Source organism: Zea mays, chromosome 10, assembly GCF_902167145.1.
Source record: "Zea mays cultivar B73 chromosome 10, Zm-B73-REFERENCE-NAM-5.0, whole genome shotgun sequence".
NCBI classification, from domain to species: Eukaryota; Viridiplantae; Streptophyta; class Magnoliopsida; order Poales; family Poaceae; genus Zea; species Zea mays.
The window spans coordinates 148,312,086-148,381,868 of record NC_050105.1 but is presented as its reverse complement, the minus strand read 5'-3'; the positions used below and the strand labels follow the sequence as shown (position 1 = coordinate 148,381,868).

At 48.0% G+C, this 69,783-nt stretch overlaps 4 protein-coding genes and 1 long non-coding RNA gene across 14 annotated transcripts; 2 read left to right on the top strand and 3 right to left on the bottom strand.

The window, feature by feature from the left end:
* The first annotated feature begins 23,130 nt into the window (after positions 1-23,130).
* Positions 23,131-30,364, top strand: LOC100275558 (uncharacterized). The gene is made up of 11 exons (NM_001374074.1): positions 23,131-23,527; positions 24,421-24,520; positions 24,988-25,348; positions 25,448-25,585; positions 26,473-26,677; positions 26,833-26,909; positions 27,365-27,446; positions 27,589-27,625; positions 28,427-28,518; positions 29,615-29,690; positions 29,782-30,364. Exons 1-11 carry the CDS (start codon positions 23,227-23,229, stop codon positions 30,050-30,052), a joined length of 1,740 nt encoding a protein of 579 aa, NP_001361003.1. The 5' UTR covers positions 23,131-23,226; the 3' UTR covers positions 30,053-30,364.
* Positions 30,365-30,701: 337 nt separating this feature from the next.
* Positions 30,702-32,443, bottom strand: LOC103642141 (ethylene-responsive transcription factor ERF003). The gene is made up of 2 exons (XM_008665447.3): positions 31,637-32,443; positions 30,702-31,412 (listed from the first exon to the last, which is right to left on the bottom strand). Exons 1-2 carry the CDS (start codon positions 31,714-31,716, stop codon positions 30,974-30,976), a joined length of 519 nt encoding a protein of 172 aa, XP_008663669.1. The 5' UTR covers positions 31,717-32,443; the 3' UTR covers positions 30,702-30,973.
* A 3,073-nt stretch (positions 32,444-35,516) lies between these two features.
* Positions 35,517-39,582, bottom strand: LOC103642139 (uncharacterized). Its single transcript, XM_020546135.3, has 5 exons — positions 39,479-39,582; positions 38,987-39,394; positions 36,496-38,787; positions 36,339-36,410; positions 35,517-36,241 (listed from the first exon to the last, which is right to left on the bottom strand). The coding sequence occupies exons 3-5, from the start codon at positions 38,761-38,763 to the stop codon at positions 36,152-36,154; spliced, it is 2,430 nt and encodes an 809-aa protein (XP_020401724.1). The 5' UTR covers positions 38,764-38,787; positions 38,987-39,394; positions 39,479-39,582; the 3' UTR covers positions 35,517-36,151.
* A 680-nt stretch (positions 39,583-40,262) lies between these two features.
* Positions 40,263-53,330, bottom strand: LOC103642138 (uncharacterized). 10 transcript variants are annotated; one of them, XM_035963573.1, is made up of 12 exons: positions 52,569-53,330; positions 51,403-51,579; positions 48,953-51,300; positions 46,470-46,593; positions 46,137-46,283; positions 42,174-42,316; positions 42,005-42,088; positions 41,772-41,923; positions 41,150-41,246; positions 40,887-41,036; positions 40,716-40,793; positions 40,263-40,624 (listed from the first exon to the last, which is right to left on the bottom strand). In XM_035963573.1, exons 2-3 carry the CDS (start codon positions 51,478-51,480, stop codon positions 49,333-49,335), a joined length of 2,046 nt encoding a protein of 681 aa, XP_035819466.1. In that variant the 5' UTR covers positions 51,481-51,579; positions 52,569-53,330; the 3' UTR covers positions 40,263-40,624; positions 40,716-40,793; positions 40,887-41,036; positions 41,150-41,246; positions 41,772-41,923; positions 42,005-42,088; positions 42,174-42,316; positions 46,137-46,283; positions 46,470-46,593; positions 48,953-49,332. The 10 variants fall into 10 exon arrangements, with proteins under 10 accessions (XP_035819466.1, XP_020401727.1, XP_020401728.1 ...); XM_020546138.2 differs by having other exon boundaries at positions 46,470-46,600; positions 52,594-52,996; XM_020546139.2 differs by lacking the exon at positions 46,470-46,593 and having other exon boundaries at positions 42,174-42,292; positions 42,574-46,283; positions 52,594-52,996.
* LOC103642140 (uncharacterized) lies at positions 53,057-55,443 on the top strand. Its single transcript, XR_560675.2, has 2 exons — positions 53,057-53,335; positions 54,916-55,443. It is a non-coding gene; the product is annotated as an uncharacterized lncRNA (long non-coding RNA).
* Positions 55,444-69,783: the final 14,340 nt, after the last annotated feature.

Sequence of the window (69,783 nt, the reverse complement as noted above, 5' to 3'; positions counted from 1 at the left end):
TGGAGCGATGGCGAAGGATGAGTAGTGGAGTGGAAGCCTTGTCTTCGCCGAAGACTCCAATTCCCTTTCAATATACCTATGACTTGGTTTGAAATAGACTTGAAAACACATTAGTCATAGCATATGAAAGAGATATGATCAAAGGTATATAAATGAGCTACATGTGCAATCTAGCAAAAGAAATTGCGCGAATCAAGAATATTGAGCTCATGCCTAAGTTTGGTAAAAGTTTGTTCATCAAGAGGCTTGGTAAAGATATCGACTAATTGATCTTTAGTGTTAATATAAGAAATCTCGATATCTCCCTTTTGTTGGTGATCCCTAAGAAAATGATACCGAATGGCTATGTGCTTAGTGCGGCTATGCTCGACGGGATTGTCGGCCATTTTGATTGCACTCTCATTATCACATAGCAAAGGGACTTTGGTTAATTTGTAACCATAGTCCCGCAGGGTTTGCCTCATCCAAAGCAATTGCGCGCAACAATGACCTGCGGCAATGTACTCGGCTTCGGCGGTGGAAAGAGCAACCGAATTTTGCTTCTTTGAAGCCCAAGACACCAAGGATCTTCCCAAGAACTGGCAAGTCCCCGATGTGCTCTTCCTATTAATCTTACACCCCGCCCAATCAGCATCGGAATAACCAATTAAATCAAAAGTGGATCCCCGAGGGTACCAAAGCCCAAACTTAGGAGTATAAGCCAAATATCTCAAGATTCGTTTTACGGCCGTAAGGTGGGATTCCTTAGGGTCGGATTGGAATCTTGCACACATGCATACGGAAAGCATAATGTCCAGTCGAGATGCACATAAATAAAGCAATGAACCAATCATCGACCGGTATACCTTTTGATCCACGGACTTACCTCCCGTGTCGAGGTCGAGATGCCCATTGGTTCCCATGGGTGTCTTGATGGGCTTGGCATCCTTCATCCCAAACTTGCTTAGAATATCTTGAGTATACTTCGTTTGGCTAAGGAAGGTGCCCTCTTGGAGTTGCTTCACTTGAAATCCTAAGAAATACTTCAACTCCCCCATCATAGACATCTCAAATTTCTTTGTCATGATCCTACTAAATTCTTCACATGTAGATTCGTTAGTAGACCCAAATATAATATCATCAACATAAATTTGGCATACGAACAAATCATTTTCAAGAGTTTTAGTAAAGAGAGTAGGATCGGCCTTGCCGACTTTGAAGCCATTTGCAATAAGGAAATCTCTAAGGCATTCATACCATGCTCTTGGGGCTTGCTTGAGCCCATAAAGCGCCTTAGAGAGCCTATAAACATGGTTAGGGTACTCATTGTCTTCAAAGCCGGGAGGTTGCTCAACATAGACCTCTTCCTTGATTGGTCCGTTGAGGAAGGCACTTTTCACGTCCATTTGATAAAGCTTAAAGCCATGGTAAGTAGCATAGGCCAATAATATGCGAATTGACTCAAGCCTAGCTACGGGTGCATAGGTTTCACCGAAATCCAAACCTTCGACTTGGGAGTATCCCTTGGCCACAAGTCGTGCTTTGTTCCTTGTAACCACACCATGCTCATCTTGCTTGTTGCGGAAGACCCATTTGGTTCCTACAACATTTTGGTTAGGACGTGGAACCAAATGCCATACCTCATTCCTCGTGAAGTTGTTGAGCTCCTCTTGCATCGCCATCACCCAATCCGAATCTTGAAGTGCTTCCTCTACCCTGTGTGGCTCAATAGAGGAAACAAAAGAGTAATGTTCACAAAAATGTGCAACACGAGATCGAGTGGTTACCCCCTTATGAATGTCGCCGAGGATGGTGTCGACGGGGTGATCTCGTTGGATTGCTTGGTGGACTCTTGGGTGTGGCGGCCTTGGTTCTTCCTCATCCTCCTTTTCTTGATCATTTGCATCTCCCCATTGATCATTGCCATCATCTTGAGGTGGCTCATCTTCTTGATCTTCTTGTTCAACATCTTGAGTCTCATCCTCAACTTGTGCCGGTGGAGATGCTTGCGTGGAGGAGGATGGTTGATCTTGTACATTCGGAGGCTCTTCGGATTCCTTAGGACACACATCCCCAATGGACATGTTCCTTAACGCGATGCATGGAGCCTGTTCTTCACCTATCTCATCAGGATCAACTTGCTCTACTTGAGAGCCGTTAGTTTCATCAAACACAACGTCACAAGAAACTTCAACTAGTCCTGAGGACTTGTTAAAGACTCTATATGCCCTTGTGTTTGAATCATATCCTAGTAAAAAGCCTTCTACAGTCTTAGGAGCAAATTTAGATTTTCTACCTCTTTTAACAAGAATAAAACATTTGCTACCAAAGACTCTAAAATAAGAAATATTGGGCTTTTTACCGGTTAGGAGTTCATATGATGTCTTCTTGAGGATTCGGTGAAGATATAACCGGTTGATGGCGTAGCAAGCGGTGTTGACCGCCTCGGCCCAAAACCGATCCGAAGTCTTGTACTCATCAAGCATGGTCCTTGCCATGTCCAATAGAGTTCGATTCTTCCTCTCCACTACACCATTTTGTTGAGGGGTGTAGGGAGAAGAGAACTCATGCTTGATGCCCTCTTTCTCAAGAAAGCCTTCAATTTGAGAGTTCTTGAACTCCGTCCCGTTGTCGCTTCTTATTTTCTTGATCCTTAAGCCGAATTCATTTTGAGCCCTTCTTAAGAATCCCTTTAAGGTCTCTTGGGTTTGAGATTTTTCCTGTAAAAAGAATACCCAAGTGAAGCGAGAATAATCATCCACAATAACTAGACAGTACTTACTCCCGCCGATGCTTATGTAAGCAATCGGGCCGAATAGATCCATGTGTAGGAGCTCCAGTGGCTTGTCGGTCGTCATGATGTTCTTGTGTGGATGATGGGTACCAACTTGCTTCCCGGCTTGGCATGCGCTACAAATCCTGTCTTTCTCAAAATGAACATTTGTTAATCCTAAAATGTGTTCTCCCTTTAGAAGCTTATGAAGATTCTTCATTCCAACATGGGCTAGTCGGCGGTGCCAGAGCCAACCCATGTTAGTCTTAGCAATTAAGCAAGTGTCGAGTTCAGCTCTATCAAAATCTACTAAGTATAGCTGACCCTCTAACACTCCCTTAAATGCTATTGAATCATCACTTCTTCTAAAGACAGTGACACCTACATCAGTGAATAGACAGTTGTAGCCCATTTGACATAATTGTGAAACAGAAAGCAAATTGTAATCTAATGAATTAACAAGAAAAACATTGGAAATAGTATGGTCAGGTGATATAGCAATTTTACCCAATCCTTTGACCAAACCTTGATTTCCATCCCCGAATGTGATAGCTCGTTGGGGATCTTGGTTTTTCTCATATGAGGAGAACATCCTTTTCTCCCCGGTCATGTGGTTTGTGCACCCGCTGTCGAGTATCCAACTTGAGCCCCCGGATGCATAAACCTACAAAACAAATTTAGTTCTTGACTTTAGGTACCCAAACTGTTTTGGGTCCTTTGGCATTAGAAACAAGAACTTTGGGTACCCAAACACAAGTCTTTGTCCCCTTGTGTTTGCCCCCAACAAACTTGGCAACGACCTTGCCGGATTTGTTAGTCAAAATATAGGATGCATCAAAAGTTTTAAATGAAATAGCATGATCATTTGATGCATTAGGAGTTTTCTTCTTAGGCAACTTAGCACGGGTTGGTTGCCTAGAGCTAGATGTCTCACCCTTATACATAAAAGCATGATTAGGGCCAGAGTGAGACTTCCTAGAGTGAATTCTCCTAATTTTGCTCTCGGGATAACCGGCAGGGTACAAAATGTAACCCTCGTTATCCTGAGGCATGGGAGCCTTGCCCTTAACAAAGTTAGACAAATTTTTAGGAGGAGCATTAAGTTTGACATTGTCTCCCCTTTGGAAGCCAATGCCATCCTTGATGCCCGGGCGTCTCCCATTATAGAGCATACTTCTAGCAAATTTAAACTTTTCATTTTCCAAGTTATGCTCGGCAATTTTAGCATCTAGTTTTGCTATATGATCATTTTGTTGTTTAATTAAAGCCATATGATCATGAATAGCATTAATATCAATATTTCTACATCTATTACAAGTAGTGACATGCTCAATGGTAGATGTAGATGGTTTGCAAGAATTAAGTTCAACAATCTTAGCACGAAGTATATCATTTTTATCTCTAAGATCGGCAATTGTAACTTTGCAAACATCAAATTCTTTAGCCTTAGCAATCAAATTTTCATTCTCTAATCTAAGGCTAGCAAGAGAAATGTTTAATTCTTCAATCTTAGTAAGCAAATCATCATTATTGTCTCTAGGATTGGGAATTGAAACATTACAAACATGAGAATCAACCTTAGCATTTAAACTAGCATTTTCATTTCTAAGGTTGTCAATCATCTCACGGCAAGTGCTTAGCTCACTAGACAATTTTTCACATTTTTCAACTTGTAGAGCGTAAGCATTTTTAACCTTAACATGTTTCTTGTTTTCTTTAATTAGATAATCCTCTTGGGAGTCCAAAAGGTCATCCTTTTCATGAATAGCACTAATTAATTCATTTAATTTTTCTTTTTGCTCCATGTTAAGATTGGCAAAGAGAACACGCAAATTATCCTCCTCATCACTATTATTATCATCACTAGAAGACTCATATTTAGTGGAGGAGTTAGATTTAACCTTCTTCTGTTTGCCGTCCTTTGCCATGAGGCACTTGTGGCCGACGTTGGGGAAGAGAAGTCCCTTGGTGACGGCGATGTTGGCGACGTCCTCGTCGTCGGAGGAGTCGCTTGAGCTTTCGTCGGAATCCCACTCCCGACAAACATGGGCATCGCCGCCTTTCTTCTTGTAGTACTTCTTTTTCTCCTTTCTTCTCCCCTTCTTGTCGTCACCTCGGTCACTGTCACTAGATATAGGACATTTAGCAATAAAATGACCGGGCTTACCACACTTGTAGCAAACCTTCTTGGAGCGGGACTTGTAATCCTTCCCCCTCCTTTGCTTGAGGATTTGGCGGAAGCTCTTGATGACGAGCGCCATTTCCTCATTGTCGAGCTTGGAGGCGTCTATTGGTTGTCGACTTGGTGTAGACTCCTCCTTCTTCTCCTCCGTTGCCTTGAATGCAACAGGTTGAGCTTCGGATGTGGTGGCATCATCAAGCTCGTTGATCTTCCTCGAGCCTTCGATCATGCACTCAAAACTCACAAAATTCCCGATAACTTCCTCGGGGGTCATTTTAGTATATCTAGGATTACCACGGATCAATTGAACTTGAGTAGGGTTAAGGAAAATAAGAGATCTTAGAATAACCTTAACCATCTCGTGGTCATCCCACTTTATGCTCCCGAGGTTGCGCACTTGATTCACTAAGGTTTTGAGCCGGTTGTACATGTGTTGTGGCTCCTCCCCTTTGCGAAGCCGGAACCGACCGAGCTCCCCCTCGATTGTTTCCCGCTTGGTGATCTTGGTGAGCTCGTCTCCCTCGTGCGCGGTTTTGAGCACATCCCAAATCTCCTTGGCGCTCTTCAACCCTTGTACTTTGTTATACTCCTCTCTACTTAGAGAGGCGAGGAGTATTGTTGTTGCTTGAGAGTTGAAGTGCTCGATTTGGGCCACCTCATCCTCATCATAGTTCTCATCCCCTACCGACGGTACCTGTGCACCAAACTCAACAATATCCCATATACCTTTGTGGAGCGAGGTTAGATGAAATCGCATTAAATCGCTCCACCTAGTGTAATCTTCACCATCAAAAGTTGGTGGTTTGCCTAATGGGACGGAAAGTAAAGGTGTATGTTTGGAAATGCGAGGGTAGCGTAGGGGGATCTTACTATACTTCTTGCGCTCTTGGCGCTTGGAAGTGACGGAGGGCGCATCGGAGTCGGAGGTCGATGTTGATGAAGTGTCGGTCTCGTAGTAGACCACTTTCCTCATCCTCTTGTGCTTGTCGCCTTTCCGATGCGGCTTGTGAGAAGAAGATTTTTCCTTCTTCTCTTTGTGGTGAGAAGAGGAAGACTTTTTCTCCTTTCGTTTGGAGGAGTCCTTCTTCTTCTCCTTCCTCTTGGTGCGGGACTCTTCTGATGAAGTGCTCCTGTGGCTTGTAGTGGGCTTTTCGCCGGTCTCCATCTCCTTCTTGGCGTGATCTCCCGACATCACTTCGAGCGGTTAGGCTCTAATGAAGCACCGGGCTCTGATACCAATTGATAGTCGCCTAGAGGGGGGGTGAATAGGGCGAAACTAAAATTTACAAATATAAACACAACTACAAGCCGGGTTAGCGTTAGAAATATAATCGAGTCCGAGAGAGGGCGTGAAAACAAATCGCAAGCAAATAATGAAGTGAGACACGAGGATTTGTTTTACCGAGGTTCGGTTCTCTCAAACCTACTCCCCGTTGAGGAGGCCACAATGGCCGGGTCTTTTTCAACCCTTTCCCTCTCTCAAACGGTCCCTCCGACCGAGTGAGCTTTCTCTTCTCAAATCAACCAGGAGCAAAACCTCCCCGCAAGGACCACCACACAATTGGTGTCTCTTGCCTTGGTTACAAGTGAGTATTGAACACAAGAAAGAATGAAAGAGAGAAAGCAATCCAAGCGCAAGAGCTCAAATGAACACGGCAAATCACTCTCACTAGTCACTAGGGCTTTGTGTTGAATTGGAGAGGATTTGATCACTTTGGGTGTGTCTAGAATTGAATGCCTAGCTCTTGTAAGTGGTTGAGAAGTGGAAAACTTGGATGCCATGAATGGTGGGGTGGTTGGGGTATTTATAGCCCCAACCACCAAAAGTGGCCGTTGGGAGGCTGTCTGCTCGATGGCGCACCGGACAGTCCGGTGCACACCGGACAGTCCGGTGCCCCCTGCCACGTCATCATTGTCGTTGGATTCTGACCGTTGGAACTTCTGACTTGTGGGCCCTCCAGGGTGTCCGGTGCACACCGGACATCTACTGTTCCTTGTCCGGTGTGCCAGTATGGGCACGCCTGCCATCTGCGCGCGCTGCGCGCGCATTTATTGCACCGCAGAGAGCCGTTGGCGCGGAGGTAGCCGTTGCTCCGGAGTCGCACCGGACAGTCCGGTGCACACCGGACAGTCCGGTGAATTATAGTGGACTAGCCGTTGGAGTTTCCCGAAGCTGGCGAGTTCCTGAGGCCGACCTCCCTTGGCGCACCGGACACTGTCCGGTGTACACCGGACAGTCCGGTGAATTATAGCCGAGTCGCCTCTGGGAATTCCCGAAGGTGGCGAGTTTGAGTCTGAGTCCCCCTGGTGCACCGGACAGTCCGGTGGCACACCGGACAGTCCGGTGCGCCAGACCAGGGGTGCCTTCGGTTGCCCCTTTGCTCCTTTGTTGAATCCAAAACTTGGTCTTTTTATTGGCTGAGTGTGAACCTTTTACACCTGTATAATCTATACACTTGGGCAAACTAGTTAGTCCAATAATTTGTGTTGGTCAATTCAACCACCAAAATTAATTAGGGACTAGGTGTAAGCCTAATTCCCTTTCAGGTTGCTGTGTCAAGTGCAGCTAGCTCGGCTTCCATGGTTGACCTCGTCAAAATGGTCTGCTTGCATGACCTCCATGATACCGCACCTCCACCAATAGTAAAGACATAACCACTGGTGGCATAAAGCTCGTCTGCATCAGATATCCAGTTCGAATCACTATATCCTTCAAGTACTGCATGCTGACCAGAATAGTGAATTCCATAACTCATTGTACCTTGCAGGTAGCGCATAACCCGCTCAAGTGCATGCCAATGATCAGTCCTGGGGTTTGACATGAACCTGCTCAATTTGCTCACAGCAAACGAGATATCGGGCCTTGTTGCACCAGCAAGATACATGAGTGAACCGACAATCTGAGAGTATCTCAATTGGTCTAAATCAATTCTCTTGTTCTTTCGCAGTGTCACACTGGGATCATAAGGTGTTGGAGAAGGTTTGCACTCAGAGAAGCCAAATCGCTTCAAAACCTTTTCAACATAGTGAGATTGCGAGAGAGTAATCCCACCATCTGCCTTAATCAGCTTCTCCCAGATCTTTCATATCAAAACTCTTTGATAGAAAAGACTTGACTTCATTGATCACATCAATGTTTGTGCCAAATATCAATATATCATCAACATATAAGCACAATATAACTCCTTCGCCCCCACCACAGCGATAATATACACACCTGTCTGCCTCATTAATGGCAAAGCCTGCAGACGTTAGAGTCGTGTCAAACTTCTCATGCCACTGCTTTGGTGCTTGCTTCAGACCATACAGAGATTTCAATAACTTGCACACCTTGCTTTCTTGACCCTTTACTACAAATCCATCAGGTTGTTCCATATAGATTTCCTCGTCCAGCTCTCCATTAAGAAAAGCTGTCTTTACATCCATCTGATGAACAAGGAGACCATACGAGGCAGCCAAAGAAAGTAGTACTCGAATAGTGGTCATTCTAGCAACAGGTGAGTAAGTATCAAAAAAGTCTTCTCCTTCTTTCTGAGTATAGCCTTTAGCCACAAGCCTAGCCTTGTACTTTTCAATTGTACCATCAGGCTTGAGCTTCTTTTTAAACACCCACTTACAACCCACAGGTTTGCATCCATAGGGTCGATCAGTGACTTCCCACGTACCATTTGAAAGAATAGAGTCCATCTCATTATGAACTGCTTCTTTCCAATCATCTGCATCTGGAGATGCAAATGCTTCTGCAATGGTAGTAGGAGTATCGTCCACAAGGTACACAATGAAATCATCACCAAAGGATTTTTCAACCCTTTGTCTCTTGCTCCTTTTAGGAGCATCATTGTCATCCTCCTCTAGGACAATTTCATGTGGTTGTTCAAAACTCTCAATAGGTGTATTATGTTCAGGAATTATCTCAGAAGAGTATCTAGAATTGCTATGAATGTCTTTCATTGGAAATATATGCTCAAAGAAAGAAGCATCACGTGATTCCATAATAGTATCAACATACACATCAGGAACTTCAGATTTAACTACTAAAAATCTATAAGCTATGCTACACGAAGCATATCCAAGAAAGACACAATCCACTGTCCTTGGACCAAGCTTGCGCTTTTTATTAATTGGTACATTGACTTTCGCCATGCACCCTGAGAGCACCTAGAGGGGGGGGGTGAATAGGTGATCCTGTAAAAGTTCAAAAGTTAAGCCACAAAAACTTGTTATGGGTTAGCACAAGTATGGCCAAGTGGCTAGAGAGAACTCAAAACACGATAACCACAAGAAAGCAATCACAGAGTTGACACAGTGGTTATCCCGTGGTTCGGCCAAGTACAAAACTTGCCTACTCCACGTTGTGGCGTCCCAACGGACGAGAGTTGCACTCAACTCCTCTCAAGTGATCCAATGATCAACTTGAATACCACGGTGTTTTTCTTTCCTTTGATCTTTTCCCGTTTGCGAGGAATCTCCACAACTTGGAGTCTCTCACCCTTACAATTGAGTTCACAAAGAAATACGGAGTAAGGTGGGAATGAGCAACGCACACAAGACTCGAAAATCAGAGCAACAACGCGCACACAAGTCGCAACAAGAGCTCGCAACGCAACACAAAGAGTTCACAACTCCACAAGAGCTCTATATGCTATCACAATGAAACGAATGCGTGAGATTGATGTCTTGGTGCTTAGAAGAGTTGTAGGAATGCTTGGTGTGCTCCTCCATGCGCCAAGGGGTCCCTTTTATAGCCCCAAGGCAGCTAGGAGCCGTTGAGAACACATCTGGAAGGCTATCCTTGCCTTCTGTCGTCGGGCGCACCGGACAGTCCGGTGCACACCGGACACTGTCCGGTGCCCGATTTGTTTCCTTAAACAGCGCATCCGACCGTTGCTGTCAGAGTCAGATCTGCGCACAGTTGGCGCACCGGACATGTCCGGTGCACACCGGACAGTCCGGTGCTTCCTTCCGACCGTTGGCTCGGCCACGTGTCGCGCGGCGATCGCGCGGCCGTTGGCTCACCGGACAGTCCGGTGCACACCGGACAGTCCGGTGAATTTTAGCCGAAGTCGCCGGAGAAAAACCCGAGAGCGGCCTCTTCGTCCGAGGCAGCCTGGTGCACCGGACACTGTCCGGTGCACCACCGGACACTGTCCGGTGCACCACCGGACAGTCCGGTGCCCCAGACCGAAACAGCCCCTTGGCTGTACACAGCCAAGTCTTCTCTTCTCTTCTTCTATCTGTTTCTAACACTTAGACAAATATATTAGTACACAAAACTAATGTACTAAGGCTTAGAAACATACCTTTACTTGTGATTTGCACTTTGTCCATCCATGGGCATATTTTCACATTTTGGCACCTGTGTTTGCACTTAATCACCAAAATACTTAGAAATGGCCCAAGGGCACATTTCCCTTTCAATCTCCCCCTTTTTGGTGATTTATGCCAACACAACATAAAGCAACTAGAACAAGTGCAAAATCACTTCAAATAAAAACTCAGATTGGTTTTGATTCAATTTTGGCATATATGGATCATCCTTTGCCACCACTTGGTTTGTTTTTGCAAATCAAATTCAAATCTCTATCTCTAAGTCAAACACACATGTTGAAGTATAAAGAGAGTCATTCCAAAAGAGATTGATCAAAGATTTCAAAAACTCCCCCTATTTCCCATAATCAATACTTCTCCCCACAAGAAGTCAACTTTTGACAAAAGAGACAATAAGAGACAATAAAAGCTTTTGACAAAGCAAAAACTCTATTCTACTATTTTCAAAATCTCTCAAGTGGTAGCTGATCCATTTATCACTTTGGCCTTTATTTTCTCCCCCTTTGGCATCAAGCACCAAAACGGGATTAATCTTGGCCTTTTAACCCCATTGCCTCACCAAAGTCTTCAATTAAGAGCAAATGGCAATAAGATTTCATGAGATGAACTTGGAATTAGTTACCCTCTCATCGGAGTGCAGTGGAAGTCTTTCATGGTCCAAGTCCACCTTTTCCCTTTCAATCCTCCTTCGAGACTAAATTATCAAACTCAAGCACATGGTTAGTCTCAAAGGGTCAAGTTGTAACACATCTCCCCCTAAACATGTGCATCACTTTGCAACGGACTTGTGAGGTCCAGGGAGTGTTTGTACAACTTGAGCACCATAATAAGCAACAAAATGCAAAAAGGAACATGATCAAAAGCATGAGTACATGTATGCTACAATTCAATCCAGGTTCCGCGAATCTATGACATTTAGCTCACTACGCAACCTGCAAAAGGTCTTCTCATCTAGAGGCTTAGTGAAGATATCGGCTAGCTGGTTCTCGGTGTTAACATGAAACACTTCGATATCTCCCTTTTGCTGGTGGTCTCTCAAAAAGTGATGCCGGATGTCTATGTGCTTTGTGCGGCTGTGCTCAACAGGATTCTCCGCCATGCGGATAGCACTCTCATTGTCACATAGGAGTGGGACTTTGCTCAGATTGTAGCCAAAGTCCCGGAGGGTTTGCCTCATCCAAAGTAGTTGCGCGCAACACTGTCCTGCGGCAACATACTCGGCCTCAGCGGTGGATAGGGCAACGGATGTTTGTTTCTTAGAGTTCCATGACACCAGGGACCTTCCTAAGAATTGGCACGTCCCCGATGTACTCTTCCTATCGACCTTACATCCAGCATAGTCGGAGTCTGAGTATCCAACTAAGTCAAAGGTAGACCCCTTTGGATACCAGAGCCCGAAGCAAGGCGTAGCAACCAAATATCTAAGAATTCGCTTCACCGCCACTAAGTGACACTCCTTAGGATCGGATTGAAATCTAGCACACATGCATACGCTAAGCATAATATCCGGTCTACTAGCACATAAATAAAGCAAAGAACCTATCATTGACCGGTATGCTTTTTGATCAACGGACTTACCTCCTTTGTTGAGGTCGGTGTGTCCGTCGGTTCCCATCGGCGTCTTTGCGGGCTTGGCGTCCTTCATCCCAAACCGCTTTAGCAGATCTTGCGTGTACTTCGTTTGGGAGATGAAGGTGCCGTCCTTGAGTTGCTTCACTTGGAACCCAAGGAAGTAGTTCAACTCGCCCATCATCGACATCTCGAATTTCTGCGTCATCACCCTGCTAAACTCTTCACAAGACTTTTGGTTAGTAGAACCAAATATTATGTCATCGACATAAATTTGGCATACAAACAAATCACCATCACATGTCTTTGTAAAAAGAGTTGGATCGGCCTTTCCAACCTTGAAAGCATTAGCAAGTAAAAAGTCTCTAAGGCATTCATACCATGCTCTTGGGGCTTGCTTAAGTCCATAGAGCGCCTTAGAGAGCTTACACACATGGTCGGGGTACCGTTCATCCTCGAAGCCAGGGGGTTGCTCCACGTACACCTCCTCCTTGATTGGCCCGTTGAGGAAAGCGCTCTTCACATCCATTTGGTACAACCTGAAAGAATGGTGAGCGGCATATGCTAGCAAGATTCGAATTGACTCTAGCCTAGCCACAGGAGCAAAAGTCTCCTCGAAATCCAAACCTGCGACTTGGGCATAACCTTTTGCCACAAGTCGAGCCTTGTTCCTCGTCACCACCCCGTGCTCGTCCTGTTTGTTGCGGAACACCCACTTGGTTCCCACAACATTTTGCTTCGGACGAGGCACCAGTGTCCAAACTTCATTGCGCTTGAAGTTGTTTAGCTCCTCTTGCATGGCCAACACCCAGTCCGGATCTAGCAAGGCCTCTTCTACCCTGAAAGGCTCAATAGAAGAGACAAAAGAGTAATGTTCACAAAAATTAACTAATCGAGATCGAGTAGTTACTCCCTTGCTAATGTCACCCAGAATTTGATCGACGGGATGATCCCTTTGAATCATCGCTCGAACTTGGGTTGGAGGTGCCGTTTGCACTTCTTCCTCCATCACATGATTATCTTGTGCTCCCCCTTGATCACACGCCTCCTTTTGATGAACCTGTTCATCGTCTTGAGTCGGGGGATGCACCATAATTGAGGAAGAGGGTTGATCTTGCTCATCTTGTTCCTGTGGCCGCACTTCTCCAATCGCCATGGTTCGTATAGCGGCTGTCGGAACATCTTCTTCATCTACATCATCACAATCAACAACTTGCTCTCTTGGAGAGCCATTAGTCTCATCAAATACAACGTCGCTAGAGACTTCAACCAAACCCGATGATTTGTTGAAGACTCTATACGCCTTTGTATTTGAGTCATAACCTAATAAAAACCCTTCTACAGCTTTGGGAGCAAACTTAGAATTTCTACCCTTCTTCACTAGAATGTAGCATTTACTCCCAAATACACGAAAGTACGATACATTGGGTTTGTTACCGGTTAGTAGCTCATACGACGTCTTCTTGAGGAGGCGATGAAGGTAGACCCTGTTGATGGCGTGGCAGGCAGTGTTCACGGCTTCCGTCCAAAAGCACTCGGGGGTCTTGAACTCTCCTAGCATCGTTCTCGCCATGTCGATGAGCGTCCTGTTCTTCCTCTCTACCACACCATTTTGCTGTGGTGTGTAGGGAGCGGAGAACTCGTGCTTGATCCCTTCTTCTTCAAGGAACTCCTCCACTTGAAGGTTCTTGAACTCGGACCCGTTGTCGCTCCTTATCTTCTTCACCTTGAGCTCAAACTCATTTTGAGCTCTCCTGAGGAAGCGTTTGAGAGTCCCTTGGGTTTCGGACTTTTCCTGCAAAAAGAACACCCAAGTGAAGCGGGAAAAGTCATCAACAATAACTAAACCATACTTACTTCCTCCTATGCTCAGATAGGCGACGGGTCCGAAGAGGTCCATATGCAGCAGCTCCAGGGGTCTTGAAGTGGTCATCACGTTCTTGCTGTGATGTGCTCCTCCCACTTGTTTACCTGCTTGACAAGCTGCACAAGGTCTATCTTTTTCGAAATGCACGTTAGTCAACCCTATCACGTGTTCTCCCTTTAGAAGCTTGTGAAGGTTCTTCATCCCCACATGTGCTAAGCGGCGATGCCACAGCCAGCCCATGCTAGTCTTAGCTATTAAGCATGCATCTAGACCGGCCTCTTCTTTTGCAAAATCAACTAAATAGAGTTTGCCGTCTAACACACCCTTAAAAGCTAGTGAACCATCACTTCTTCTAAAGACAGACACATCTACATTTGTAAATAGACAGTTATACCCCATATGACATAATTGACTAACAGATAGCAAATTATATCCAAGACTCTCTACTAAAAATACATTAGATATGGAGTGCTCATTAGAAATTGCAATTTTACCTAAACCTTTTACCTTGCCTTGATTCCCATCACCGAATACAATTGAATCTTGGGAATCTTTATTCTTGACGTAGGAGGTGAACATCTTCTTCTCCCCCGTCATATGGTTTGTGCATCCGCTGTCGATAATCCAGCTTGAACCCCCGGATGCATAAACCTGCAAGGCAAATTTAGGCTTGGGACTTAGGTACCCAACTCTTGTTGGGTCCTACAAGGTTAGTCACAATTTCCTTAGGGACCCAAATGCAAGTTTTATCACCTTTGCATTTTGCCCCTAACTTCCTAGCAATTACTTTTCTATCCTTTCTACAAATTGCAAATGAAGCATTCAAAGCACAATAAATTGTAGAAGGTTCATTCGCTATTTTCCTAGGAGCATGAATAACATTCCTTCTAGGCACATGATGAATAGCATTTCTTTTAGGAACAACATTTCTCCTAGTAACATTTCTATCATACACATAAGAGGAACTAGGAGTAAACATGGCATGAGAATTATAAACATATGAATCAAAAGCATCATAACTTCTATTTCTAGTTTGTCTTTTATCATGATACAAAAAGGCATGGTTCCTTTTAGCACTAGTAGCCATAGGGGCCTTCCCTTTCTCCTTGGCGGGAATGGGAGCCTTATGGCTTGTTAAGTTCTTGGCTTCCCTCTTGAAGCCAAGTCCATCCTTAATTGAGGGGTGTCTACCAACCGTGTAGGCATCCCTAGCAAATTTTAGTTTTTCAAAATCACTTTTGCTAGTCTTAAGTTGAGCATTAAGACTAGCCAGTTCATCATTAAGCTTGGAAATTGAAACTAGGTGTTCACTACAAGCATCAATGTCAAAATCTTTACACCTAGTGCAAATTGTAATATTTTCAACACAAGAGTTGGATTTATGTGCTTCTACTAGTTTAGCATTTAAGTCATCATTAATGCTCTTTAATTTAGAAATTGAATCATGGCATGTTGACACTTCACAAGCAAGCATTTCATTTCTCTTAATTTCTAATGCAAGGGATTTTTGAGCCTCTACAAACTTATCATGTTCTTCATACAACAAATCCTCTTGCTTTTCTAAAAGTATATTCTTTTCATTCAAGGCATCAATTAATTCATTAATTTTGTCTATCTTAGATCTATCTAAGCCCTTGAACAAACATGAATAATCTACTTCATCCTCATCACTAGATTCGTCCTCACTTGAAGAAGCATAGGTAGAGTTGCGAGTACATACCTTCTTCTCCCTTGCCATAAGGCATGTGTGGCGCTCGTTGGGGAAGAGGGTTGATTTGTTGAAGGCGGTGGCGGCGAGTCCTTCATTGTCGGAGTCGGAAGAGGAGCAATCCGAGTCCCACTCCTTGCCTAGATGCGCCTCGCCCTTTGCCTTCTTGTAGTGCTTCTTCTTCTCCCTTTTGTTCCCCTTTTCCTGGTCACTTTCATTATCAGGACAGTTAGCAATAAAATGACCAAGCTTACTGCATTTGAAGCATGATCGCTTCCCCTTGGTCTTAGTCTTGCTCGGCTGTCCATTGCGACCCTTTAGCACCGTCTTGAAGCGCTTAATGATGAGAGCCATTTCTTCATCATTAAGCTCGGCCGCCTCAATTTGCGCCACCTTGCTTGGTAGTGCCTCCTTGCTCCTCGATGCCTTGAGAGCAATGGGTTGAGGCTCGTGGATTGGACCGTTCAACGCGTCATCGACGTACCTTGCCTCCTTGATCATCATCCGCCCGCTTACAAATTTTCCAAGAATTTCTTCGGGCGACATTTTGGTGTACCTGGGATTCTCACGAATATTATTCACCAAATGAGGATCAAGAACAGTAAAGGACCTTAGCATTAGGCGGACGACGTCGTGGTCCGTCCATCGCGTGCTTCCATAGCTCCTTATCTTGTTGACAAGGGTCTTGAGCCGGTTGTATGTTTGAGTTGGCTCCTCGCCCCTTATCATCGCGAACCGTCCAAGCTCGCCCTCCACCAACTCCATTTTGGTGAGCAAGGTAGCGTCATTTCCCTCATGAGAGATCTTGAGGGTATCCCAGATTTGCTTGGCGTTATCCAAGCCACTCACTTTATTATATTCATCCCTGCACAATGAGGCTAGAAGAACAGTAGTAGCTTGTGCATTCTTATGGATTTGCTCATTAATGAATATAGGACTATCCGAACTATTAAAGTGCATTCCACTATCTACAATCTCCCATATGCTAGGATGGAGAGAGAATAGGTGACTACGCATTTTGTGGCTCCAAAATCCGTAGTCCTCCCCATCAAAGTGTGGGGGCTTGCCGAGTGGAATGGAAAGCAAATGTGAATTTGAACTCTGCGGAATACGAGAGTAGTCAAAAGAAAAGTTAGAATTAACCGGTTTCCTTTGCTCGTAGTCGATGTGGTCGTTGTCCTTTTGGGAAGATGTAGACTCATCACTGTCGTCGTAGTAGACGATCTCCTTGATGCACCTCGTCTTCTTCTTCTTCCCTTCCTTTCGTCTATGACCCGAGCCGGAGTCGGTAGGCTTGTCATCTTTGGGCTCATTGACGAAGGACTCCTTCTCCTTATCGTTGATCACGATTCCCTTCCCCTTAGGATCCATCTCTTCAGGCGGTTAGTCCCTTTCTTGAAGAGAACGGCTCTGATACCAATTGAGAGCACCTAGAGGGGGGGTGAATAGGTGATCCTGTAAAAGTTCAAAAGTTAAGCCACAAAAACTTGTTATGGGTTAGCACAAGTATGGCCAAGTGGCTAGAGAGAACTCAAAACACGATAACCACAAGAAAGCAATCACAGAGTTGACACGGTGGTTATCCCGTGGTTCGGCCAAGTACAAAACTTGCCTACTCCACGTTGTGGCGTCCCAACGGACGAGAGTTGCACTCAACTCCTCTCAAGTGATCCAATGATCAACTTGAATACCACGGTGTTTTTCTTTCCTTTGATCTTTTCCCGTTTGCGAGGAATCTCCACAACTTGGAGTCTCTCGCCCTTACAATTGAGTTCACAAAGAAATACGGAGTAAGGTGGGAATGAGCAACGCACACAAGACTCGAAAATCAGAGCAACAACACGCACACAAGTCGCAACAAGAGCTCGCAACGCAACACAAAGAGTTCACAACTCCACAAGAGCTCTATATGCTATCACAATGAAACGAATGCGTGAGATTGATGTCTTGGTGCTTAGAAGAGTTGTAGGAATGCTTGGTGTGCTCCTCCATGCGCCAAGGGGTCCCTTTTATAGCCCCAAGGCAGCTAGGAGCCGTTGAGAACACATCTGGAAGGCTATCCTTGCCTTCTGTCGTCGGGCGCACCGGACAGTCCGGTGCACACCGGACACTGTCCGGTGCCCGATTTGTTTCCTTAAACAGCGCATCCGACCGTTGCTGTCAGAGTCAGATCTGCGCACAGTTGGCGCACCGGACATGTCCGGTGCACACCGGACAGTCCGGTGCTTCCTTCCGACCGTTGGCTCGGCCACGTGTCGCGCGGCGATCGCGCGGCCGTTGGCTCACCGGACAGTCCGGTGCACACCGGACAGTCCGGTGAATTTTAGCCGAAGTCGCCGGAGAAAAACCCGAGAGCGGCCTCTTCGTCCGAGGCAGCCTGGTGCACCGGACACTGTCCGGTGCACCACCGGACAGTCCGGTGCCCCAGACCGAAACAGCCCCTTGGCTGTACACAGCCAAGTCTTCTCTTCTCTTCTTCTATCTGTTTCTAACACTTAGACAAATATATTAGTACACAAAACTAATGTACTAAGGCTTAGAAACATACCTTTACTTGTGATTTGCACTTTGTCCATCCATGGGCATATTTTCACATTTTGGCACCTGTGTTTGCACTTAATCACCAAAATACTTAGAAATGGCCCAAGGGCACATTTCCCTTTCACACCCCCAAGTGCGCAAGTATGAAAGTGATGGTTTTCTCCCAACCCACTTCTCATAAGGGGTTTTCTCTTCTTTGCCCATAGGAATTCTATTCAGAACATGACATGAAGTCAGGACTGCCTCCCCCCACCATGCCTTAGATAAACCACAAGTGTCTAACATGGCATTCACCAGGTCAGTCAACGTACGGTTTTTCCTTTCAGCAATCCCGTTTGACTCGGGTGAATAGGGAGGAGTCCTCTCATGAATAATGCCATGTTCTGCACAGAAATCATCAAAGACTTTGGGAAAGAACTCGCCACCACGATCTGATCTAAGACGTTTGATCTTTCTCTCTAGTTGGTTTTCAACCTCAGCCTTATAGATTTTAAAGTAGTCTAAAGCCTCATCTTTAGTTTTTAGCAAGTATACATAGCAAAATCTAGACGCATCATCAATCAATGTCATGAAGTATCTCTTACCACCTTTTGTCAACACACCATTCATCTCACAAAGATCAGAATTTATGAGTTCTAGTGGTGCCGGGTGTCTCTCCTCAGCAGCCTTATGAGGCTTTCGAGGTTGCTTCGACTGCACACAACTATGGCACTTAGAACCTTTGACTATGGTGATATTCGGAATTAAACTCATGGTTGCAAGCCGAGACATAGAGCCAAAATTAATATAACACAAACGAGAATGCCAAATACTCGCAAGATCATCAACATTAGCACAAATATGGTTCACAGACTTATTATTGAAATCTAACAAAGAAAAGCGGAACAAGCCTCCGCAATCATAGCCTTTACCAATAAATTGTCCAGACTTGGACACAACTAATTTATTGGACTCCAAAACTACCTTGAACCCATCTCTACATAGAAGGGTTCCGCTAACGAGATTCTTGTGTATAGAAGGGACATGATGCACGTTCTTCAGCTGCACGATCTTTCCCGAAGTAAACTTCAGATCCACCGTGCCAGTGCCATGAACAGAAGCATGTAACCCATTCCCCATTAGCACGGAAGAATCCCGGGCGCCCTGATAAGAAGAGAACAGGTTAATGTCAGAACACACATGAACATTAGCACCAGTATCAAGCCACCAGCTAGGTGATTGAAATACTGAGAAGATGAAAGGTAAATTACCATACCCTTTGTCTTCCTCATTGCTAGCGACCACTGTGTTGACATTGCCCTTTTTGCCACGGCGATCCGCTCGATCGGGACAATCCTTGGCAAAATGACCCGCCTCGCCACATGCGAAACATGTCAATTCAGCCTTGTTCTTCTTCTTCTTGAAGTTGGTAGTTTTGTTGGGCTTGTTAGATTTTGGCTTTCCTTTCCCCTTGTTGTGGTTCCTTTGAACCATGTTGGCGCTGGAGTTGCCCTCGCCGCCTTTAGATCCCGTGTCCTTAGCCCGAGCTTTCTCCTCAACATCCAGAGACGCTATCAGATTTTCAACTGATATCTCCTGTCTCTTATGTTTCAGAGCTGTGGCGAAGTTCCTCCATGTAGAAGGCAACTTTGCAATAATGCACCCAGCCACAAATCGGTCAGGAAGGACTATCTTAAGGTGGTCGAGCTCCTTGGCTATACAATGTATTTCATGAGCTTGCTCTACAATAGAGCGATTATCAACCATCTTATAATCATTGAAAGCTCTCCATGATATATAGGTCACTGCCAGCATCTGATGCACCATACTTAGTAGTAAGTGCATCCCACAACTCTTTCCCGTCTGTGTATTGCATATTCGCATCAACCAGACGGTCAACAAGGGCGCTAAGAACGGCTCCCGTGAACATAGTATTGGCATGGTCGTATTCTTTCTCCTGTTCAGGAGTCAGTGGACCCTCAGGTCTGCCTTTACTAACATGGAAGACATTCATAGCAGTAAGCCAGAGCGTGGCCTTGACTTGCCATCTCTTAAAGTGCATACCATTAAACTTTTCTGGCTTCAGCGCGTCGGCAAAAACAGCCATAGAAAAACTAGGAAATTGTCTACAATAAGGTTTTTGGATTGTTGAATAATTAGACAAATTCCAAATTAAATTCCGAATATAAATCATGACCAAATCAGAAGAACTGAAATAAAAGCCAAATCAGATGATGCGTACTGATTAGACTTACTGATAGTTGGCGCGCGCCAGAATCAGCTGGGTCGACGATGTCGAAGTAGCGAATCAACAGGGTCGACGAGGTCAGAAGATCACGAGCAGTCGCGTGAAGACGCTTCCCAAAAACCTTATTCGCCCTCTCCCGGTGCAGGATCTAGAAGACGAAGGGTTCCGGAGACCTGCTCTCCTGATCGCAGATGCACCTCTGCGGTCGGGACGAAGGGAACTAAAAGGCGGCTCAGCTATGAAGAGAGGCGAAAGCGAACTGGGATCTGGGATGATTTGGAGGCTGGCTGCCGGGCTCCTTTTATAGGGCCGAGTCCGCGACCCCCGTGCTTATCCGCCCACGAAAATCTCGCAATCAGTTGAGATTTTATAGCGATCGGTTAGGATAAGCGTAACAGCCAAGAAACCAAAAAATCAAACGGCAAAAGGTAGCCGCGCCCCCGCAAGGCGAGGGGCCTTCGCCCCGGCCCGGCCAGGCGAGCGAGCGCGCGCGCGTGTGGCTCTCCACACTCTCTCCTCTCATCCATGACTTGGTGAGTGAGTGTGGCTTCCATATTTAAGCTAGCTCTACTCTACTAGAGCTAGCAATATGGTGCTAATGGTTCCACCTATCCTCTAGCCATCCTCTTGTATGGGCTTTTGAGATTTTCTGGGATTTATTTGAATTTCTTAATTAGGCCAAGCCCATAAATCCTAACAAACTGTACTTCGTCTGAAGGTGTTGGCGCTTGGACCGGAAGCCGTAGGCCACAGAAGAGTTCTTCTTGCCGAAAGCTCCCTGGAGTAGACGCAGAGGTGATCATCAGCCTCCACACCTTGGGAACACAGCGCGCAAAGATCATCCGCCATTTACGTCAATATAGGCAGATTATATAATTGAAACATATTATAATCCTAAACAAAACGCTCAAATAGATTATATAATTTGAACAGAATATAATCATAAACAAATTTGCTATATCTTCAGCGACCCCATTTACGTGAATGTATGATGCTCATTGAGGATGTGATAGGTATGGTGCCATTTTCTGAAGAATGCTACCAATCTGGCTTCAATCATAAGAAAATGTTCTGGGTCCTTTTTATTTCTCATGCCAGTTAGTTAGCTCTGTAGGTATATATTCTGATTCCAAACATGGCGAGAGAAGCAGGCGTAGCAAATTTTGAAACTCAGGAGTGTCAATCTTGACTTTGTTTATCACGAGATAATTTCAGGGGCGGTAAACTGGCCCGATTTTTTTAACTCAGCATTTTTTTCTAAAAAACACGTTTGGTCTATCCATAGATAACTTAATATCGTTTTTAAACATATTGCTGGATGTTATGGCCATGGTACCGAGTTAACACATCTCGATGTCGTAACCTATAGCGCTGAGATCCTGATTGTGCTGTCGTTCATGTGTGCTTTCATGTGTGCTGCTGGCGGCTGGCGTGGCTACCTTGACGTCAGAGATCACGACGCCAGGGTGTCAGCCTGTCCTCGTGAACAGTGGCAGATTTACGACCGGGGCTGTAGCCCTTATCGCCTGGCCCAAAACGTCTATAGTATATAGAGTTTTAGTACATAAAAGCTAACTAAAATAAATCACACTGTACAATCCAGCATCTACGTACGATTCTATGGTCACCCTTTTGTCACAGCACGCCGCACGCACATGGATGACTATGCCAGCCTATGTCCGTGGGACCCAGGGCCTCAAGCTAGTTTGCCAGGAACATGTAGCTAGCATTAGCCAAGGATCGAATCCACCATGCACGCGGCAAACCAACAGCAAGTAGACGATCAGTGGCTGGCCTCACGTTTTCATCCCTATCGAGGGCAACCGTTTGTATCAGCGTCGTGGAGGTGTACGTCCCCGAGGCCTCCCCGGAGAAGGTTACCTTCAAGACCGGCACCGGCCTCTCCGACATCTTCATGGTTGATTTGATGACAAGAGGATCCGGGAGGATTAGAGGGGATTGAGGAGGAAATAAACTAATTTCCCACTCAATCCCTTCCGATCCTTCCGGGATCCCGGGTCACCAAATCAGCTCTCAATGCCTCTTCCTTCGCGCTGGGGGAGTAATTGGCAATCACGGAAATGGGGGGCTTGGAAAAAATGTTGAGTGCATAATCTTTGTTTCCATTCTATCTATGTGCGCATGAGCGCATGTACCTCGGAGTATTTCGTACTACTCATACTCATTCATGGGCCAAGCCCCATTGCAAACATTTATGCGCAAACTTCTTGTTACATTCACGGGACTGGGCCGAGTGCCACGAACCCACAACACTTATGGTCACGACGCCGATAGATAAAGTCTAAACAGAGTAATAATTCACCGTAGATGTAAAATGTGACATTTTGAGGGAAAAAAAAGCGAGTAAAAAAGTCGGCACCAGCAGCAGTGAATGCGCGGTGTACGGCGACACATTTTCCCAGCCGCCACTCTTCCCACGAGAAAAAGACATTCATTCATTCACCCACCTCACGTGAGACGCAATTCAGCAACAAGCCCTATGCCTATGCATGCGGGCCACAAGCTTATCCACACTACAAACCCCGAACCCACTTGTCATCGAACGAGCGGCTCCTATCCGGACACCGGAACTGGAGGTTACCAGAAAAATGTCCACATACTCTGTTGTCGCACCACACAGGAACAGACATCTGGGCCCTAGATAAAACATAAAACAGAGTGGGTCCCATTCCTCATTCTAACAGTTTGTGTCGACTGTCGACTGATATTGGTGGTTGAAAGAGCGGTTCACAGGCAAGCGGCAAGCCCGTCGTCCGCAGGGTTTGTCCGTTTTTACTTCCACGTCACCCGAACAAGGCAACGGTCTGACCTAACCGCCCTCTGTCGGTGGGCTCCAGAAATGCAAGTAAAGGCATCGGTCCCACTTGTCACCGGAAGTATCACCGGCACGCTCCCGCTAAAACCCAGTGGCCGTAGCAGTTCTTGGCGCCCCTCCCAAAATCGCCTCACGCTTCCGTTTCGAATCCTTCGTCGCCTCACGCTCACGCTCACGCTGCTTGCTCCTCCTCCCCCCCATCCCTCCGCCCCTCCCATGGCGTCCCTCTTCGGGGCTCGCCGCCGGCGATCGCCGGAGTACGACGGCGAGGACGATAGATCCGGCGGAGGGAGGGCCAAGCGCCGGCGCCTGTCGCCGGAGGAGGCGGCGGCGTCGCCGGCGGAGCCGGGCGCGGCGACGGGGACTAGCCACGGCTGGCTCTCCGGCTTCGTCTCCGGAGCGAAGAGGGCCATTTCTTCCGTTTTGCTGTCCTCTTCGCCCGAGGAGACCGGCTCGGGGGAGGACGGGGAGGTGGAGGAGGAGGACGACGACGTATACGAAGAGGGCATCGACTTGAGTAATTTCTCGTTTCTTTCTCTCGTCCGCGCTCTCGCCCTCTCGCTCCGTCGTTCTGTTCAGTGAGCCACTTGGCTCTCTGACTGTGCTTTTGTAGTTTCGAGTACTCTGCACGAGTTGCTGCTCTGCCTTCGGCTTCACGGGCTAGGGTTTCGTCTTGACCTGCTCAAATTAGGACAGGAGATTTCGAATCTTAGCTAATTCGGTGTCACAGTTGGCTACATGGTGGGTTTGGACGTATGAATTGCACATTGAATTTTACTTAAGTAAGTAGAATTTCCGCAGATGCCACTGGGGGCAAGCGTGGACGTGGATTGATATGAAATGCCGAGCTACTATATTTTTTTTTAGTCCAAACCATATGGTACATAACTATGTATGACATCGGCCAATATGTGTCAGCAATCAGAATTGAAGTCATAAATTCAATGACCTGGCACCATGCTAATTACACCTTGAATTTCAGGATAAGTGGAGTGGGGTCTTACTTTTTTTAAAAAAATATATATATATTTCTTTTTTCTAGAGAGAACATAATTTGGGAGCTTCAAGTACTTGGATGGAAATTGTGTGATTTTTTCTAAAGATTCTTCAGTATAGAATTTCCGTGGCTCCTGTATTTTTTTTCCAGTGAAGTGGTTAGAGGATCTCAGTCATCTAAGTAATGTTGGACAATCTTTTCAGCCAATAAGCAAAAGGGAGTATTAATGATCTTAGTAATGTCGGACTTTCTTTTAGGCTTGGTACCATCATAATTATTAATTATGACACCTTATTACAGACTCATTTATTTAATAATAGACCTTGCTCAGTTGCTCTCTGTATCATCGCCTTCCATGTACTGCTGACTGTTAATTGTGTCCTCACATCGCTATATATGCTGTTCACACTCAGATGAAAATGAAGATATTCATGATATTCACGGGGAAATAGTTCCTTATAGCGAGTCAAAACTTGCTATTGAGCAAATGGTTATGAAGGAAACATTCTCAAGGTACCGCATTGCTATTGTCATTTTATATGTGGGCTAACATGTATAATGTCATTTTTTCTGGACAACCTACCACAATTAAGTGTGGCACTAAAATAATTCATTCTATTGATATTTCTTCAAATCTGTTGATGGTGCATCCTTAGACTCATTAAGGTCAAGTTCTTGTAACCCTTGTTGTGTATACTGTGCAATGGATTGCAATGGACAAACTTCAAAAGTCATACTCATCCTACAGCTGATAATGTAGATGCTACCCATAAATACCTCAAGGTTAAAAAAAACTTGCACTGTAAATCATTACACATGTTATGCTACCTTACCCTTATCTAATGTAACTGCTCTAGATGCTATTTGTTGACAGTGTTCTGGTTTTTATGCTTGGTAGATCCATCAGTATTTCAAACCTGATTTATTAGTGATATCTTTAGCACTACCCCTTGGAACAATTAGTGTTTTTCTTTTTGCAGGGATGAATGTGATAGGATGGTAGAGCTAATAAAATCAAGAGTTAGAGATTCTACTCCTGAAACCCATGAGTATGGAAAGCAAGAAGAAATCCCAAGTAGGAATGCAGGCATTGCACATGACTTCACAGGAACATGCCGCTCCTTGAGCCGTGATAGGAATTTCACTGAATCGGTCCCATTCTCTAGTATGAGAATGAGACCTGGTCATTCTTCTCCAGGCTTTCCACTCCAAGCATCACCTCAGCTATGCACTGCAGCAGTTAGGGAAGCAAAAAAATGGTTGGAAGAGAAAAGGCAGGGACTGGGCGTAAAACCTGAAGACAATGGATCATGCACATTAAATACAGATATATTTAGTTCTGTGAGTATAAATATTGCTTTTTGGTGATTGCTGAACTCACTGCTGGTTATGGTTGGATAAATTGTTTCTTACCCTTTTATGTATTGCCATCTAATGCAGCGTGATGACTCTGACAAGGGTTCTCCAGTTGATTTGGCGAAATCATACATGCGGTCATTACCTCCTTGGCAATCCCCATTCTTAGGCCATCAAAAGTTTGACACATCACCCTCCAAATACTCTATCTCGTCAACAAAGGTAATAAAAGAAATTTATGCTGGGTCAAGGTCACTGATTGGAATTTGGCACTGTTTTAAAGGCATCGCCACGCCTAGGCGTCCAGGCGGCAGTCCAACGCCTTGTCTCGCCATACCGCTTTAAAACCATGGAATTTGGCATCGCGTACTTTTGTACACCCTAGGCTTGTTGGCAATATTTTGATCATCTGTGAAATGTGAGATTCTTAGTTTTACAAAATGTTACTCTCTTATAAGGGCAGTTCCAGTGTAAAATTGATTTGAGAATGTAAAGTTCGATCCATGGCAGTTTGTTGACCTGTGTGGACATCATTTTGATGGCCCCGTACATGAAATATAAAACAATTTTGCTCTGCCCACCTCTCTCTCATAGCACTCTTGCAATTAGCTCCTGGGTTATTTTACCCTCTTGGTTCGTCTCATGTTTGGGTGTTGATTTTAGCTAACACATAGCAGTAAAATGCTACAATGTGTAAACTGCTGTTTTCACAGCTCACAGATAGGTTTTTGCTCAAACTAGAGCTGTTCTAAGACTGATGAACTTCACAACTTTATATGACCTGATGAATTGTTATATTGATCTGTATTCAGAGGTCCTGAATGAGATGTGATTGAGCTGCTACTGTTCACTTTCAATTGCCTTAAATGTATACCATGAAATTACTACGTTGTATGTGAACTGTATAAATTCACAACATTTCTAAGAGTCGGAAAACCGGCTGAAGTTTGTAAAAACAAAATTCATGTTACCATGGCAGGAAAACGGTGTGTTACTCGATTTAGGCTTTCCTTTTCTTAATCACTATCATGCTTGACACGTGTCTGGTTAAATGATGCCTCACTTATGCTTGCATATTCACTTCTAACCAAGTATTTTACCTTGTAAAGGTAACTACAAAGGAGGACTACCTTTCCAGCTTTTGGACAAAATTGGAGGAATCACGAATAGCTCGCATTGGATCATCTGGAGATTCTGCTGTTGCTTCTAAATTATGGAATTATGGTTCCAATTCCAGATTATTTGAGAATGACACTTCCATATTCTCATTGGGCACCGATGAGAAAGTTGGAGATCCTACCAAAACTCATAATGGTGAATTTTGTTTGCACTTATGAACACTTTTTAGACTCTAAATTCACTCAGGGCGCATACTTTGATATTTATTATTTTCTACTGATGCTTCATTTTATTTTATTTAGCTGCACTCTTTTACTGTGAAAAACTAATCTGTTGCATATTGGCTACAGGCTCTGAGAAAGTTGCAGCAACAGAACCACTCGGTAGATGCTCCTTACTTATTACACCAACTGAAGATAGAACTGATGTGAGTTGTTCAAGATTTTTGTTGTATGTTTGTTGCATTACTTGTATATTTGACTGAGTTTGATATGGCTCAGTACTTTGTGGTCAATAACAACACTATTTATATAGCAAGTGGCTTATACATTTATTGATAGAGCACATTATGCCTTAATCTTCCAAAAAAGAATAAATTCGTGCCAATGTGCATACCAACCTTTTTAATACATTGTGCACTAAATTGTTGCCCCTAGCTGATCCTATTAACACAATACATCATCACTTATGTTTCCTCTGCCTGTATTTTACTTCTCTCAGTTTGTAGCATAAAATCTACTTGTCTCTGTTTGTTGGCAATGAGGACGTGAATGCAGAAAAAATCATTATTCAATGATGTGTGATGTGTCCTAAAAAACTTTTTCTGTAGCTTGTTTCACAAATATTATTTTTTATTTATCAGCACATTTTTGTTATCCTAAGGGTATTACTGAGCCTGTGGACCTTGCAAAGAATAATGAGAATGCACCCCAAGAATACCAAGCTGCATCTGAAATTATCCCTGGTAAAATCTCCTTACCCAGTTGCCCTTGACTCATCTCACCCTGGTTATCTCATGATATTCTACCCAGTTTTTAACCCTGGATATTGATTATAGAATTTGTGAATATCATGTTCTAAAATATTCTATTGTGATATATGTGCAGATAAAGTTGCAGAGGGTAATGATGTGTCTTCCACAGGGTCAGTTTTTGCATAAGAAAATTCTTGCTGTTTAATTCAGTTTTTGCTGCAATTACACCATCAGTACAAGCTTATTTGTGGTTAGTGGTTAATTAAATTTCACCAGCACAATCTGTTATAAACTTACTGATTAAGTAATATATGTTGAGCTGTAAATTCCACACAGTCACTTCCTGAACTTATTTAAGAAACTGGTTTAGTACTTTGGTTCTGCATAAATGTTTCTCTATGTAGGATCTAATTCCAGCTTTAAAGCTTAAACACATGATAACTTTTTGCAAAAGTTGTGCAGTAATTAACCTAATTGATGATGCTGATGTGACCGTGTGAGTACATGGTCGATGTCACTGTCAGTCACATTGTATCACTCTTTTACTTTTTTTTCTCGAACACGCTGGAGAGCTGTGTATCATAATATTATGAAGAAAAAAGGGGAAGATCCCTTAGACCGTGTCCAACAATTTACCCATATGGTCAACCAAAACACTGTTTTGCATTGTAGACTGCATTATTCGTAGAGTGAAGTTTGAATATGGGTATGTGATGGGTAAGCTGCTGGAGATAGCCTTACAAACACACACACCAACACCAAAAATCTGCTACTAATACCACTCTTTTACTGTTCTTCATATTGGAAAGTTTTGCATTCGTGAAGTCGTGTAATCCTCAGTTCCATGATAGGAATTGATAGCTTTAGATATTCATATCATTGTTCTGGATTATTTTATACTTGTTTTGGTTTGTCTATTGCAAACTAACAGTGTCATTTATTCCTTGAATTTCTCATGTTTCGTGTCTCAGAATTACTAAGGATACTACTGGCCATAGTGCAGATGGTAAAGCTCTCACTTCAGAACCGCATATAGGGGAAACACATGTCAACTCAGCTTCAGGTATTTAGGGATATTTCTTGCTGATACAATCACACAAATCTGGATTCTAGTTTGTCTTTTAGTCTACTCATATTTTTTGTGGGGTAAAATCAGCTTGGTTTTGTCTAGACTCTGAGCTCGCATCAAATTCTCTAATGAACTGATGTATCAGCCATCGAAAATTTGCCAAACTGGTCTGCTGGTTGTCGAGCTGCAGTAACTTTTAGGGCTCGTTTTGTATAGCTCCACTCTATGATTCTCTAGCTCTGAGAGTTGATTCTTCGATGGAGTGGTTCCAAATGATTATCTAGTAGAAGTGAATCTATCTGGCGAAAATTGTTTGGCAAATAGTGTGTGAAGTGATTCTTCAGGGTTGGAGAGTGGGAAGCTGGCTGAGAGCGATGGGAAGCAGGTTTTTTTTGCTCCCACACTCTAGTACAAATGGAGACTAGATTCACTACACTCACACCATGGATCAGTTTACCTTTTTACCGTTTGGCTACGTGGGAGTGATTTTCGCTGGGATTGGAGCTGTGGGAGCTCTGCCAAACGCCCTCTTATTGGTCGGAAGTACAGTAGTCTACTTAGATTATCCAGTTGAAAGCTGGGAACCGTTGGAAGGCTCAGGAAGGACATAATTGCTGTTGTTAGCCAGTAAATCCTGGCTTCAATTGAATTGCCACTACACACACGCCCGTGCACTTGGGGCGACTTATGTTGAAAAAAGAATGCAACTCCTTGTTCCATGTTTATATGGGGTTTTGCAACCACTGAGGCTTTTTGATAAAAAAACATTGAGGCATTACGCCGCTTGAGATTTGGTGTAAGCTTAAACATTGGTATAAACCATATAATAGGCCGTTCTTTTTATAATGTGTGACTATACCGCCATAGACTATATGTATGACGTATTCAATGTTTATGGAGGCTGCTTGTTTTTGTTAATTAAAGAGTGCCATCTTTTGGTTAGTAAATAATCTTTGGTATGAATTCTCAAAAGTACTACAGCAGAAGCAGAATCCAAGCGGTTATTTTATCTCATTAAATCTCTACTATATTTTGGAAGAGGGGGTATTGTGCTTATCATGGCTTACTGGTTGTCTGCAAACTTTTCCAGAATCCATACCAAATGACGCAGCTCCCCCAACCCAGAGCAAAATGAATGGGTCGACCAAGAAATCATTAGTCAACGGGTAACCACAACTTTGCAGATTCTTTTTTTTGTCTCACCTTTTCTTTGTTTGGAATTCGCATTTGTGTAACCAAGTTCCCTTGACAATGCAGTGTTTTGGATCAACCAAATGCCAACTCAGGGCTAGAATCTTCGGGAAATGATTATCCTAGCTACACTAACTCGAGCAGTGCTATGCCACCCGCGAGTACCGAGTTAATTGGGTCTGCAGCTGCTGTTATAGATGTTGATTCTGCTGAGAATGGCCCAGGTACGAAACCAGAACAACCGGCTAAGGGAGCCTCGAGAGCATCGAAATCCAAGGTTGTTCCACGAGGACAGAAGAGGGTGTTGCGAAGCGCAACAAGAGGAAGAGCGACGTAGGGGCATTGCTGCGCTACATTGTTGTGTACTAATATATGTTGACGGCCCAGAAGGGCAACATGATCCCTAGGTTAACTAGAGCTAGCGCCGACTGGTCGTTTCCACGTACGATGCACTGCGCATCAGCCTGTATCCATGTTGTATTATCGTAGGGCTTGTAATGACCACATGCCCTGGTTAGAGTTGATCATTAGGACCAGTAGCTGCTTGATTTGTGTCTCGGTGATCTAGCTTTGGGTAGTTTGTGCAGTTGGAAGGAGACAGTTTGTTGGTTGTATTGTATTGCAGCGCACAGCTAGCAAGTGTTGTTGTAGCCATCAGGTACGTGTTGTGTAGTGAATCCAGGTCCAGGGACAGAGCTGTTCCTCTGTATGGTGGACCCTGACCCTTTGTTTTGTGCCATGGGGCCTTTCTGTGTTGTGCTTACATGAGCTGGAGCTGCTTTATTTTTCTTTTTTTATACGATTAATACGCTGCTGATGAGTCTTTTTTTTTGTGCTTGTATTACACATGTCGTGCTTTCTATCTATGCCTGTCGTTGCTGCTCCTGTTTCTATAGACGATGGAAGAATGGAAGCGACAGTGCGTTGGGTTCTGACGGAGGAAGGACCGAAGTTGGCAGCCCGCGATGGATGTCACGTCATGTCAATGCAGGATGAACCGGAAGTCTCGCAGATTTGCGATGGAACGGAAAGAGGCTAACGCTGGGATACCAAAGGAGGTAAACGACAAGGCCCAGAACATCATGCACCAAATCAAGAGCCCTTATCCCGAAAGATCCTTTGGTCCCCTTCCAGCTCTGTACACGCCCAATCCGAATCCCACCCCAGGAACAGGAAATGTGCCTGCTTAGCAAAAACAAACGCTGTAGATGGCGACGGCACGACTGCACCGACTAGCCGCCAGCCGAACGTCAGTCAGTCAGCTAATCGCTGAGCTCGAGCAGGCGGCGGCGGCGGCGGCGCCGGAGGACGCGGACGGGTGGTGCTGTATCTCCACGGGGCCGTAGTAGGTGAGCTCCCTGATCATCTCCTCGATGTACTGATCCTCGCCGTCGGCGTCGGGGTCGACTTTCACGGCGCCGGCGTCCGGGCGTGGGGCGCCGCGGCTACTACTGTCGTCGTCCCGACCCCCACCCGCCCGCGACACGTCCGCGCCGTGCTGCGGCTCTTGCGCCAGCGCCGTGCAGCATTTCTCCAGCTTCGCGCGCAGCGTCGGGGAGAGGGTGCCGCCGCCGCCGCTCAGGCTCAGGGGGAAGTTGGTGCGCGCCGAGGGCCCGCTCATCAGCCGCGCCGCCTCGTCGTACGCCCGCGCCGCGTCCTCCGCCGTCTCGTACGTGCCCAGCCAGATCCTCGTCTTCCTGCACCGTCGCCCGCCCACAGACAACGCAGCAAATAGCACAAAAGCGCGTTCAGGCCGGCTTCAAACTGCTGGCACCACCAGGGAGTATAGCCTACTGCTGCTGCTATAGCTAGCTCGCGCAAAAGTTCCTACAAGAAACAAAGCTACTATTCCCTATGTATATATATATATTGTCTGAAGTCTGAACTGAACATGCATGGCATGAGTGACAAAGAACTTTACAGGAGTGGGTGGCGGATCTCGGAGACCCAGGAGCCCCAGTGCCTCTGCCTCACTCCCCTGAACCTCTGCAGCTTCGGCATGGCGATGGCCACTCTGCTCCGCTGTCTCCCTAGCTAGCTAGTGCCCGACCGATGCTCTCTCTCTCTCTCTCTCTCTCTCCCTCTCTCTGTTCGGTTCGGTGGTGGACACTCCCTCAGCCCCACTTGATAGCAAGAGACGCTTCAGGTGCCGGCCGCTTTATATACTGCGGCCAAGGGGCCGGGTCAGGGTGGACTGCACGGGATGGATAGATGCTAGCTAGCTACTGCTTTAATTTGCACTGCAGGCTGCAGCTCAGCCATATAGATAGATCATATATAGATGAGATCACAAATCACATAGCTAGCTCCTGCTGGAGATATATAGATGCTGTTGCATTGCCCAGCTCCTCGCGCAGACACATGCTTACTAGCTACTAGCTAGCATCCATATAGTACCATCTTAGAGCCACCTGGCATTGATCTCCCATGCACGGTGGATACAAACACAAGGTGGCGATCGATCGAGGACGACAGCACAAGCGCGCTAGCTAGCAGTGAAGCAACACACATGAACGATCCACATTATATTATCATGAACAGTCAGTCATATGGGACGACGACGACGGATGTGGCGAACCCTGATCCACATTCCGGACGATACCCCATCAACCATGGGGGTTGCACATTGCATTGCGCCAAAAGTTGCTCAAAGACGTAACGAGAATAAAAGCTAGGTTGCGTTGGCATTTGCTGCTTAAGCACGCTGTAATCCGTGGATTTTTTATTGTCGGAATACACTATCTAGCAGCAAAGCTGTATCTTTTTTTTTTGGTGCTAGATTTACTAGCTAGACAACATCTTCACACAAAATATGTCTTAACATGATAGCGTCCGTGGCGGCAACTACCGAAATTTTATCCCTAATTCCCTATAGCTAGCTAGCTACAATAATGGGTATTTGGTCGAACTTGATTAATTATATATAATAATGAAATAAAATAATCTGAAGGTCTTAGACAATCATGTATTACCCGAGTTATGAGTGTGTGTGTTCAGAAGGAGGGGTGACACCCTTATATAGGCGAGGAAAGGCTAAGCAAAAGGACAACATATCTGGTGCACATGGAACATTGGTGTACATGGTGCACATATTAAATCATCACCACTCATTTTAGATCTAACGTTTCTAGTTGTTTGGTACTTTTTACTAAGGACACCCTTCAACGTGGTGATGTGTAGTGGTGGAAGGTGTTATTTGTAAATTGAATAATCAACTAGAGACGTTATATCTAAAATGAGTGGTGATAATTTAATATGTGCACCATGTACACCAGTCTTCTATGTACACCAGATATGTCTCCAAGCAAAAGAAACTAAACGCTATCGACGACATTAAATTCTGGCGGTTACCGATAACGTTTACATTAATACACATGCCATGAACACGAACCGATCCTCTAGTAGACCATTGCAATCTGAATCTAAGTTGAAGTTGAGGATGAGATTGGGATAATAGTCTGAATTGGATTCGAGCCTGAGTTGTACCAGGTTGGAGTTTACTCTCCGACAGATACCATCAACATTTGATTAATCATTTCGCTCCCCTACATGACACGTTGATTATCGAAGATTTGTTCGATAGTGAATCTACGAGGTATGCCATGGGAATATGAGATTGTGCTCTTGATGTGAGATAATTTCGTAAGTGTTGTGTGTTGTGGATTTGTTGTTGTATCTTCCCCTCAACAGAGGTTCCCTTGTCCCTCCTTTTATATCTTAAGGAGGGACAATAGTTACATGGTAGATGGCTCAGCTCGTTAAGGAAACTGAATCGGTTAATAAGATATATGCAATTCAAACTCTATGTTTACAAGATGGCTCGGCTCGTTAAGGAAACGAGGGAGAGAATTAGCTTGGGTCGGCTAGTTTACGGGATCAAGCTAACTCGTTTAGCTAATGAGGCACAACAAAAACATTGTATATATACAATTAATTACTAGTTAACTCTAGACCAATTTAACACTAGAAAAGTGTAATAATATTCACAGTTTCATATACCACGTCAATTCAACACCAATTTAACACAGATTATCACTTATTAGTTCATGCAACACAAGTGTAGACTTTGTTTTGCTGATAAATGGTTGCTCGTTCGAGGTAATGAGAGTTAGCTTGTGTTAACAAACCGAACTGATATATTAGCTCAGCTCATGAAAAAAATTGGAAGGGGCCGAGGTGAGCTAACAAAGTCGAGCGAGCTCACAAAGCACGGGTACTTTGTCACCACTCTTTGGATCAGGGCTACACTTTCCTTTTACTGACTATATGGCCTTTTTATCTCTCTCACTTGTCGCTTTCCTTCACTCTATATTTCCTATTCCGACGACTAGGAGAAGGCGTATGATTTCTAACGGAACGGCCGTAGCATGCCATCCGAAGCTTCGGTGGCAAGGCGGAACGCATAATTTCGAGGATGGGTATTTAGAATTTTAGTTGGCACGATTTTTTGACAACCTAAATTTGTTATCCATAGAAAACAGATAATTATCTACCAGACACGGATATGATATAATTTGTTATCCACATATATGTGTATGAATATAATAAAATATATATTGGTAAATTTTTTGTGGGTATGGATATATAATATTCATACCCGTTATCCGATGTGTATCTACAGATCTATACCTACGACGTACATGAGTACGAGTATGGATTTAATTTTGTCTCGTAGTTATGGATTTGTAAACCATATATACTCATGTCCTAGCCATGTGATTGTTATCCCTAGTTGCACGACCAACAAAAAGTGATGTTTGGGACAAATAGCTGTAAAATATTTTAGTTTATAAAATTTTGTTGTCAGACTTGCTTCTGTATAGCCCCGCCCTGAACTCCTGAAGGCAGCGCTACGTGGTGATCTAGACAGAGGCGGACGCCGCCACTGGTACAGTGTTGTGTGTGCCATGATCTGCGCCTGGTCGGGCCGCCATCGGACGGTCGCCGTCGTCCACGCGTGTCGACACGGGACGCGTCGGCGTGGCCGGGGAGGGTAACGAAGAACCGGGCCCCGGCCGGGCGCAGCCGTCCTTGGCGTCCACTCCCATCGGTCTTCACCCTCCCCCAGCTGAAAATAAGCCGCGCTCTGTAGGCTGACGTCCTAGCCGGCGGATCGCTGGTTGTGGTTGCTAAACGATTAACGTGGAACTGTTCTGTTCCGTCGCCGGCCACACCTGATCTGATGGACTCAACGTGAGACACTGCCTGCCGGTGCTGTCATCTCATTTCTCATACAAGCAGAAGCAGGCAGTGTCCACATCTCTCAAAGGTCGCTTGCCCGACGCTGTTCATGTCACGCGTGACTAATCCGCCGAAGCTTTAACTAGGAACAGGAGGCGGATGAGATGTTTATGCTTTGACAAATCACAGACACACGCACTACCTTATCATCTTTCTACTCCATTTCTCTAGTCGCGATTTTCAAGCAACTATATAGAAATTGTTCACGAGCTCGTCCACTTTCCCCATTCATAATCAGGTGTCCCTGTGCTTTACTTGATAATGACAAGGCTTCAATGTGCTTTACTTGATCATGTGTCTGTTTGGCCGTACCCAGTATTTAGTTGAAGGTATATACCATAAATCATGATTCAAATGTTTCTCTCGTTGTGATGGCATAAGCATACCAACAAATCGAATGTGTGCCAGCTGGCCTTCAGCTTGCTCTAGTTTATCAGTTGCAAGGATAAAATGCCATGGATTCGGCTTGTAATCAGATCATTCGTTCTATCTTAATATATTGACACACAGTTCTCCTGCATGTTTGAGAAAAAAAGAATAAAATGATACAAAATATTATCTGGACAGAACAAATATAATAATTTGATCATAGAAATTGAACGGAACAAATATTAGCGAAAACAGATGAACTTGGTGAAGCAATAAACATCTTGTTACAAACAGCTTCATCAGAGAAGGGGCATATGATTTCCTGAGGGATCCATAGTGAAACATCAGGTCGATTCAGGGGCATCTGACCTAATTTACATGGTTCAGATAAATCAATCGGGAGCTGCAAATATCCATGGAAGGAAAAAAAGGAATGATTATGTAGAGAACCCGTTCCACTAAATTGGTACATAGATGGTAGATGTCACTTCACCACATTGAATCCCTTCCCTTTTCACCTTTATTCAGGTGGTCACTGACTCCTAGAGTCCTAGGCAGGAATAGAAAGGTCAAACCTGATCCATCACCTCTAGTTTTTTTTTTTTTCCAAATTAGGGCTTGTTGGTTTTGCTCTCAATCCATGTAGATTGAGTGGAATTGGGTGCGTTTTAATCCCAAACAAGTCAAAATCTTTCAAGTCAAAATCTTTCATATTTTTTTCCAATCTCATCTAATCCACAGAAGATAGGAATAACCGAACAAGCCCTTACAAGACTGTCAGAACTTAGTCTATTTGGAAGGCATCCACGATTGCATTGCTGCCTACTCAGTGGAGCTGAGACCTGCTGCTGCTTTCAGGCCAGTGGAAGCTTGGGGCATTGTTGTATTGTGACAAATCAAACGAAATGTTCTCCACCTGCAAAAATGAACGTTAGTTAGTATATGTGTAAATTTCACCAACTCCTGAAAGAGCAAAGAGATGTAAAAAATGGAAAGGTTATATCCGGGATTACTCCATAAGAGAAAGTTTCGGGAGCACTAGTCGACGCTAGCTGCCATCCCTCATTTACAGGATTCTGCTGAACCTGATAACAAATAAGAGAATAACTTTATTTCTAAATAACCAAAATAACAATTTCTAGCCGAATGTAAAAATCTAATAACATATACATTTGTGCCATCAGTTATGCCGTCAGTTGCAGTGGCAGATGTGTTCAGGGTGTTTGCAGTGGCATTCCTCCTTTTGTTATATGCCCTTTTAGTTTTCTTTTTCAAAGTATCAAGAACAGTTGGGGTCGCCAGCTTCTTCTTTCGGGAACGTTTAGATTGGCCTTGGGTAAGATCCCAGCCCTTTGTACTAAGAGAGATAGGCAAAGCATCATCAGTAAAATCCTCATTCACAGGATTGTATGCAAAGTTGGCTGTTGAAACATGGCTGTCAACCCTTTGATCTCTTAGTGATTTCTCATATGAAATCACTTTATCCCTGACTTCCCTCATGATTGACAAAGCATATTCTTTTGATTCTGAGTTCATGGAACCAAATTCCACAACTTCTGCAAAGTATAGGTGGCCAAGTTTGTACAGATCATCGTAGCTTCCCAGTTCCTGATTACCTGCTGAGACAGGCTGGGATATGGAAGCACAAGTTTGTTTACAGTCCTTGCACCAGCGATGAATGATGTATTTTTGTGGAATCATCAGCACAAGCTCCTGTCTCAGTACAGTGAGTGCATGCCTGCACAATATTCCTTTGGATTGGTACAAACGGCAGAGGCACCATATGTCACCTTGAACATTATCATAAGCAACTTTGTAGTCTACCTTGTTTGTTTGATCGACATGCTCCGAAACTATGTATGTAACCACTGACTCATTCCGTTCAAGTATATTATAATTGCAATGAAATGAATGTCCTATTTCATTGAAGAACTTCTGAAAGATTTCTGCAGTGTACACCTTTGCTGCTTGATCTTCCACAGGCAACCCCGTCACCATTGGTGGCCTCATCTGAGCTGATCGTAAATCTTCGTAAGATTCCTTTTCTAACTTTCCTTTAACAGCTTCCTCATATTGCTCTACAAACATTTTCAAAGAGGTTCCTGACATCAACCAGCCATCAAAATAGTCAGTTACACTATCACTTCTGTCTGTGACAGACATTCCTGCCCAAAATGAATCCTTAACATAAACAGGAGCCCACTGCATCCTGACCTCATATAGTTTGGACAGCCATTCATTTCTCTCCAAACGAAAATGTTGGATAGTATCTTGCCACTCTCTGTCAAAATCAGTCATAGTAACATAATCATAGGCTAGTGTGGTGAATGTGGAAATAATTTCATCTTTGTTATCAATTTCTTCCAACTTTTCAGGAAGCACATTTAAGATGTGTGAAAGGCAAAAACGGTGACGTGCGTTAGGGAAAACCTTTTTGATAGCTATCGCTACATCATGACAGTAGTTTGTAATTATTGAATGTGGTGGTTTGGCATTCATACATCTTAACCATGTACCAAAAAGCCACACATAAGCCCCAAGAGATCTACCAGCAAGCAGGCCACAACCTAGTAACACTGGCTGTGCATGGTGGTTAGTTCCCATGAATGACACAAACTGCATATCATACTGATCGCTGAAGTTTGTGACATTAATAGCAACAACATCACCAAAGTAATTGTATGAACTGCGTGATTTGGCGTCAGACCAAAAGACATTCCTTAGTTGCCCTTGCTCATTCATATCTAAACTGTAAAAGAAACAAGGGTTTTGGTCTTGCATTTTGTTGAGAAAATCCAACAAGGCGTCTAAGTCTCCTTCTGCGAGCTTCAATTTCCTATTTCTATCTATCTTGGCTTTGAATTCAATCTGTGTAGAAGACGAAGTTATACCAGTATCAACAACTCTGCTTGAATGTACAAGAGCTGAGTTGCTCTGTTGTCCCTCAGACTCACAAATTTGAGGTGGATTTATCGTAAAAGGGGAGTTCTTCAAATGTCTCTTAAACTTAAGCAAGTTCGGATCCAATGGATGGTTGTGCTCCAACTCAAGAACAATTACTTCCCAGCGATTTTGAAAATGGGCATCCTTCACAATCATCTTGGCCTTGCAGCCAGTCTTCACACCTCGCTTTCTTGCAGGTTTTGTCACACCAGATCTCAGTCTAGACTGCCCTCCTTTAGAACATATGAATGTAGAGCGATAGCGGAAACCATCAAAGGTATTGTTAGATCTTCTTGTAATACCAAAACCTGCGTGACAACCATACGTCACATAAAACTGAAAGGCATCTTCCTCCGAGTCAAATATCATCCCTACTCTTGGTAAACATGCTGGATCTACATCAACTGGTCTGAAGACATCACTCTCAGCAGCATTTCCTTCTTTTTCGCCATCTTCTTCATTAGATGTTTCAGAGCTATACTCTTCCTCTTCCATTGGTTCCAAAATTTTCAGGTCAGACTGAAAATAGAGCAGACGTGTCATTAATTTTGTATAGACATTCTTAACAGAATCATGATGAGTACACCTACGGCACTATTTGCACCATCATATATAAAGGTGAATGAACTGGGGCAGACAGTGCCATTGGAATTCCACACACAACAGACAGTTGGAATATGAAATGGGAAATGTATGGAATTGTAGATTGCAAGTGTACCAGAGCAGGCGAATAGGAGTGCAACCTTGAAGGTCCAACCGATGGACCGGAGCTACGGCCGCCAGCCTGCGCCCTACAAGCTGTGGGTGCTGGCGCAAGAGAACTGGGGCCCGGAGCGGACGGGCGGTGCAGCACGGCGCGGGTGTTCCCGCCTACACCTTTCCGGCGGTGACGCCGGCCGGGCTACGCGAGCACGGCCGTGGTGGGCGAGAAGGGAGCACTCGAGATGAGCTGCCGCCTGCCGAGGGCAGAGGGCATCGCACCGGTGGAGGGATCAGGGAGACAGGATCGGGCAGGGCGAGGGCCTGCGGGCAATCAGCAGGCTGCGGCGGCAGGGATCGAGTCACTGCGAGCGGTGTTGTGCCGGTGTCGGCAGGAGCGGAGACGACGGACCAAAGGGTAGCCTCCCTGTGTAGAGGCCCAAAACGTTTTTTACTACCTAGACACTGAATTGAAGGCCCAAACTAGACAAAGCCCAACGCGCTGCCTAACCAATAACCATAGCACACAGTAGGTCCTGTCTGGCGGCATCTCGCCTCGACCAGGCGGCGGCGGACGGTAGCCGACGACCGACCCAGGCACGAACAGCGCGCGCCGAGCTGCAGACGAGCAAATGACTCATAAGTCACATTCATGAAAAAAAATATCACGTAGAATAAATATCGCGCATGCAAAAAAAAAAATTAAGTTGAAAACATTATTCAAACAAAAGAAATTACATGAAAGCTCTTCTTTAAATACTACTAATTTAATCTAAAAATATAAATAAAAAAATCTCGATGATACTTATCTACTGCTACGTATTGTAAAGGGTAGTAGGTGGAACTTAGTTAAAGATGTAGTAGATATTTTTCCTGTCATAAATGTAGACATAAACACAATATGGTGTAATGACAGCCACTGCTCGCATTTGCCCGAGAGATTACGGTTCAAATCCCATTAGCTATGCAACAACATAGAATGTCAGGTTACCCATACAAACTTAATAAGTAATAAAGATAAATTATATTTATAGGTTAATTAATGAATCTATATTTAGTATAAAACGAATTATATTTTAAAATGGATGAAGTATTATTATTTTTATAGTCCAAAAAATTCATGACATGCTTCGCTAGATGCAAAATGAATCAAGAATCCAAGAGGAGTACGAGTAGTCTGACTGTTTATTACTGTATGAGGAATGCGTTGGCCGTTGGGCATGCCAGTGGTCAGGTGCCCGTCCGATCTGAAGGCGTGTAAGTGCAGACTCAGCTTCCATGCAACAATGCCGATGTACAAAATGTAGATTGCCAACTGCACCTTCCAACCCAACATTGCAGACAGCACGATAGTTGATAGGATTACATGCTTTCAAAAACCAGATGCAAAATTTGTTTTCGGTGGCCTTCTAATGTACCAAGTATATACATAATGTCCTCGTCTCAAACAGTATAAATGATGTCCTCATCTCAAACTGTAATTATGTACCCCCTTTGCTACAAACTTGTTAGGGATACACAATTTTATGCTGACCTTCTCCACCATCTTATGCTGCACATATTCTTTCGTTGGCCCTTCTTGAGAGAATGCAACAATTAGCTCAGAAAGCGCCCCCGCCTCAAGGAAAGTTTGCAGCTCATCTTCATATATGTAGTCCTTAAGAGTGACAATTCAGATTGAGTTCCATCAACATTTGCTGAGAAACACAACAAGAACACATGCAATTGTCATAACTGGCGATCTTTACCATATTACGGTTCCTGCATCCAAAGAAAAGGATTGAAGTGCCCAGTTCTGCTCCAGATTGTTTCAGTGCTAACCTTTCCTGCCAATAGAGAGAGCGGAAGGATAAGTTAAACTAGGTGCTCTCAAGCAGAACTGCAAATATACACCCACTGGACTCCTTGCCAAAACAAACCTGCAAGAAACCTCTAAAAGGAGCCAGCCCTGTCCCAGGACCAATCATGATAATCGGAGTGGATGGGTCAGCAGGTAACTTGAAATTTGACTGCCTCACAAATATGGGAGCTCAGCTGCATTCTTCGCTATGTTCCAGAGGAATTGTATTCTGCCAAGCATATGATCAAATCAAAGAATAATAAATCAGACTGTTGGAAAGTTTCTTGTTGCTGGTAATTCAAGAGTTTAATGCCCACAAAGGAGTTTACTTCAAGAGCCTACCTTCATCCATGTTGAACAAACTCCTTGGTGGATCCTTCCTGTTGGTGAAGGCCCAAAAACTAATGCACATGTTACACGAATTCTGGAGGGAGCCATCCTGCAGAGACACTTATAAGTTGTCAAGAGGCATCCCCTAGTGGAAGGTACATACCACCACCTCAAGCATAGTATGCCACACCGGCATGAACAGGACAGTTCGATAAAAGAGCAGACCCAGCGCCACAGGCTCCCACATGATTGAGGAGGCAAACCTTCCCCCCTAATTGCGGAGAGCCTACTTCGAATCAGCGTCCTGGTGACTCAGTGAGACAGCTCTCACCATTGCACCAGGCCAAAGACAATTTAATATTATCACATATGAAAACTGAGCACATCTTAAGCTTAGTTGGTGCCTGAAGTTCAAAATTTAAATAAATTCATGGTGGAAGAAATCAAACAAAGCTAGAGACTTGAAAACTAGCTTTATCAAGGTACACATGGCTTCCCTAATCATCAAGCAATCTTCTTGTGACAAAGCTAGAGACTTGGAAAGTAGCTTTACCAATAGTGCAGATGTACTGTTGAAACTTGTAGGTGAACGCTGCAAATAGAGGAAATGGGCAGTGATAGTAAAAAAAATTACTTTGGAGATGATGAAATTGAGTAGTATCGTGGTTGCAGACGAGGAGCTATTGCTGCGAAAAACACTCCCAGTGGTGGCTTAGCTGAAGGGAATGCAGCCATAACTTCAAGAAGACTCCTCTGACTAGCAGTTATCCATTGAGAATATTCATCCTACATACAATTCTGCTAGTCAGCAAAGGAAAAAAATCCACTTAGAGCGGCATAACATAGGGATTCAAAGATGATGAAAACCTTTCCAGCAGGAGAGGCCAAGAACCTAAGTCGTTCAGCTTCAGCTGGATCAGATGCATGAGAAGCTAAAGCAAGCAAAGCAGCCTGAGATGATAACGTCATTCAAAGATTAGTCAAACGATCACAAGAAAAATGGAAAGAACGGAAAATGCTTATAAGTCATGTGGACCTTCTTCGGTGGATTGAGTAGATCAGCATATCGTAGAAGCGTAGTCCGCAAAGTACATGGAGATGGGAAAGGTGGGGCCAAGGAACCTCCTCCTTTACGAGGAGACCCATCTTCTGCATCTGCATGGATGGAGAAGACTGTATCTGGAGAAAGGTCAAGTAGGCTTTCAGCTGTCACACCTGATGAAGCAGTGACAGAGGTAGTAGAAGCTGAAGTCTGAAGAGGAGCCATTGTCGTGCGATATTAAGTGTGTGTTTCTTTTTTTGTTGTAAATCGTGTGGGCTGTGTTGGACTTGTGTGAGTGATGGTGTTGGGCAGGCCTATCTGGGATGCCATATAAGTATGTAATAGACTTGAGAGAGAAGCATCGAAATATTAATAGAAGAAAATTGCCTCATACCTGCTTCGTTTGCCAAGTCCTGGCGGCGATCAGAGCTCACGTCCCAGCATCTGCGCACGCCGGTGGCTAGGGGCCATCACAGTGGTATCAAAGCTCTCTGATCCTCGGTGGGGCGCCTGAGGGTCGTGTCCTCTTTGGCGGCGATTCCGTTCCAGCGACCTAGGTTCTCGCGGTGCAAGCGTTTCTTCTCCGTCGGCTCCAACGTCTTCGGTTCTTCATCGGCGTTTCCCCTCCTCCCCAGCTTACTCGTCTACCTCGCGTCGACATCATCCCATGACGCGGTTGTGCTTCTCGACACGGAACTCCTCCTGCAGTCGGGATCGGAACAGGACCAGGGCGGTCCTTGACAGGAGGTGTGCGAGGTACAAACAACCAACTCGATTCATTCTGTTCGCGATGGAAGAGTGGAGGAAGGAGGATGCAGGGCGTTGGGATAGGGTGATGAACCGGTTGGATCGTTTGATTCAGAAGTCGGAAGTGGTGGATGACGTCCAGCAAACAATCCCGATTCAGTCGAGGTTAGCAGCAGAGGTGGCAACCGAATGGACTGTGTTGGCACGTCAAATGAAGGAAACCAAGGCTAGGGATATGGAGATGTGGCCTGAAAACAGGGTTGGTTGGATCCACGGTCTGGTGAACGAGGATGTCAGTATGGGCTTGCTGCACCGGGTGTTGGAGGTATGGCCCCTCTGGTGTTTGATGAAATGCCTCACAACAGCAGTGAGGCGGTGGTTGTCCTGTTCCCTGAAGATTCAGATTCCTTGGTGTTCAGTGAACTAGTGGGTCTAAAAGTGGCATGGGATGAGGAGATGCAATCTGAAACTCACATGCATGAAGGTTTATTGAAGCAGCTTGCTCGAGGTGGAGAAGATTTAGAAGAATCGGCTAGCAAGGATGCTTATGTTGAAGATGAAGCTAGTAGGCCTGACTCACCGAGTGAGGCAACTGCGGTGGTTAAGAATGGTGGAAGCATGGAGGAGCTTCTTCCTGCTAGGGCTGACAGTGTGCTAGAGGATAGCCTGGAGAAGGAGCAGAATGCTGAAGATCAGGCTGCTGTTAGTAAAGTGGAAGAGGTTGGCACAGCGGCTGAAAATGCTGATGTTATTGGAGCTGGCGGTATTTTCTCCCAAGTTTTGGCTTTGGAATCAACCGCTGAATTTAATGGTGCAGGGAGCTCTGAGGCTGTGAAGCAGATCTTGAAGGAGTTGGCAGAATGCTTCTCTAATGGTAGTATCTCTCGAGAGTTCATCAGTAGCAGGGTTGGGCAGATCATATTTGATGAATCTGATGCTGATGAAGATGAAGATGATGAGGGGGAGGAGAAAGTATTTGGTTCATCAGACCCTTATTTGCAGCATGATTTCAGCCCTGCTCGGTCAAATTCTTTTAGCCTTTTAAAGCTCGTAGTTACGGCTTACCCTACAGAAGAGAGGACCGGTGAAGAGCTGGAGATTGGACTTGGACAGAAGATGGCAGTTGCAATCATTGGCAAGCTTCTTGCAGACTCGGTGTTGTCATTAGAGCAAATAGTTTGGAGTAGACTCGATAGTGTATCCATCTACTGGCCTGAAGTGCTGTTGATGATTGGTCCATATGGAGGTCTTGTTCAATACAAGTATGGTGAACCCACAAAACATATTCCTGAGTGTGATGGTGTGAGAATCCTCTTTAACTCAAGTATGAGAGTTATACACCGAGCCTCAGTCTTGACTACATCATTTGTTGGCATTGGAAGCAAGATTCTAGCAGCATTTCTATACGATGTTCATGATCAATGTGCCAGGCAGAACAAAGACAGTGTTCGATATGGAATAACTGGACTGACACAATGGTGGCTCAAGGCTTTTAGCCAAGGAAACAGTGATATGGCAGTTCCGTCACAGCCAAACGTTCAAAGAAAATCCATGAACAAATTAAGGGGATTACAGTTCAGAATGGTGTACAATAAAGGCAAAGAGAATATAGTGGATGATACATTCTCACCAGTGGGTTCACTTATGGCTAGGAATGGTGTCCTTGCTGTCCAACTACCCAGCTCTGTTGTGACTGATTTTTATGCTCAGGATATGTTGCCAATAGTGATCATTCACAGTCCATATGGGACTGTGTTCTCAGCCTCACAGTATTCTTCACTCGGTTGTTTCTCTTTTAATGTGTTCTATGGGTATGAAACCTTGGTGTGGGCAGCCATAGTGCTCAAGGGGAATAGAGATCCAAGGATGGTTGCTTGGACTCAACATATGACTGCTGCCAGTTCCATGTTTAAAGAGCCACTGGTCAGGGCTCAGCAGCTCATTGAGGGTGTCGAGGAGCGCATATTGTTCAACAATGACACACTCAAGCTTGCCACACCATTTTTTGGTGTTCTCAACCATCTTATTTCTGCAACCATGAGTGGTGTGGTGTGCTGCCTTCCTTTATTGGGACAGCGGAATTCTGATTTTCAGAAGCCTGCTGTTAATCTGATTTCCTTTTCGCATTTCCATTTTTTTCAACTCATCTCACGAGGTACCAAGCAGTTCTGTAATCCAATAGAGTGTGACTCCACAAACATGATGTCTGCTGCTAACCCTCGCCACGGTTGCTACTTCACGGCGCCGGTTATGATCCATGGGAAAATGAGCACTAAGTGGATGAGCAAAAGTTGAATGTGCAAAACAAGAAATTCACTGGTGTTGTCCAACTAATTTGGATCCTGGAAGTACATAATTCCTATGTGACAGTTTCTGCTGCTCAGAATTTTTTGCAAAAACTAGCTATTCACAGTCAAGATGCAGCACGTTTCTCAGTTCAACAGGGTGCTATTTGGATACATCACCAAATCTGGGTGGGCAGCACCTCAGCACTTAGAACTAAGCTGATTTCAGTCTTGTATGACTCAGCAGTTGGGGAACATTTGGAAGGGGCTCGGTTCACATCAATGTTAAGGGAGCAGTTGGCAACAGCTCAAAACAGAATGAAGTTGAAGGCTGATCGTCACCGAACTGAACGCCAGTTTCAAGTGTTGCTCAAGCTCCAAACGTACGCGCAACATACAGTGGTCACTCGACTGTGTCCAAAGCTTGTGTTCTTTTTTTTTTGGCCTTACAAGATTGTGGAGCATGTGGGAGAAGTTGCATACGTTTGGATTTGCCTCAGTCTGCTCAGGATGTGCTGCCTCTGAAATTTTGGACCGCAGATCGGTGAAAAAGGGCAATTGTACAGTTCCACAAGTGCTGTTCAGGTGGAGTCTCATTCCGCAGGATGCAGCTACCTAGGAGGACTACCATGTGCTTCACCATCGCTAACCACATGCCCTTGCTTGGGGTCAAGCAAGCTCTGCAGGGGGGGCAGATGTCACACCTGATGAAGCAGTGACAGAGGTAGTAGAAGCTGAAGTCTGAAGAGGAGCCATTGTCGTGCGATATTAGGTGTGTGTTTCTTTTTTTGTTGTAAATCGTGTGGGCTGTGTTGGACTTGTGTGAGTGATGGTGTTGGGCCGGCCTATCTGGGATGCCATATAAGTATGTAATAGACTTGAGAGAGAAGCATTGAAATATTAATAGAAGAAAATTGCCTCATACTTGCTTCGTTTGCCAAGTCCTGGTGGTGATCAGAGCTCACGTCCCGGCATCTGCGCACGCCGGTGGCCAGGGGCCATCACATCAGCCTCCTCCACAGTCTCAACAGAATTTTCTGCATATACACCAACATGGTCTCCGGTTTCATACCTAAAACAAGCATTCAGAATTTCAGATATGCTGTAGTGTATATAAAGCAAGGGGTCCTAGTACGCACACGATGAACAGAATTATCTGGACAATGTCTGATAATAAATGAAAATACTAAACATTATCTAACAATTACTACAAAAAGAAACTGTTTGATGTAGCACAAGTACTGGGTTAGTGTTTTACCTTGTTGAACAGTAATCAATCAGTACATGGGCAATTCATTTCCATCCTACCCCAACTTGCCCAGCATTAAATGGCTTTCTTGTTGTATTCAAACAAATAGTTGTGTAGAACAATTGTGACCAAACTGTCACCTCAATGCAATCAAACAGAAGAAAATAAAATGATTTAATAAACCAGTTAATAAGTTTGTCAACCAACTGAAACATTATAGGATCTCCTAATCCACTTGTTATCATGTTGACATCAATCTGACTGCCATGATACCAAGTATCAACATTGTTCACATAATTAAAGTTCATCCTAATAATGCCACAGTTTGGTGCTTAAACCAATTGCCAAACTACTAGGATCCAACATGTCCATTTGCTTCTTGACTGTGTAAATGATGCCACAAACAATGAAAGTACAGTAATTCCATTCTTGGCTGGCTGATATATAACCTAACCCAGTTACAAAAGGCAGAAGTTGGATCATAACAAGCTATTCATGCTATTTTGCACTTTGATCCAAATCATTCCTAAGCATGTGATATTCAAGATTAATCTCGAGTGCTCCCTTCTCGCCCACCACGGCCGTGCTCGCGTAGCCCGGCCGGCGTCACCACCGGAAAGGTGTAGGCGGGAGCACCCGCGCCGTGCTGCACCGCCCGTCCGTTGCACCGCACATGCGACGGAAAAACTGGTGGGATCAGAGGGCGGGATTAACCCTAACCTGCTTTGATACCATGTTACGTACCTCACAGGATGAATGGTAACCAGGTCCTCCTAGGTCTGTAGGATATATAGAAATAGTAATATGGGCCTTAACAGAAGCTAGTAAACATAAATCAAAGTAGTAGAAAAACATTGGAGGTGTACAGTATAATAAAGACAGAGATGCAGTAGAGAGGGAACTTCTAAGGCAATTATCTGGAAAAATAAAGAGCAACACATTGCTTGATTAGTCAACAGTATCCTGATTCATAGGCTGTGTTTTCAAGTCGTCCGACTAATCGCGATTAGTCGCGATTAGTCGGGCTAGTCGGTTAGCAGAGCTCGATTAGCACAACCGACTCGATTAGAGCACCTAATCGCCCTGGTCGTCCGACTAGTCGACGATTAGGGTCGATTAGTCGCTCGATTAGCCGGTTCTGTGCGACTAGGTTTAGGATCTAGAATTTTTGATTTTGTGGGCTTTTTTGGCGGGCGGGCCGGCTATAGGGAGATGGAACGCCAGCCGTCTCTACTCTCTACTAAACCGACAGTTCACATCTCTACTTTCCTGGCTTCTCAATCTCTTTCCTTTTCTTCTCTTCTTCTCTATTTCCCTACCGGCTCCTAGACTTCTTGTTCTAGAATCTAGACTTCACCTCACCAGTACACTTGCGGTTCCAATCCAGACACGCGTGAATCTAGTTCCAAGTTCCGGACTTCACCGACCCAGATTTCTCGTCCAGAGTCCAGACACTCGCGTTCCAATCCAGACACGCGCGGATCCAGAAATCCAGAATTTTTCGTCGGCATGAGTTCATCTTCTGGAGGTATTCTTTTGTGTAGTTCTGTTCTTCAATCTTCATCCTTCATCCTTGTATGTGTTGTGTCATTCTGGACTGGACTTCTAAATTTTTGTTCTTGTACTCCATCAGTCCATCCTATTCGGCTATTCCTGTAGAGTGTAGACTTGTAATCCATCGTCCATCCTATTCCTTATTCATTTGATACATTACATACAGAGTTTGGAGCTGCAGGTGATGAATTTCAATTGGATGAAGATCTTCTTTAGGTAACTGGGTGATAATTTGTGTTGTGTGGTATCTGGGACTTGTAGTATTAGTAACTAGTAAGTGTTTCTCTGCTGTTTTCAGTATTGCTGAATTCATGTCATGTTTACCCTATCCTTCATAATATAGTATATGAAGTTCATATATATTATATAGTTATATAATTATATATTGTATAGTATAATAGTATATATTATATAGTATATACTATATACATAGGTCCTGGTCTCCTGGATGAACAAGACGACTAGTAAACGACCAGGTCGACCAGAGATCGATTAGTCGACCTAGTCGACGACTAATCGAGATTAGTCGCCTGGTCGGTCCCCCAGTTCGACTAGCTGGTCGAGCGACCAGAAAACATAGTTCATAGGCATAATCAATGGAGAAAATTCCTAATTTCTAGTTTGGTGGAAGAAAAAAAATGCTCAGTTTAATTCCAATCAGGTTGCACCCATCCCATAATTAAGCCAATTAACAAGTTCTTCATATATTGTAAAAGCGGAAATGGATTAGATAAGATGGCTCGCATTATACGTTTTTTTCCTACAATAGCCTAGAGTAGCAAAAAGCCATCACATGGAACTAATGGAGTAAATGACTTTATCGAAAGAACTGATCTTTCCTAATGCATCAAGTGAACTGCATTTCCTTCTCATGGAAACAAATGTACTTCGATAAGAAGTAATGCAGTGCATGTAGGCCATACTGAAGAAAGAAGCACCTGAACAATAAACAAGGAGCAAGTAGAAGAACGTCTTTCTAGAGCCGGTGTGGGAGCCGAACACGCCGCTGGTCACGTCAACCAACTGGATCTCCGTCTGCTTGGAGAGGCCCACCTCTCCCAGCGCAAACATCACCACCTCCCTAAGGCTGAGCTCCCCAAAGCTCTCCACAGCCTCAACCCTCTTCCCCCGCTGCAGGTGCTGCGAACACCATCGATGCCTCTTTGCCTTTTTCCCTCAAGGGAGGCTTCAGGGCAACAAGCCAGGAGTAATCCTTGAGGTGGCAACAAGGCAGGCTTGCTTGGCACCGCACTACAAGTCATCAAAGGGGTGTCTTTACCCAATTTGAAAATGAGAGGGATCAAATTGGTCGCTGTCCCTACTTAATGCTTGCCCACAACCTGAAAGCTCGGACATCTTCAATCCTTTTACTTTGAGCTTCTGTTTTGTCATGCAATGAATCCAAATTCCTATACAGGTTCTTGTGTAGCTTCAGGAAGGCACGCCTGTATTTCCACTTGTCACAGTAAATGTTATGTTTTGACATGTAACTAATGATCTCCATCACCCTCGAAAAATATCCACCTTTAAGAAAATTCAAAACCAAGCTATCAAGCAAGTCCCTATCCAAATCTAGCTCTCCATATTCATGTCTGCGCTTTATTTCTCCCCACAACATGGTGATCTCCCTATGCATGTCCATTGAAGAATAACCACACAACATATGACAAAAAGTATGAGATGTGGGTCTGATATTTTGCTCTCTCATACACTTATATGTGCAAAGAGCATCTTCCATCATTTTTGCCTTGCAGAAGAAAAGAACCGAATTATTGAGCTCTAATGCCAAGTGCTCTCCAGGGTTGTAATGTTTAATTTCATCAGCCAAAGCAGCAACCAAAGATGAACTACTGAAGGACATTTCATATTTCACTACTTCGGCAATATTATTGATAGTAAATGGTGAATCAGTATGAACATCATCCATGGTAGATGCCATCTTTTGTATCTGTTGAAGAAGGCCATTGACTTCTTCTGACTTATTCTCCTTCTCATATGCTCTCAGAAGAGAAACGTAACCAGTAATCCCAACTGGAATCCCGGCTGACTCCAAGTTATCTATGATATCATGAGCAGCATGCAACCATCCCATTTGAATGCAAGCAGTAACCACATCTTGAGGAGAAATTAGCTCTAGACCATATTGACATGACATAATAAAAAAGTTAGACAGTATATGCATATTTCTTGATTTCACACAGCCTATGATAAGTTTAGCAAGAGCCTTTTCAGTATGAAGAAGGTTTCCATCAGTAAGAACAACAAGGCCGAATTGGCTTTCTGTACCCAACACAAAACCCCTGTCAACTTTTTTGGGATCAAACATTATTTTATATCCGCTTTTCAGATTGCCAGAGCCAATTTGTATGATACTTTGTTTCTGCAAACCATTGCAAAATAAAACACCAGGCTTTGGTTGCTGATGCAGATCGATTAAAAACTTTGCAGCAGCATCCATGTCATTATATTTGAAATGGAGGCTCAATAGACTGTCATAAAAATGCAGGTAGTACTGAAGAAATGTCAAAGATGTTAAAGAATCGATGCTTCTTTTCATATGTATCAACTCATCCCGTTGCCCAACCATCTCAAAGACACGGCTAGCCATCACCACTGTATTTACATCGGCCACAACTCCGATCAATGACATCAGTTCCATTATTTTCTGGGCCTTGATAATGCATTTAAAGGTCACACATGACTCCAAAACCATATTGAACAAGGTGGCATTGTTTTTTATTGGGTCCAGTTTTTTCATCTCCCGCCTATCTGTAACTTGGTCCAAAAAGCTCTCGCAAGTCTCAATCAGAACATCAGTGGCAAGGTAGGAGCCTACCTGTGACTTCAACATATGCAGAAACGACATGGTCAGCATATCAACATCGGGAAGCTTTCTACTCTCTAGTATTATCCTCAGGACTGTGGAGGCCGGGATAGGCATCTGATCTCTTGCGAGCGCCAATGCTAGCCTCATCAGTGAGCCACAATTGAGAAGATTTCTATTAATTTGATAAACTGAGAGAACCATGTCAAATGCCCTCTGAAGCCACCTCCTACTAGACATGTAGGACAGCGACACAATTATACTATTCAGTACCCGCGGCTCAGGAAGACCGTGAAGCTTCTTGTAATTGCTCAAAGATTGCAGCGCCTCTTCAACATTCCCATCCTTCATAGCACAATTTATCTTCCTCAACAGAATTTCACGGGATGGCGCCTCCCATGGTAGAACCTTATCAGCGTTTGTGAAGATATACCTCCTCCATGACCCGTAGACATTGTTAACCTGAAACAGGAACAGAAGCATTCAAATTATTGACCACTAAAGCAAAGTGAACTGTGCACAATTAAGTATACCGCAAACTGTTTTCAAGCAGTGTTTTCTTACAGGTGAAGTAGCTCTGATAGCATCAGGGACAGATGTGAACTGCAGGTAGCGGCAGCACGCCAGAAATAACCTCCTCATTCGAGGCAGTGTGCTCCAGTAAGTGAAACGGAAGGGCAAAACGACGGAAGGGTGGGCGGTGGCGGATCCAGGAAAAGTATATAGGGGTGAAAGGCAGTGCTGTAGAACAAGTGAACACCATAAGTCCATCACATTCCATACAAGTAAAAATGCACTGCTGTAAAGCTGAATAATTCAATACATAATTTGGTAAACCGGCTAGCATACAGCTATAGATTCATTTTGGTTTGGTACATAAGTAGAAAATGGCCAAAACACAAAGGTCTCATAATACCTTAAGTTTAACCAAAAAAAGCATATCAGGCTCTAATTTGATTTCAGGATAACATAAGTGAATCCGTCATCACTGTCTACCGAAACAATGAATATATCCATTCCCACACGCATATCGATGTAAATGTAACACACCAATTCCAAGCTAAGATAAAGCCCCTAACCAAAATCTGTTAGGTGTGTTCTCTGGCTCGGTCAAGGAGACCGAGCCCGACTCAATCCCTAACTACTGATCAGGGGTGCAACCCTATTCCTGGTTATGGCGCCCGGTCACAGACGCTATATGAACCAATGGCAGGGCCAGCACAGAAGCCAACGCTTCCAGCTTCCTGAAACCCTAACCACCACAGTCCAAGGTCACGATCACCTTCCTAGAGCCCTAGTGACTAGGTCCAATCCATGACGTCGGTAGAGTCCAGTGCATGGTTTTAAAGTGGTATGGCGATACAAGGCGTTGGACCGCTGCCTGAACGCCTAGGCGGCGCGCCGGCGCCTAGGAAAGGTAGGTGCCCAAGTCGCCTAGGTGTTGGACCACCGCCTGGACGCCTAGAAGACACCTTTAAAACAGTGGTCCAGTGCCCCCACTGCACCGGCCACCGATGTGCCATCCCAGATTCCTAACAAACAAAGAGAAGGACTCCTAGACCAGCTAGACGCCGGCACTCCCACACCCGACTGTACACCTACGGCACTATTGGCACCACCATATATAAAGGTGAATGAACTGGGGCAGACAGTGCCATTGGAATTCCACACACAACAGACAATTGGAATATGAAATGGGAAATGTATGGAATTGTAGATTGCAAGTGTACCAGAGCAGGCGAATAAGAGTGCAACCTTGAAGGTCCAACCGACGGACCAGAGCTACGGCCGCCAGACAACTGGGGCCCGGAGCGGACGGGCGGTGCAGCACGGCGCGGGTGCTCCCGCCTACACCTTTCCGGTGGTGACGCCGGCCGGGCTACGCGAGCACGGCCGTGGTGGGCGAGAAGGGAGCACTCGAGATGAGCTGCCGTCTGCCGAGGGCAGAGGGCATCGCACCGGTGGAGGGATCAGGGAGACAGGATCGGGCAGGGCGATGGCCTGCGGGCAATCAGCAGGCTGCGGCGGCAGGGATCGAGTCACTGCGAGCGGTGTTGTGCCTCATGGAGGCGGCGGTGTGCCGGTGTCGGCAGGAGCGGAGACGACGGACCAACGGTTAGCCTCCCTGTGTAGAGGCCCAAAACTTTTTTTTACTACCTAGACACTGAATTGAAGGCCCAAACTAGACAAAGCCCAACGCGCTGCCTAACCAATAACCATAGCACACAGTAGGTCCCCCGTCTGGCGGCGTCTCGCCTCGACCAGGCGGCGCCGGGCGGTGGCCGACGACCGACCCAAGCACAAACAGCGGGCGCCGAGCTGCAGACGAGCGCAAGCGCTCGACCAGTCCCGCGAGCCGACGCCGCCATCCATTGCCGGCGCGTCCCTGTTCTCTCTGTCGCCGTCCCTGTCGTTCACGGCTCTACCTATACGCTAATCTTCCAGCACCGTCATCGGTCCTCTAAATCTGCGCTGCTCTGGTGTGCTAATTTTAAGGGTAAGTTTGCTTAACATATCCGTGCCCCTTTCGTTAAAAAAACATCCCCGTCTGATGATTGAGAGATTCTAATATTTGACATAAGAAACAGGTTTATAAAATTGTCATCAGACCTACATTTCATAAACTCAGCTGGACCTATAATTTATAAACACAGTGGTAATTATAACAAGAAGACAACATTGTGAGTTGCAAAAATTCAATTATCTCATGATGAGTTGTAGCGTAGAATATGTGGATTTTGTAGGTTCAACCTAGGATCTCACTAAATTCCCCTATGTTCGTCCAGATTCTTAATAATAGAGGTGTTCTAGTTGGATCTAGTACCAAGAGAAAGAGAAGGGGAGAAGTAGTGCCTTCGGGGCCGAGGTAGAGTGCGGCGCTGGTCGTCACTGTCGTGTCGGGTGTGGGAGCGCCGGCGTCTAGTCGGTCTAGGAGTCCTTCTCTTTGTGTGTTAGGAATCTGGGATGGCATATCTGTGGCCGATGCAGTGGGGGCACTGGAACACTGTTTTAAAGGCGTCGCCTAGGCATCCCGGCGGTGGTCCAACGCCTAGGCGAGTTGGACGCCTACCTTTCCTAGGTGCCGCCTAGGCGTCCAGGCACCGGTCCAACGCCTTCTCTCCATACCACTTTAAAAACCATGCACTGGACTCTACCGACGTCATGGATTGGACCTAGTCACTAGGGCTCTAGAAAGGTGATCATGACCATGGACTGTGGTGGTTAGGGTTTCAAGAAGCTGAAAGCGTTGGTTTCTGTGCTGGCCCTGCCATTGGTTTATATAGCGTTTGTGACCGGGCGCCACAACCAGTAATAGGGTTGCGCCCCCGATCGGGTAGTAGTCGGGCTCGGTCTCCTTGACCGATCCAGAGAACACACCTAACAGATTTTGGTTAGGGGCTTTATCTTAGCTTGGAATTGGTGTGTTACATTTACATTTACATCTTAGCCAGAGAACACACCATCAATTATATTGCCAAAGTAGTGAAATATGAAATGTCCTTCAGTGGTTCATCTTTGTTTGCTGCTTTGGCTGATGAAATTAAACATTACATCCCTGGAGAGCACTTAGCATTAGAGCTCAATAATTCGGTTCTTTTCTTCTGCAAGGCAAAAATGATGGAAGATGTTGTCTGCACATGTAAGTGTATGAGAGAGCAAAATATCAGACCCACATCTCATACTTTTTGTCATATGTTGTGTGGTTATTCTTCAATGGACATGCATAGGGAGGTCACCATGTTGTGGGGAGAAATAAAGCGCAGACATGAATATGGAGAGCTAGATTTGTTTAGGGACTTGCTTGATAGCTTGGTTTTGAATTTTCTTAAAGGTGGATATTTTCCGAGGGTGATGGAGATCATTAGCTACATGTCAAAACATAACATTTACTGTGACAAGTGGAAATACGGGTGTGCCTTCCTGAAGCTACACAAGAACCTGTACATGAATTTGAATTCATTGCATGACAAAACAGAAGCTCAAAGTAAAAGGATTGAAGATGTCCGAGCTTTTAGGTTGTGGGCAAGCATTAATTAGGGACAACGACCAATTTGACCCCTCTCATTTTGAAATTAGGTAAAAGACACCCCTTTGATGACTTGTAGTGCGGTGCCAAGCAAGCCTGCCTTGTTGCCACCTCGAGGATTACTCCTGGCTTGTTTCCCCGAAGCCTCCCTTGAGGGAGAAGGCAAAGAGGCATCGATGGTGCTCGCGGCACCTGCAGCAGGGGAAGAGGGTTGAGGCTGTGGAGACTGGAGATCTTTGGGGAGCTCAGCCTTAGGAGGAGGTGATGTTTGCGCTGGGAGAGGTGGGCCTCTCCAAGACGACAGAGATCCAGTTGGTTGATGTGACCAAGCTTGCTCGGCTCCCACACCGGCTCCAGAAAAGACGTTCTTCTACTTGCTCCTTGTTTGTTGTTCAGGTGCTTCTTTCTTCAGTATGGCCTACATGCACTGTTGACTAATAAGCAATGTGTTGCTCTTTATTTTTCTAGATAATTGCCTTAGAAGTTCCCTCTCTACTGCATCTCTGTCTTTATTATACTGTACACATCCAATGTTTTTTCTACTATGATTTATGTTTACTAGCTTCTGTTAAGGCCCATATTACTGTTTCTATATATCCTACAGACCTAGGAGGACCTGGTTACCATTCATCCTGTGAGGTACGTAACATGGTATCAAAGCACGTTAGGGTTACTCCCGCCCTCTGATCCCACCAGTTTTTCCGTCGCACGCCGCCGTCCCGCCTCCATCACGGGAGTCGTTGTGCCTCTTCCATCCTAAGCATCGTTGCACCTCCATCCCAAGCGCTGTCGTCGGTCGTCTTCCCAGGCACCGTCGTGCCTCCTCCATCCCAGGCGTCGTCACTCGTCTTCATCCCGGAGGTCGCGTCCCCATCCCAGGCGCAGTCTGTTGTGTCCCCATCCCAAGAGTCGTCGCCGTCTCATCCCAGGTGATGCTGCTCCAGTCCTCTCCATCCTAGTCTCGTTGTCTTCCCTTTGGTGGCCTCGTCTTGGGAGCCAGCGTCCGCAACTACCTCGACCTGGGATCGGGAGCTAGCGCCCCTGTCCGCCTCGACCTCGACCTGGGGGGACTGTTCGCTCCCCTGCCTAGCACTCATGTCCGCCTCCACCTAGGAACCGCTTGACCAGTTGCGGGCTCTCTCTACGCCGCCCTCCATTCCTGCCTTCGGGCCATCTTCAAGTTGCACCGGATCTGCTATCAGCTGCTATTGTTTCCTAATCAGAAGCTGGTTTGTGCCTGTGATCCGTTTTGCTATTAAGGTTCCTCTATTATACCATTTTGCTGCAGTTCATTTTTGTAGCAGTACAATATGTCGATCAATACTATTATCGTCAATATTGTGCTTGATGATCAGAATTATCCGGATTAGGCTTTTTGTGTTCAGACCGCACTCCGAGGTCATGGATTACTTTTCCACCTGACCGATGATGCACCTATCCTCGCTGCTGATCGGCGCAATTTTGTTGTAATCAAAACATGACAGATTAATCATGGAAAGGTGATGGTTGCCATGGTGAATAGTACTAAACCATCTATGATTATGAGCTTATCTAAATTTACAACTACTAAAGTTATCTGGTTACATTTGAAGGATCGCTTCGTTCAGGACAGTGGTGCTCTCTTACAAACTCTCGTACAACAGACTCATATTATTGAGCAAAATGATATGTTTGTTGATGAGTACTATTCAGCCTTTGATCGAGTAATGAGTGCAATGGTCTCTATGGTGCGTGCTTGTACTGTTGATCCATATCCGACTCATATATTTATTGAGAAGTTCTTCACCTACAGATTTATTATGGGTGTCAGAGCTGAGTTAGACACTCTTCGTGCATGACTGCTTCATAGTTCTGACACTATTACCATGACTAAGGCGTTGTCTGAATTACTTGTTGAAGAGACACACCAAACATGGATTTATCCTTGGCGTTGTTTTATGAAAATGACTCACAAGTCAGATCCATGGGGAAAAAATTACGAAGAATAAATGTCACGCTTGCAAAAAATGAATTTAAGTTGAAAACATTATTCAAACAAAAGAAATTGCATGCAAGGCTCTTCTTTAAATACAACCCCTCCATCCAAAAATAAGTCAAGAATCTCGGTGATACTTATCTACTATTATGTATTGTGCAAGGGTAGCAGGTGGGTTTGATGAGAGATACAGTAGATATTTTTCCTATTATAGATGTAAATATAAACACACATGTGATGTAGTGGTAGCTACTGCTCGCATTTGTCTGAGGGATCGCAGGTTCAAATCCCATGAGCTATGTAGGGAGGGGAGAATGAGAATGACAGAACAGGGAATGGTGACAGACATAACACGGAATGTTAGGTTACCCTTACAACTTTAATAAGTAGTAGAAATAAATTATATTTATAGGTTAATTAATAAATCTATGTTTAGCATAAAGCGAATTATATTTTAGAATATATGTAGTATTATTGTTTTTATAGTCCAAAAAAATCATGACATGCTTCGCTAGATACAAAATGAATCAAGACTCCAAGAGAAGTACGAGTAGTCTGACTGTTTATTACTGTCTGAGGAATGCGTTGGCCGTTGGGCATGCCAGTGGCCAGGTGCCCGTCCGAGTAGTATAGATAAACTATATTTATAGGTTAATTAATGAATCTAGGTTTAGTATTGTCGGTGTTTCGAGACCGAGGGTCCCTGGGCCAACGAGTGAAATGTCGCCGCGTGCCCCAGTCCAGATGGGTCGGCGCGAGACGGAGCGCGAAGGGGGAAGAAAGGGCAGCCAGAGCGAGAGAGGGAGGTGGAAATCCCGCGGCCTTCGTGTTCTTGTCCCGCGCCCAGGTCGGGTGCGCTTGCAGTAGGGGGTTACAAGCGTCCACGCGGGAGAGGGAGCGAGCGGCCTCACGCGAGCGCCTGTCCCGTCCTCTTCCCCGCGCGGCCAACCCTCTGTAAGAGGGCCCTGGTCCTTCCTTTTATAGGCGTAAGGAGAGGATCCAGGTATACATTGGAGGGTGTAGCAGAGTGCTAACGTGTCTAGCGGAGGAGAGCTAGCGCCCTAAGTACATGCCATTGTGGCAGCCGGAGAGGTTTTGGCACCCGGTTCGTGTGGTGTCGTGGCTGTCGGAGGAGCGCTGAAGCTTGGCGGAAGGACAACTGTCGGAGCTGTCGAGTCCTTGCTGACGTCCTCTTGCTTCCGTAAGGGGGCTGAGAGCCGTTGTCGTCATAGAGCGTGCGGGGCGCCATCATTGCTTGTCTGGCGGAGCGAGCCAGATGAGACGCCGGTCTTGTTTCCCGTAGCTTGAGTTAGCTTGGGGTAGGGTAATGATGGTGCCCCCTGTTGACGTGGTCGGTCCGTGCCCTAGGTTGGGCGATGTGGAGGCTCCTCCGAGGTCGAGGTCGAGTCTGTCTTCCGAGGCCGAGGTCGAGTCCGAGCCGCTGGGTCAGGCGAGGCGGAGACCGTCGGCTGAGGCCAGGGCTGAGTCCGAGCCCTGGGGTCGGGCGAAGCGGAGTTCGTCGTCTTCCGGGGTTGAGCCCGAGTCCGAGCCCTGGGTCGAGCGGAGCGGAGTTCGCCGTCTTTCGGGGCTGAGCCCGAGTCCGAGCCCTGGGTCGGGCGGAGCGGAGTTCGCCGTCTTCCGGGACTGAGCCCGAGTCCGAGCCCTGGGTCGGGCGGAGCGGAGTTCGCCGTCTTCCGGGCCTGAGCCCGAGTCCGAGCCCTGGGTCGGGCGGAGCGGAGTTCGCCGTCTTCCGGGGCTGAGCCCGAGTCCGAGCCCTCGGTCGGGCGGAGCGGAGTTCGCCGTCTTCTGGGGCTGAGCCCGAGTCCGAGCCCCGGGTCGGGCGGAGCGGAGTTCGCCGTCTTCCGGGGCCGAGCCCGAGTCCGAGCCCTGGGTCGGGCGAAGCGGAGTTTCCTATGGTGCCTGAGGCCGGGCCTGACTGCCTGTCAGCCTCACTCTGTCGAGCGGCGCAGCAGTCGGAGCGGCGCACGCGGCACTGTCCTTTTGTCAGGCCGGTCAATGGAGCGGCGAAGTGACTGCGGTCACTTCGGCTCTGTCGACTGGAGGACGCGCGTCAGGATAAAGGTGTCAGGCCACCTTTGCATTAAATGCCTCTGCGATTTGGTCGGTTAGCGTGGCGATTCGGCCAGGGTTGCTTCTTGGCGAAGACTGGGTCTCGGGCGAGCCGGAAGTATGTTCGTCGCTGGAGGGGGGCCTCGGGCGAGACGGTGATCCTCCGGGGTCGGCTGCCCTTGCCCGAGGCTGGGCTCGGGCGAGGCGTGATCGAGTCCGTCGAATGGACCGGTCCCTGACTTAGTCGCACCTATCAGGCCTTTGTAGTTTTGTGCTGATGGGGGTTACCAGCTGAGAATTAGGAGTCTTGAGGGTACCCCTAATTATGGTCCCCGGCAGTAGCCCCCGAGCCTCGAAGGGAGTGTTAACACTCGCTTGGAGGCTTTTGTCGCACTTTTTTGCAAGGGGGCCAGCCTTTTTCGGTTGCGTTTTGTTCCGGTGGGTGCGCGCGAGCGCACCCGCCGGGTGTAGCCCCCGAGGCCTCGGAGGAGTGGTTTGACTCCTCCGAGGTCTTAATGCCTCGCGCAATGCTTCGGCTGGTCTGGTCGTTCTCTCATGCGAGCTGGCCGTAGCCCGGGTGCACGATCGGGTTCCAAGTTCTCGGGCTGGTATGTTGACGGTGTCAACGGTTTGGCCGGAGCCGAGTTTGCGAGAGCAGCCCCCGAGCCTCTGCACAGAGCGAGAGGACGGTCAGGGACATACTCGACTTTTTTACATACGCCCCTGCGTCGCCTTTCCGCAAGGAGGAGGGGGGGAAAGCGCCATGTTGCCCTCGGAGGGCGCCGAACATGGTTTCTCCGGTGAGCTGCTGGCGGGTAATCCAAGTGGACGCTCGTGCCCATTTGCTAGGGGTCGGCTAGAGGCCCAGAGGCACGCCCAAAAGTACCTGCGGGTGATCTACCGGACCCGGTCCCTTGTCGACGGGGTCCGAGGGCTCGATGCCTCCCTCTGATGGGATTCCGTTACAAGATCGTTCCCGCTGGTCTCGGAAATGTCCTAGGGTACCTCGGGAGCGTAGCCCGAGCCTCGGTTATGTATCGAACGTACCCAGGGTCATCCCTCGCTCTGTGTCTGAGGCGGCTGTGAACCCTTCGAGGGCCAACCTACGAACCCCTGATCAGTAGTGGGCGCGGAGCCCGAGTGGCCTGAGGCAGCCGTTGAACCCTTCCGAGGGGCCGGCCTTCGAACCTCTGACCAGTAGTGGGTGTGGAGCCCACGCGCTCTGAGGCGACTGTCGAAACCCTCCGAGGGGCCAGCCTTCGAACCCCTGATCAGTAGGGAGGCTCGGAGCCTGTTTCCTTCACGGAGAAGGATCCTTTTCAGGGTATCCCCCTTTCCCGGTCCCTGTTGTAAGAGAGAGAAAGAGGGAAAAGGAAAAGGATACAAAATCGAATGACGTGGCGTACCTTTTTTTGACGCGGTCATTATGGCGAAGGCGAAGCGTCGCTCGCTTCCCCTGCCAGAGGCGCCGCCTTTCACGCCGCGGAGTTAATGCGACGGGGCGTGCGGTTCGCGGGGCGGCCGTTGCGCGTGCGCGAGCCGTTCGAGGAACGGAACACGGGCGCGTCGTCTTCACGCCGTGAGAGAGGGTCTTCTCACTGCCCCGGGATGGGACGCAAGCTTGGCTGACGACGTGACCGCTGCTCCCGCCCGCCTGCCACCGCCATCACTGCCGGCCCATTTTTGGCCGTATTGACCGTCGTGCCTGGCTGGCACTGCTGGGTCGTACGCAGGGTTGCCTCGAGTCGCGGTACTGGTTCAGCAGTCGAGGAGGCGTGGCAGTGGCGCGAGCGGCGGTGCAGTTGCTCGCACGTTGCAACCGGCGCGCCGGTTGCGTGACGCGTGGGCGTGGGCTCCCAAGCTGGGTGCGTTGGAAGTCGGAGGGGCGCGCCCACTTGGCGCGATTGCATGCCGCCTGCATGGCTGCCCGCCCTTTCGCCCGCTGGTCTGGGCGAAAGTGGAGGAATGCTCGTAACCGCTGGGCGGTTGCATGCACCGCGCGCGGCGGTTTGGCTTCTTCTGCTCTGGGCCAGTTTGCATGACGTGTGGGACCCAGCCCTCGCGTCGTAGGGGGAGGACCTTGGAGTGTGTTGGAGAAGACTCGGCCCACGACGGCTGGGGACGCAAGTAGGGAGAGTCGCCTTTAAAAGGAGGGTGACCCCCTTGAAAGGCGGCCATGTCTTCGCACTCCCTTATGCATCGTGCCTTTCTACCTTCCGAGCCCCCGGATGGGGGACACCCGCAGTCCTTCCGCCTTGTCGTTGGAGGAACGCAACTCCGTGGGAGTTGGTACCTTTCAGCCATCGTTCGGCTTCAAGGATTTTCATCAGTCAGCCCGGCTGCATCCCCTCGCCGGTGGTCACCCGAGATGGTGACCACCAGCCCCTGGATGGGGAGAAGCAAGCCGTGCGGCGACCTTGGTCCCGCCCTCAGCTTCAAGGATGTTCATCATCCTTGCTGGGGCGGAGAGCGAGGCGAGCCGGGGCTCTACCTCCCGCGCGGGTCGGCTGGCCACCTCTTCTTCCAGCTTCTGGTGGTGGAGACCATCCTCCAGCTCTGCGGAGGAGACGTCCTCCAGCCATGCCGGGGAAGGCGAACTGTTGCTGCCCAGCTAGGATGCAACATTCCGCCCTCTTCCTCGCTTTCGTGGCGAGGGCGGGAGCGAGAACCTGCCGGTGCGCTTCGGAGCGGCCCGCTCTTTGGCTTTGATGGCTGGTTCGCATCCCTTGAGCGGGGACGCGAACGAGAGCCTCCCGGTGGCCGCGTCCGTCCTGGGACCATGGCTGCTGCTGCAGAGGTCGCCGGCGAGTCGCCCGGAACTTGTCGCCCCGCAGGCTCCCCGGTGTGGAGGTTGTTCAGACCTGCGGAGGTGGAACCGGAGTTCCGTTTGTAATGGCACCTTGAATGCCAGTGTTTTTGTTCATTGTGGCTGTCAGGGCCTGAACATGTATGTGTTTTTGGCATGGAGCCGTGTTTTTTCCTCATTCTCGAGCACTAAGACTCGTCTGTTGGTTGTCTGAACCGCTTCACCAAGCGTGAGTCGCCCCGTGCAAAGGTGACGAGTGAGGTATCCGTATCCCGGAGGCGTAGGAGTCCCTCGGCTCGGTCGGCCTTGCTGTTCGAGGCTTCTCTTGCTTAGTTAAAGGAACCCCTCGACCGCTCTTCGATGAGCCGAAGCCAGGGGTAGCGGTGTCAGCATGGACAGAGGTAGAGTCGGCTCGAAAAGAAGACTTGGTCGGCCGGAGCCTGGCCGGGTCGTCCGTTAGCGGGACCGACGCCGGAGTTGATCTGCCGAGGCCTCGGGCCGGGCTGATGTCTTTGGGGGACAGCTGGCCGAGGCCTCGGGGTGACCAGCCGAGTCGCCTGCTCGAGCCGGATTCTTGGAGGAGACCCTGGCGGCGATGGCCCGGGCGAGATGATGACGTCGTCCTTCAGAGTGGAGATCCTCGGACCACGTCGCTGTCCGAGGCTAGGTCGGACCTCGCCGAAGGTGTAGTCGACGCCGAGGGTGCTGCTGCTCCCTTCAGCCGCCAAGATCCGAGCCTGCAGGATCGGATTATCTTATAGCGTGTGTTTTCTGCGGCTGCTGAGGCCCAAACGCACCCTCGCTGTGTTGTAAAGCTGCGCTTCTTTTCCTCTCGTTTCGAGTATCTAGACTTTTTCGTCGGTACCAGAATTGTCTGTGCGAGCGAGAGGTGCTTTTCACGGAAGGTGATGAGTGAGGTATCCGTATCCCGGAGGCGTAGGAATCCCTCGGCTCGGTCGGCCTTGCCGCTTACGCGCACTCTTGCCCGTCCATAGGGTTCTGTCACCGACGCAATCGAGAAGGCTCGAAGAATCGCTTCGGCAGAGGAGCTTTCGAACGTGAAGACTTGTTCGGTCCGCGGAATCACTTATCCGAACGTGAGTTACTTATCGCAGAAGGTGATGAGTGAGGTATCCGTATCCCAGAGGCGTAGGAGTCCCTCGGCTCGGTCAGCCTTGGCTGCTTACGTGTACTCTGTCGTTTTCAGGATCCACTTTCGAAGTAGTCGAAAAGCACGAAAGACATTCTGGCAGAAAGGATCTTTTTTCGAGGAAAAATTTCGACGTAGAGGGGGTTCCCCCCTTTTAGCCCCCGAGGGAGGGTCGGGCTTTGTCGAGGCAAGGCTGACCCTTCCTTGATGACTTAACTTTGGGTGGGAGCGAGGTATATGAACAACTTGAAAGCATCTTAAGGGTAGAAGCGACGTAGCTGTTGGATGTTCCAGGCGTTGTTGTAGACCTCGCCTTGACTGTTGGCCAGTTTGTACGTTCCGGGCTTCAGAACTTTGGTGATGACGAACGGCCCTTCCCAGGGAGGCGTGAGCTTGTGCCGCCCTCGGGCGTCCTGTCGCAGCCGAAGCACCAGGTCGCCCACCTGGAGGTCTCGGGACCGGACCCCTCGGGCGTGGTAGCGTCGCAGGGACTGCTGGTACCGCGCCGAGTGTAGTAAGGCCATGTCCCGAGCCTCTTCCAGCTGGTCCAGCGAGTCTTCTCGACTAGCTTGGTTGCTTTGGTCGGCGTAGGCCCTCGTCCTCGGGGAACCGTATTCTAAGTCTGTGGGCAAGATGGCCTCGGCCCCATAGACTAGAAAGAACGGCGTGAAGCCCGTGGCTCGGCTCGGCGTTGTCCTCAGGCTCCAGACCACCGAGGGGAGTTCCTTCATCCATCGCTTGCCGAACTTGTTGAGGTCGTTGTAGATCCGAGGCTTGAGCCCTTGTAGAATCATGTCGTTGGCACGCTCTACTTGCCCATTCGTCATGGGGTGAGCCACGGCTGCCCAGTCCACCCGGATGTGGTGATCCTCGCAGAAGTCCAGGAACTTTCTGTCGGTGAACTGGGTGCCGTTGTCGGTGATGATGGAGTTCGGGACCCCAAAGCGATGGATGATGTTGGTGAAGAACGCCACCGCCTGTTCGGACCTGATGCTGTTTAGGGGCCGGACCTCGATCCACTTGGAGAATTTGTCGATGGCGACCAACAGGTGCGTGTAGCCCCCGGGTGCCTTCTGCAAGGGGCCGACGAGGTCCAGACCCCACACAGCGAAAGGCCAGGTGATGGGTATCGTCTGCAGAGCCTGAGCGGGCAGGTGGGTCTGCCTCGCGTAGAACTGACACCCTTCGCAGGTGCGGACAATTCTAGTGGCGTCGGCCACCGCCGTCGGCCAGTAGAAACCTTGTCGGAAGGCGTTTCCGACGAGGGCTCGAGGTGCTGCGTGATGGCCGCAAGCCCCCGAGTGTATCTCTCGTAGGAGCTCCTGGCCTTCGGCGATGGAAATGCATCGCTGGAGGATGCCTGAGGGGCTGCGGTGGTAGAGCTCCTTCCCGTCCCCCACCAGGACAAACGACTTGGCGCGCCGCGCCAACCGCCGAGCTTCGGCTCGGTCGAGGGGTAGCTCTCCTCGGTGGAGATATTGCAGGTACGGGGTCTGCCAGTTTCGATTAGGCGTGACCCCGCTTCGCTCCTCCTCGACGCGCAGTGCCTCACCCTCGGGGGCCGAGGGTACCTCGGGCTAAACCGAGGGTGCCTCAGGTCAAGCTGAGGGTGCCTCGGGCCGAGCCGAGGGTGCCTCGGACTGAGCCGAGGGTTCCTCGGGCTGGGCCGAGGGTGCCTTGGGCTCGGGCGTGTCGTCGATCTTGACGGAGGGTTGATGCAGGTCTCGAGAGAAGACGTCTGGGGGAACCGTTGTTCGCCCCGAGGCTATTTTAGCCAGCTCGTCCGCAGTCTCGTTGTAGCGTCGGGCGATGTGGTTGAGCTCGAGCCCGTAGAACTTGTCTTCCAGGCGCCGAACCTCATCGCAATAGGCTTCCATCTTCGGGTCGGGACAGTGGGAGTTCTTCATGACTTGGTGAGAGCACCTAGAGGGGGGGGGGTGAATAGGTGTGTCGGCGTTTCGAGACAGGGGGGTCCCTAAGCCGACGAGTGAGTGTGCTGCGTGCCCCAGCCCAGATGGGTCGAGCGCGTGGGCGAGCGCGAAGGGGGGAGAGGCGAGGTGGCCGGAGTCGGGCGTGAGAGAGGTGGAAGTCCCGCGGCCTTCGTGTTCGTCCCGCGCCCAGGTCAGGTGCGCTTGCAGTAGGGGGGTTACAAGCGTCCACGCGGGTGAGGGAAGCGAGCGGCCCCAAGAGAGTGCCTGTCTCGTCCTCGGTCCCGCGCGGCCAACCTTCTCTAAGAAGGCCCTGGTCCTCCCTTTTATAGTCGTAAGGAGAGGATCCAGGTGTACAATGGGGGGTGTAGCAGAGTGCTACGTGTCTAGCGGAGGGAGAGCTAGCGCCCTAGGTACATGCCAATGTGGCAGCCGGAGAGATATGGGCACCCTGCTGGCGTGATGTCGTGGCTGTCGGAGGTGCGGCGGAGCCTGGCGGAGGGACAGCTGTTGGAGCGGTCGAGTCCCTGCTGACGTCGTCCTGCTTCCGTAAGAGAGCTGGGGGCCGCCGTCGTCATGGAGCTTGTGGAGCGCCATCATTGCCCCTCCGGCGGAGCTGGCCGGATGGGACGCCGGTCTTGTTCTTCGTGACCCGAGTCGATTCGGGGTAGGATGATGATGGCGCTTCCTGTTGACGTGGCGGTCTGTGCCCTAGGCAGGGCGACGTGGGGGTTCCTCCGAAGCCGAGGTTGAGTCTGCCTTCCGTTGCCGTGGCCGAGCCCGAGCCAAGGGGTCGGGCGAGGCGGAAGTCGTTCGGCCGAGGCCAGGGCGGAGTCCGAGCCCTGGGGTCGGGCGAAGCGGAGTTTCGTCGTCTTCCGGGTGTTAGCCTGAGTCCGAGCCCTGGGGTCGGGCGAGGCGGAGTTCGCCGTCTTCCGGGTCTTAGCCCGAGTCCGAGCCCTGGGGTCGGGCGGAGCGGAGTTCGCCGTCTTCCGGATCTTAGCCCGAGTCCGAGCCCTGGGGTCGGGCGGAGCGGAGTTCGCCGTCTTCCGGGTCTTAGCCCGAGTCCGAGCCCTGGGGTCGGGCGGAGCGGAGTTCGCCGTCTTCCGGGTCTTAGCCCGAGTCCGAGCCCTGGGGTCGGGCGGAGCGGAGTTCGCCGTCTTCCGGGTCTTAGCCCGAGTCCGAGCCCTGGGGTCGGGCGGAGCGGAGTTCACCGTCTTCCGGGTCTTAGCCCGAGTCCGAGCCCTGGGGTCGGGCGGAGCGGAGTTCGCCGTGGCGCCTTTGGCAAGGCCTGACTGCCTGTCAGACTCACTCTGTCGAGTGGCACTGCAGTCGGAGTGGCGCAGGCGGCGCTGTCCTTCTGTTAGACTGGCCAGTGGAGCGGTGGAGTGATGGCGGTCACTTCGGCTCTGCCGGGGGCGCGTGTCAGGATAAAGGTGTCAGGCCACCTTTGCGTTAAATGCCCCTGCAGTTTGGTCAGTCGGTGTGGCGATTTAGTCAAGGTTGCTTCTGAGCGAAGCCAAGGCCTCGGGCGAGCCGGTGATGCGTCCGCCATAAAAAGGGGGCCTCGGGCGAGACGGAAGTCTCTCGAGGTCGGCTGCCCTTGGCCGAGGCTAGGCTCGGGTGAAGCGTGATCGAGTCACTCGTGTGGACTGATCCCTGACTTAATCGTACCCATCAGGCCTTTGCAGCTTTATGCTGATGGGGGTTACCAGCTGAGAATTAGGCGTCTTGAGGGTACCCCTAATTATGGTCCCCGACAGTAGCCCCCGAGCCTCGAAGGGAGTGTTAGCACTCGCTTGGAGGCTTTTGTCGCACTTTTTTGCAAGGGGACCAGCCTTTCTCGGTTGCATTTCGTTCCGGTGGGTGCGCGCGAGCGCACCCGCCGGGTGTAGCCCCCGAGGCCTCGGAGGAGTGGTTACACTCCTTCGAGGTCTTAATACCTCGCGTAACGCTTCGGCTGGTCTGGTCGTTCCCTCATGCGAACTGGCCGTAGCCCGGGTGCACGGTCGGGGCCCAAGCTCTCGGGCTGGTATGTTGACGCTGTCAACGATTTGGCCGGAGCCGGTTTTTGCGAGAGCAGCCCCCGAGCCTCTGCACAGGGCGAGAGGACGATCAGGGACAGACTCGACTTTTTACATACGCCCCTACGTCGCCTTTCCGCAAGGAGGAGGGGGAGTGCGCCATGTTACCCTCGATGGGCACCGAACATGGTGTCTCCGGTGAGCTGCGAGCGGGTAATCCGAGTGGACGTCTGTCGGCGTTTCGAGACAGGGGGGTCCCTAAGCCGACGAGTGAGTGTGCTGCGTGCCCCAGCCCAGATGGGTCGAGCGCGTGGGCGAGCGCGGAGGGGGGAGAGGCGAGGCGGCCGGAGCCGAGCGTGAGAGAGGTGGAAGTCCCGCGGCCTTCGTGTTCGTCCCGCGCCCAGGTCGGGTGCGCTTGCAGTAGGGGGGTTACAAGCGTCCACGCGGGTGAGGGAAGCGAGCGGCCCCAAGAGAGCGCCTGTCCCGTCCTCGGTCCCGCGCGGCCAACCTTCTCTGAGAAGGCCCTGGTCCTTCCTTTTATAGTCGTAAGGAGAGGATCCAGGTGTACAATGGGGATGTAGCAGAGTGCTACGTGTCTAGCGGAGGGAGAGCTAGCGCCCTAGGTACATGCCAATGTGGCAGCCGGAGAGATCTGGGCATCCTGCTGGCGTGATGTCGTGGCTATCGGAGGTGCGGCGGAGCCTGATGGAGGGACAGCTGTTGGAGCGGTCGAGTCCCTGCTGACGTTGTCCTGCTTCCGTAAGAGAGCTAGGGGCCGCCGTCGTCATAGAGCTCGTGGAGCGCCATCATTGCCCCTCTGGCGGAGCTGGCCGGACGAGACGCCGGTCTTGTTCTCCGTGACCCGAGTCGATTCGGGGTAGGATGATGATGACGTCTCCTGTTGACGTGGCGGTCTGTGCTCTAGGCAGGGCGACGTGGGGTTTCCTCCGAAGCCGAGGTTGAGTCTTGCCTTCAGTTGCCGTGGCCGAGCCCGAGCCAAGGGGTCGGGCGAGGCGGAGGTCGTTCGGCCGAGGCCAGGGCGGAGTCCGAGCCCTGGGGTCGGGCGGAGCGGAGTTCGTCGTCTTCCGGGTCTTAGCCCGAGTCCGAGCCCTGGAGTCGGGCGGAGCGGAGTTCGCCGTCTTCCGGGTCTTAGCCCGAGTCCGAGCCCTGGGGTCGGGCGGAGCGGAGTTCGTCGTCTTCCGGGTCTTAGCCCGAGTCCGAGCCCTGGGGTCGGGCGGAGCGGAGTTCGCCGTCTTCCGGGTCTTAGCCCGAGTCCGAGCCCTGGGGTCGGGCGGAGCGGAGTTCGCCGTCTTCCGGGTCTTAGCCCGAGTCCGAGCCCTGGGGTCGGGCGGAGCGGAGTTCGCCGTCTTCCGGGTCTTAGCCCGAGTCCGAGCCCTGGGGTCGGGCGGAGCGGAGTTCGCCGTCTTCCGGGTCTTAGCCCGAGTCCGAGCCCTGGGGTCGGGCGGAGCGGAGTTCGCCGTCTTCCGGGTCTTAGCCCGAGTCCGAGCCCTGGGGTCGGGCGGAGCGGAGTTCGTCGTGGCGCCCTTTGCAAGGCCTGATTGCCTGTCAGACTCACTCTGTCGAGTGGCACTGCAGTCGGAGTGGCGCAGGCGGCGCTGTCCTTCTGTCAGACTGGCCAGTGGAGCGGTGGAGTGACAGCGGTCACCTCGGCTCTGCCGGGGGCGCGTGTCAGGATAGAGGTGTTAGGCCACCTTTGTGTTAAATGCCCCTGCAATTTGGTCAGTCGGTGTGGTGATTTAGTCAAGGTTGCTTCTGAGCGAAGCCAAGGCCTTGGGCAAGCCGGTGATGTGTCCGCCATAAAAAGGGGGCCTCGGGCGAGACGGAAGTCTCTCGAGGTCGGCTGCCTTCGGCCGAGGCTAGGCTCGGGTGAAGCGTGATCAAGTCACTCGTGTGGACTGATCCCTGACTTAATCGTGCCCATCAGGCCTTTGCAGCTTTATGCTGATGGGGGTTACCAGCTGAGAATTAGGCGTCTTGAGGGTACCCCTAATTATGGTCCCCGACAGTAGCCCCCGAGCCTCGAAGGGAGTGTTAGCACTCGCTTGGAGGCTTTTGTCGCACTTTTTTACAAGGGGACCAGCCTTTCTCGGTTGCATTTCGCTCCGGTGGGTGCGCGCGAGCGCACCCGCCGGGTGTAGCCCCCGAGGCCTCGGAGGAGTGGTTACACTCCTTCGAGGTCTTAATGCTTCGCTTTACGCTTCGGCTGGTCTGGTCGTTCCCTCATGCGAACTGGCCGTAGCCCGGGTGCACGGTCGGGGCCCAAGCTCTCGGGCTGGTATGTTGACGCTGTCAACGATTTGGCCGGAGCCGGTTTTTGCGAGAGCAGCCCCCGAGCCTCTGCACAGGGCGAGAGGACGATCAGGGACAGACTCGGCTTTTTTACATACGCCCCTACGTCGCCTTTCCGCAAGGAGGAGGGGGGAGCGCGCCATGTTACCCTCGATGGGCACCGAACATGGTGTCTCCGGTGAGCTGCAAGCGGGTGATCCGAGTGGACGTCCGTGCCCCGTTCGTTGGGGGTCGGCTAGGGGCCCAGAGGCACGCCCAAAAGTACCTGCGGGTGATTTGCCGGACCCGGTCCCCTAGCGACGGGGTCCGAGGGCTCGATGCCTCCCTCCGATGGGATTCCGTTACAAGATCGTTCCTGCTGGTCTCGGAAATGTCCTAGGGTACCTCGGGAGCGCAGCCCGAGCCTTGGTTATGTATCGAACGTACCCCTGGTCATCCCTCGCTCGGTGTCTGAGGCGACTGTGAACCCTTCGGGGGCCAGCCTTCGAACCTCTGATCAGTAATGGGCGCGGAGCCCGAGTAGCCTGAGGCGGCCATGGAGCCCTTCGGGGGGCTGGCCTTCGAACCCCTGACCAGTAGTGGGTGTCGGGCCCACGCGATCTGAGGCGGCTGTTGAACCCTTGGGGGGCCAGCCTTCGAACCCCTGATCAGTAACGGG

Excerpts from the sequence above, each read along its gene's own strand:
- LOC100275558 (NM_001374074.1), top strand. The coding sequence starts at position 23,227 with ATGGCGTCCCTCTTCGGGGCTCGCCGCCGGCGATCGCCGGAGTACGAC. Across the intron at positions 23,528-24,420 it reads CGAAGAGGGCATCGACTTGA|ATGAAAATGAAGATATTCAT; the intron begins GTAATTTCTCGT and ends GTTCACACTCAG. Across the intron at positions 27,626-28,426 it reads AATGATGTGTCTTCCACAGG|AATTACTAAGGATACTACTG; the intron begins GTCAGTTTTTGC and ends TTCGTGTCTCAG.
- LOC103642141 (XM_008665447.3), bottom strand. The coding sequence starts at position 31,716 with ATGCCGAAGCTGCAGAGGTTCAGGGGAGTGAGGCAGAGGCACTGGGGC. Across the intron at positions 31,413-31,636 it reads GAGATCCGCCACCCACTCCT|GAAGACGAGGATCTGGCTGG; the intron begins GTAAAGTTCTTT and ends GCGACGGTGCAG.
- LOC103642139 (XM_020546135.3), bottom strand. The coding sequence starts at position 38,763 with ATGGAAGAGGAAGAGTATAGCTCTGAAACATCTAATGAAGAAGATGGC. Across the intron at positions 36,411-36,495 it reads GCATAACTGATGGCACAAAT|GTTCAGCAGAATCCTGTAAA; the intron begins GTATATGTTATT and ends ATTTGTTATCAG. Across the intron at positions 36,242-36,338 it reads CCGAAACTTTCTCTTATGGA|GTGGAGAACATTTCGTTTGA; the intron begins GTAATCCCGGAT and ends TCATTTTTGCAG.
- LOC103642138 (XM_035963573.1), bottom strand. The coding sequence starts at position 51,480 with ATGAGGAGGTTATTTCTGGCGTGCTGCCGCTACCTGCAGTTCACATCT. Across the intron at positions 51,301-51,402 it reads CTATCAGAGCTACTTCACCT|GTTAACAATGTCTACGGGTC; the intron begins GTAAGAAAACAC and ends TTCCTGTTTCAG.